The sequence below is a fragment of the Phascolarctos cinereus genome, unplaced genomic scaffold (assembly GCF_003287225.1).
Source record: "Phascolarctos cinereus isolate Bilbo 61053 unplaced genomic scaffold, phaCin_HiC Scaffold_4;HRSCAF=312, whole genome shotgun sequence".
Lineage (NCBI taxonomy): Eukaryota > Metazoa > Chordata > Mammalia > Diprotodontia > Phascolarctidae > Phascolarctos > Phascolarctos cinereus.
The window spans coordinates 136,485,733-136,539,390 of NW_027555847.1; the positions used below are offsets into that span (position 1 = coordinate 136,485,733).

Here is a 53,658-nt window from a genome sequence, read left to right on the forward strand (position 1 = left end):
TTCATTCATTAGAGCAAACAGTCTAAACCACATGCTTGTGTTGAGGTTTAGGGTGCTTGACCCCAAAAGAGCAACACTCAGGTACTGCCCGAATGAATTCCACCCAAGACTTCCTTTAGCCAAAGATAAGATTTATTACAACACCGATAGAGGGTGGACGTGATTCTAAAAATCTGCATTACAGGCCAGACTCTTATGGAATCTGAGCCATTTAATGGGAGGCAAGATGGACTGCATATACAGAAAGATTGTGGGAAGCATCTAGGAGTGGTCAGTAGGCTGGGTGACTAGGAGGTAATAGAGAGCACGTGGCCAAGGGAAAATGGAGCGTAGACAGAATTAAAGGTGGGCAGGAGACAATTCAGAGCTAACAGACAATGAAGGTTGGGCCGGGTCAGAATAACAGAAATGAAGATTGGGCATAGGCCACAATGAAAGGGCAGTTGAGAGGAGTACTGGAATGAGTAGATGCCTCCAGGCCAATGCCAGAGACTTGGCCATGTGGGAAAATTCAGGGTAGTGTGGGGGTGTTTCCCATGGCCTGTACCCAATCACTCGGGTCCCAGAAGAGAGGAACCCCTTAATGGAAAAGGGAGTGATACAATACCTCAACTCCTGTGTGCCCAGAAGCAGTTTCTCAATGTTAAAGCACAATCAAAAAATGTAAAGCTTGAAGGGACCTTAGAAATCATCTAGTGATTCCATTTCCTTCATTTTGGAAATGAGGAAACAGAGAAAAAAGACTTGTCCAAAGTCACAAATCAGTCTGTAGCAGTCAGGATTAAAACCCAGATTCTGATTCTCAGTCCAGTGATATTTTTGCTGTCTCCATGTTCACAGTAACTCACCCTCAAGCCAGGGATCTTGAAGACCACAGGAGCGTGAGGCCAGAGGTCAGAGAATAGATTCACTCTAGTTCAACCTTCCCAGGCCAGAGCAACAATACAACCCAGCTTAGGGGATGAATATGACCTAAAGAGCCCTTGCTTTCTGGTTTCCACCAGTTTCTGGTGCCTCTTTTTAATCCCCTTCTTCACCTAGCTTCATTTCCTGGTCTTTACACTTGTCCTTTCTCCTATCCTTTTCTCTGCTGGCATTCATACTCATTCATTGTCTCTGTCTCTCTCCCCATTTCTCCTTCCTGCTCCTCTCTCTCTTACCCTCTCCTACTCTGTCTCTCTTTTTCTCTCTCCCCCAAGTTCTTTAAACTGCTGTTTCCTGGAATCCTGAGTCTCTCTGGCTCTTCTGAAAGAGCCACAGGTTTGTTTATTCATTGGCCATTAACTTTTTTATATCATCTGCTCAGTCATCAGGCTATGAGGCCACCCTTTGGTGCTGGAGCAGGGCAGAATTTGCCAGAGTCCTCTCTGACCTGGATCTTCTACTGGTTCTCTTCTTCTCCTTCTACTTATTCCTTTGTGGAATCACATACGCCAGGGAGTCATCAGAGGACATATCACATAGTAAGTGTCATTTCATTATTCAGAATGTAAATTCTTTGAAGTCAGGGATTCTTTTTCTTTTTTTTTTTGTCTTCTCATCGCCAGTGCCCAGCAGAGTGCCTGGCACACAGCAGGTAAGTAATAAATGCTTGTTTATTGATTGTTGTCCCTAGCCACACCATTTGTCCCTCCCTCTCTCCCTAGATCTTTGTTTCAACTTCCTGATAAGTCAGCATTTTTCTCCCTTTTTATTTCCTCCTTCCTCAAGCTATAGACCTCTGCAAGTATTTCTGTGTACGTGTATCTGAACATATGTCTATGTATCTCCAATGTGTGTACCTGTGCATCGACATGTACAGCTATGCATGTGTCCTAAGTGTACCTACACATGTGTACCTATGTTGGGACACTATGCCTACGGAATATTGCACATACTGTCATGTTGAGTTTTTCTCGATTTTGCTGAACTGCTCTTTTCTCTTTATGTTTTTGTTTACTAACAAAGAATGGACAACTTAAGAGGGGAAAAAAGAGTAACATATTCAGAAAAGACTATGATGTAAAAATAAATCAGTTTTTAAAAATTTCAGTAAACTGTACTTGTGTAGGTCTGTGTGCACACATCTACAATTCGACTCAATTCAACAAGTCAACCATGTACCAGACACAGACGTGGACCCACCAGACTCTTGGTTCTGAGGAAATAAAGACAAAAACAGTAGTCCCTGCCCTCAAGGATTTACAACATGGGCACAAATAGGAGGCATGTACAAAATCGATGCAAAATCATTTCCTGTGAAGGAAGGCCTAGTGATCTCTGTGAATCAGGAAGGGCTTCTTGTAGAAGGTGGTACTTGAACTGATGCCTAAGGAGAGCTAGGCATTCTAAAAGACAAAAGTGAGAAGGAAGAATATTCTAGGCACTGTCAGTGCAAAGGAAAATGGCAAGAAATAAAATATCCTAAAGGGGAACAAGAAGTAAGCCAGTTTGCCTGGAACACAAAGCTTATGAAGGGAAGTAATATGAAATAAGTTCATGTGGAAAACAGGGTGAAGCCAGATTGTGAAGGGCTTTGATTCCCAGAGGAACTTGTATTTTTTATCTTTACGCAAGAAGGAGCCATTGATGCTTCTCGAACAAGGGAGTAACACGGGCAGACCTGAGCTCTAGAAACATTGTTTCAGCAGCAGGAAAGCAAATGGACTGAAGACAGGAAAGATATTCTATGCCCTCAATAGAATGAGTATAAGTTAGGAGGAATAGGTTTCCGGGAAAAAATAAGGAAGCTGCAACCCCCTATCCCCACCCCAGGAACTAGGATTCTCCCTTTCCCACCCTGTTTTGGTGAAACTGAATTGAATCTGGAACATCCAGGTGGAGATGTCCAGCAGGCAGTTAGGGACTGAATGTAAACTTCTTGACGGCAGGGATTTTCATTTTTGCATTTTTATCCTGGTCTGTGGTGGGTACTTGGCACTTAATGTTTGTTGATTAAGGATTGAGACAGAAACTTGGGAGAGAGATGAGGGCTGGATTTGAAAGTTATAATAGGAACCATAGTTGAAGCCATAGGAACTGATAAGCTCACCAACAGAAGACAGAAGGAAAACAGGGCCTCAGCAATGCAAGGATCTAAGGCATCTCCAAAAGTCTCATAATAGAAAATGCTATCCACATCCAGAGAAAGAACTATGGAATTTGAATGCAGATTGAAGCATACTATTTGCTTTTTTTTCCTTCTGTTTTATTTCCTCTTTCTTGTGGTTCCTCCTAGTGGGTCTAATTCTTCTTTACAACATGACAATGTGAAAATATGTTTAATAGGAATGTATATGTAGAGCCTAAATCAGATAGCAAGCAGTATTGGGGAGGAAGGGGGGGATGGAGGGAGAGAAAATTTAAAATTCAAAAGCTTATGAAAGTGATTGTTGAAAACTAAAAATTAACTAATTTTTAAAAAGAAAAGAAAAAGAAAAAAGAAAACAGGGCATTGGACATAGCCCTAGGTACACACATATAGGGGTCAGGACATAGATAATGACCCTGCAAAGGAGACTGGGAAGGAGCAGCCAGACAGCGAAGAGGATGATCAACAGTTTCAAATGCTGTAAAGAGGTCAAAAAGAATGAAGAAGTACTTAGAAAGCTTGGCAAGTAAGAAATTGGTGGCCTTGGAGTAAGTAATTTCAGCCTATCAGTGGGGTCAGAAGCCATATTACAAGAGGCTGAGAAGTGAGCAGGAAGTAAATAAGTAGAGGCAAGGAACGTGGAAAGCTTATTTTGTTTGGCTGTGAAAGGGAGAAATAAGGATGAACAACTGAGGGAATTTCCTACCCCACTACGCCCGATATACATTTATATTTGAAATATGCTTCTCCTGGGTCTCCTTGTCTCTCCTACTCCTCAAAAATGTCTGAGTCACAGGCCAAAAGCTCCTAGCATTAGACAACTTATTTCCCTGTAGCTATAAACCTCTATCTCTTGACACTTTAACCCTGTAAGTCCCTCTAGATAAAGTCTAAAATGGACTGTGGGTAAGGATCCCTGGGTCAAAATGCTCTGGCTAGGGGTGGCTGGGCTGAGTAGCAGGCAAGCAGGCTGGGAGTGCGATGGCTGGCTCCCTCCACTTCAGTCCTATCAAAAACTGAAACCACAACTTGTTGACTTGGCTGGTACTTCTCTGGCCTGCAAATCCATGACAGAAAAACACACCCACCGCATGCACCACACCATACACATACATACACACACACACACACACACACACACACACACACACACACACACACATCCCAGAAGTGAGTTCAAGGAAGCACCCAAGCTGGGGTGCTGGCATGGGGAGCTTCGAGGGGGTGGAGTTAATCATTCTCAGACCGGCCTATCACTGCCTTCTCTAAGCCTTGGGGACAAAAGGACAGTAGCTGTGGAGCCCTGGCATTCTGCCCACTGCCCCAAGGCCCAGTAAGGGAAATGGAACAACTGGGGACTGCCTGGCTCTTGCTGTTGCTGCTACTGCTGCCACCCACGACAAAAGGTGAGTCCGGGTCCCAAAGCAACTCTTCCCTAGGACCCAAGCATCCCTCCCTGTCACCCTTTCCCCCACTCTTCAATGCCCTTTGTTCTAGCCTACCACAGGGTCCTTCCTACCACCCTGGCCTCACCGCCCCCAGAGGATCAGGCACCTTATTTATCCCCTCCCAGGATTCTGGGGTTCTCACCAGGACCCAGGTGTCTTGTCCTCCAGTCCTCATTCTTCCCAAGACCCAGGTATCTAGCCCCAGTACTCCTTCCCCCAGGGCTCAAATGTCCACAGGACAACCCTAAGATCACTCCAGTATCCAGAAGTCCTAGATGTTGGGAGCCAACCTGTTCCAAAAAGTTCCCTTCTATCCTGGGTGCTGGAGTCCTATACTTCCTTCTATCTGTTCGGAGATCAATTCCTTCAGCACAAGGATCTCTGAAAAACCTGTAATTGAAAATTAAGTCCCCTACATGACTGAAAAAGCAGTCCACGGAAAAGCAAAGGGTGATCTATAGGGATGGGGGAAGGGGAAGGAAGAAAGTAAAAACTGAGGTCGAAAGTGTAAGAATAGAGGATCTAGAGGGAATACTGAGGCATCTAAATGAGGGGATGGGAATAACAGGGAGATAAGAGACTAAGGAGCAGAAAAAGAAGCAGGGTAAAGGGAGTAACTGAAGGAGAGAGAGGTCCCCAACAGGCAGCCAAGCTAATTAATCATGACACTAGCTCAAGATCCCTCTCCACACTTCTTGTCATCCTGTCCTTTCCTTTCTCAGGTGAAGAAGGTCATTGGATAAGTTCAGGTAGGTCACTGGAGGCAAGAAGGGGGATCGTGGGGTGAAATCAAGGGGAAGGTATAGAGGCTCTGGGGAGACCTGGAAGGCATTGGGCAAAATGGGGTAAGGCAGAGCCTTGGTGCCAGGTCTGCCTTCTCTGTTTAGGCTGTGGTCAGCAAATCCTGATGAACCAGGTGAATGAGCGCATCGTGGGAGGCAAAAATGCCCAGGAAGGGGCTTGGCCATGGCAGGCCAGTCTAAGGCAGAACAAGAACCACATCTGCGGGGCCACTCTCATTTCCCATAGCTGGGCTCTGACAGCTGCCCATTGCTTTCACCAGTGAGTGACCAGGTCCCTTCTCAACCAATCACCTCTTCCCCCAAAGGCCTGTGACCCTATCCAAGAGTCAGTTGAACCAACAGCTTAATGTCCCAGAGTCCTCTGATCCAGTCCACAGACACAACTGTGCCCCAAACTGAAGCCCATAAAGGGGGAACTGTCCTGCCTACAGTCTCACGACCAATTACCAACAGCTGGAACTAGAACTCAGGTTTCCTGATTTCAAGTCCACTGGTTTTTTCCCTATCATACTCCCTCAATCTGAGATATTTGCAACTCCCCAGAAACAGATATATGAACAAGGTGGTTGCACCCTGGCCTAGAAGCAAGATCTTAGATTAGATTCTCTGTGATTAATCCCAGTGAGTCCAGTGGAGAACATTTTAACACCTTTGGGCAACATAGAGAGGATAGTCCAAGTTGCTTTTAATATTTCTATAGAAACAGAAAATACTGTCCTTTAGCTGTGTTTAGTTATGTTTTGTTGTTTCCCATCCTTTCTAATCATTTGGGGGTGGAGGGGAAAGGGAGGCAGAGCTGATCATTTTGGCACAAAACAGTTCCTGGGGCAAGCAGCACTAAATGCACCCTCCAATCAACTATGGGTAGAGATCTATAGGAGGGCGCTGCTGGAAAAGCTAACACCCAGCAAGGAGGACAAGGGCTGGGCTACAAGACTGAATCCAGTATAAATCTGTGTTATCTGTAATTGTTGTGGTCCGGGGCAAAACTCTGGTCACCCTGCTCTTGTCATGGCTCTGCAGGAAAGTTACAGGTGTAGCAATTGCCCAAAACATCAGTCCTCTGTGGCTGGTACAACTTCCCTGTCACCAAGTTGGTCTCAGCACCATGTGCCACCTGCATTTCCAGAGCAGTGAGTCAGTTACCCCATGCTGAGATACAACCCATAAACAGTAACATGTCTGTCCTAATCCACACCCCCCTCTCCTTGAGACAGTTTGCCCCTGCAACTTTCAGATACAAGACTATGCAAGATCAGGTTATAGGATGTCCTGCAAAGTTTACAAACCGTTGTGCTGGGCCTGGGGTTTCCCTCCCTGAACACGATTCCAGTCCTGTCCCAACACTTTCCCCCCTGCTCCCATCCCCACCCCCTTTGCAGGCCTATCCAGGAGTCCCAGTTCCAGGTAGTCTTCGGGGAACTCCTGCTCTTTTCCACCCCAGACCAGTCCATCTCAAGCCCACTGAGCCAGGTGATCCTGCACCCAGACTACTCCGGGGTAGATGGCTCGACGGGGGACATTGCCCTCTTGAAGCTGGCCCAGCCTCTCACCTTCTCCCCCTGGATTCTGCCAGCCTGTCTCCCTGAGGCCTCCAACCCCTTTCACACTAATTCAACCTGCTCTGTGACAGGATGGGGGAACGTGAAGGAGGGAGGTGAGCCTTGGGAGCGAGGGGGACAGTGGGAGGTTCTCATGGGGGAAGAGGGGAGTCTGATGAAGCTTCTTCCCAGACCTAGGTGAAGTTCTCCAGCCCAAGTTCTCTGAGCAAGGTGGTCATGGATAATTCCACAATAATCCCTAAGTGATTTCACCTTATCTCTGGGCTGCGTATATTTAATAATGATACCTCAGGATATTTATTAATGATACCTCAGTTTTCTATAACACTTTAAGGTTTACAAAAGTCCTGTCCTCTCAACAACCTTGTGAAGGAAGTCGTACAAGTGGTATTATCCCAGTGCAAACTGAGGAAACTGAGGCTCAGAAAGGGTGAATGACTTGACCCTAGCCACTAAAATTGAACTAAGACTTGCACTATGGCCAGCCTGATATCCTCAAAATCTTAACCAATAGAAAAAGGCCGGTCCTCCCGTTTCACCCTTCCCTTCTCTCCCAGCTGGGGAACTACCTACAGCATCAGCTCTCAGACTGGAACAGAACAGGAAGCTAAGGAGAAAAACTCCACTGTTCTCCCTTTTTGCTGAAGCACATCTTCCTTGGGTCTAGGGGACAGGAGGTCATCTTATCACATGGAAATAAAAATGGAAATTTCCAATTCACCAGGTTTTAGCCCAGACCTGTGTTAGGTGCTACTAGGGAAAACAAGACCCAGTCTCGTTGTCCTGGTCCTCAGAAGTGCATAATCTGGAACACAAAACTCCCAGTAGGGAACTTGCACAATAGAAAAGGATATCTAAATCAATGTTAGAGTGAATGATTCTGTCCCTTAAATACTATCTATAGACATTAAAAAAAAAAGCAGAGATTACTAGGTGGTAGGGGTGATCAAGGAAGGCTCTAATGGAAGAGGCAGGACTGGAAGTGCTGAAAACAGCACCCCCCCAAAAAAAAAATAGAAGTCCAGGTTAAGGAATGAAATGAACAAACACCTAGCATGCTCATTTGACAGTTGATTTGTGCTGGGAAACAATAATAATAGCTGACATTCATGTAGTACCTCCTGTGGGTCTTTTGTCTTTGTGAGGCAATCAGGGTTAAGTGACTTGCCCAGGGTCACACAGCTAGTAAGTGTTATGTGTCTGAGGCCGGATTTGAACTCAGGTCCTCCTGACTTGTCTGTCCATCCCCTCCCCAGAACTAGCTGAGTTCAGCATCTTCTTTCTGCTCTCCCATAAAGATCAGGACTAGGGTTCAGCTCTTCCCAGAAGTAAGTGTCTCTGCTCTCTCTCCCAACCCCCAGTTCAGCTGTCCCCACCATACCCCCTGCAGGAAGCAACGCTGCCACTGATTGAAGCTAAGGAGTGTAACCAGATCTTGAACAGTGATCAGCAAGAGGTCACCGATGAAATGATCTGTGCGGGCTATATGAATGGGGGTGTGGATGCCTGTCAGGTGAGGGCACAGATGACAGTTGGGTTGCATAACCAAGGTCTCCTAAAACTATTGCTTCTTTGGGGGAGGGAGAGACTGAGGGACAGGCCCTGGGAGGGAATTATTTTAAAATCATGCAGTGTCAGAGCTGGGACATGGAAATCATCTCTAGTCGAAGGATTATTAGCCTTTTTTCAGTCACAGATCCCTTTAACAATCTGCAAAATCTATGAGTCCCTTTTTAAATGCATAAAACACAGAATTAGCCAAAATCCAATTATACTGAATTGCAGTTATCAATTTTTTAAAAAAGTTTACAAATCCTAGGTAAAAACCCCCCATCTAGTCCTGCCTCCAAATTTTACAAATAGAGATACTGAGGCAAAGCTAGACTTGCCTAATGAAGGTTATAAGTAAGTTAATAGCAAAGCCAGACCTAAAACCCAAGTCTTCAGCCTCCAAGTTCAGGACTCTTTCTGCTACGTCAGGCTAAATCCTATTCATATAATTTTAGGGTAGGGATTATGGATTAATTAGAAGAAATCCTAAACTGAGCCAAGAAATCTGAATTTTAGGCCTTGCTTTGCCACTTACTGTGTGACCTTCAGCAAGTCATCTGAGGTTCAATTTCATCCTTTCATGTGAAAGCACCCAGTGGTCCTAAGGGCCCTTCCTATTCTCATATTCTATATTTTGGGTGGACGGGCAGGCTGGGGAACTGAGACTTGGAAGGACTACTTCCTGCCTCCCTGGTCTGACATGGGTGGGGGAGAGTGTCCTGGGGAAGGTGGGCTTGAAATCTAGGGAGGGAGGAGGAAGATAAAGGAAGTTAGAACATTGAGAAAACAGGTTCTTACTCAGGCCTAAATTAATAAGCCTTTCTTCCTAACCTTAGGGTGATTCTGGGGGTCCCTTGGTATGTCCGTATGTAGACTCCTGGTTCCTGGTGGGAATCGTAAGCTGGGGCATTGGCTGTGCCCGACCCGGAAAACCAGGTGTCTACACTCTCGTCTCTGCCTATGGGGACTGGATCCTGAATAACACATCAGAGGTGCGGCTGGGCTCCTACAGCATCAGTGTCTGGAATGCTGCTGTCACACGGACTCATGGTCCCCATGTCACCAGCCTCCTTCTGGTCCTGTGGGGCCTTGCCAACAGTTACTGAATTCCTCAACAGCTGCTGCTTCCCTTCTATTTAACCCCGTTCGACCTCCCCACCACCCACATGCCCAGATACATCAGAAATCTCCCCCTTTCCAAATCCATCTCTAGTACCTTCCATTTCTAAAAAGCCTTCAATACACTCAGCCTTGTCAGCAGATGCCCCCACCCCAGAGACTGAGTGTAATTCCCTCACCCCCATCTCCCCTACCTGGGTTGGCACAGAGATAGCACTTCAGTATCTAATTCGTCCTTCTCTTTTTAATAAAGATGCCAGAAGAAAGATTAGCAGTAAGCCTACTGGGCCCCAGCCAGAACAAGTTCCAGCAGTTGTCTCTCCTCCAAAGGGGTGTTGCAGAAGAAGGGGGAGCAGAGTCATTAGAGTGCAAAGCAAGGGGGAAGAGGGGAAGCAGTTAAGTAAGAGGGGGAGGCAGGAATGTAAGCCCTTCGCTGTGAGCCAAAAGATCTGTTTGATGTCCCGCTTTGCCACGGACTCATCGGGCAAATAAATTCCCCTCCCTGGGCTTCATATTCTCCTCTGTAAAATGGGGACCCAGTAAATTCAAAGGCACGCCCATCTCCAATATGTTGAGTCTGCCAGGGGTCAAACTAAGGCCTCCTTCAGGGAAGTGAATAAGAAAAGTAAAGAGTGAATGCCACAAGTATCTGCGTCTGTTTTCATGCCTCTGGGGCAAGGGGACTGCAGTCTCTGCTTCCTGGGCAGAGGAAGGAGGCTTCCGAGAATAGGCAGCCCGGGCTTGTTGGGGAGGGGAGGGGGATGCAGGTGAAAAGTTCAGAGAAATGAGACGCTGGAAGAGCGACAGCCCCTGGTCTGCGACCGAACTGGGTGCCCTTTAAGGGGGACACTGAGAAAACGAAGCCCAATCCAATGCCTAGGGGGAATGAGGGGTGCGGGGCAGGGAGAAACATACACAAAAGAGAGGACAGAGACAAGAGACTTAGAAAAGAGACGGAAGAGGCAAGAGATAAAAAAGACCAAAAGCTTTGAGAGACAAGAGAGAGAGGAAAAAGCTACAGAGAAGACAGAGACAGAAAAAACAAATGACAGAGAGAGGCCAGAGTTAGAGACAGAGGCTCAGAGACGGAGACACTCAGAGACTGGGGAGGGGGAGAGGTCATGCTTCAGATTTCTAGTTCTCATCCCACCCCCGCAAACAGGAAGTACTTCTGTCTGACTTCATTCCCTTCTGCTTAAAATTAAATTTATTTCCCTTTCCGTCAAGTGGGCCTGACTTGATGACTCCTCCTCCCTCTTCTCTTCCCCACACCCCCTCTGGGAAGCCTTCTCCGATTCAGGAAAGCGTGAGTTAACCAACGCGGATCTATCTCAAGATGGAAGTCTACGAAAGGGCCCAGAATGACGGCCGGAAGTACCCTCTGACTACAACCGAGAATGCACTGTCCCTCCTATGACAGACCTTCTCAATATGGTCACCTTTTAGGGGCTTCCTTCAGACCGTCGTTGGCAGGGCCCTCCGCAGCCACGTAGCCCAACCCATACCCCACCAAAAGTATCTTCCTCTGCAACCAGAATATCTCTAGTGAGAGGTACCACAATACTTCAAGCTGACCTGAATGCTACTGATATTTTTCCTTACGTCAGACCTAAAATTTGCTTCTTAAATCTGTCAACATACGGTGTCCACATTGCCTCACTCCCACAAAAGCAGTTTTCCCAGGGTATCAAGAAGGGACCATCATCGGTTTATTTCATCCCAATGGGGTTTTAGCACCGGACCTGCTATATTTAGGTCACCTCCCCCGCAACCCACTACGACCTCTGTAAGATGGCGTCGTCGACGCCGCATTGTTTCCTCCCCTGACCTTACCAACATGGCGGCCTCACTTCTCCCTCTACCAAGATGGCACTCGCCTTGTGCTCTCGAAACAATATTCCCTAAGCCGCTACCTCCTCCCGGATTCCTAGTTCTTCAGTAAAATGAACTAATCTACCAATGTCGTCACCACGGGCCGACCTGGGACTGCGCTTTAGAATACAAATCTTTACTAAGATGGCAGCAGAGACGCACCTAAAAGGGAGGACGTCCGAGCACGGCGTACGTATATTCACGGCAAGTAATTTCCGCCGACGCGTACTCAAAGCATCCCGGGACTGGGACGAACTGAGACTGCGCCGGGCAGTTGATTGGGGGGGGAGGGAAGCTAGACGCCGAGATGGTAAGTGAGGAGGTAGAGAAGCAAGGGGCGCCCCGAGGGGAGGGGTCGGGCTCGGGGCATGAAGGCTAGGGGGCCCGGGCCGGGCTAGGGGCGAGGGGACTGGGGACGAGGTGGGGCCCGGGGCTGGGCTCGAGGCACAGGAATGGGGGCTTAGGAATGTATGGAGAAGGCCCTGCTCTGACCAGGGCTGGAGGGAGAGGGGCTGGGATGCGCCCGGGGCTGGCCGGGGCGGAGAAGGCTCACTCCTGCCCCTGGCCCCCAGGATGTGTTCCTAATGATCCGGCGCCACAAGACAACGATCTTCACAGATGCGAAGGAGTCGAGCACAGTGTTTGAACTGAAGCGCATTGTGGAAGGCATCCTCAAGAGGCCCCCGGATGAGCAGCGGCTCTACAAGGTTTGTAGTCCGTCCCCACACCCCACCCTCACCCCATACCCACTGCTGTTCCCCCGCCCACATTTGTCTCATCATGGTACACTCCATTTGGAATCGGAGGAACTAGGTTCAAATCGCACGTCTGACAAGTATTACTTTTGTGATCTTGTCACTTAACTTCTTTGGGACTCAGTTTCCTCATCTGTAAAATGGGGGTGTGTGGGTTTGACTAGATGGTCTCCAGGGTCCAGCATCAGTTCTGAATCTGAACTTCCTTCTTAGGGCAGGACATTATCACCCGCATTAGCAAGGGATCATAGCCAGCTCTCCACACCTTTTTCCTTGGAGAGAAGGCCCGAAGGATTATTTAAAGTCATTATTTTCTTATATCCCATACCCCTGCTACAAGGCCTGACATTCCTTCACTAGGTAAAGGAGAGGCTTGGCTACCAAAGATAATACTGGGTAACTTCCAGGAGCCAGCTCTCTTTGTATTGAAAAGTTTTCTTCCCTTCTCTACCATGGGGAGAAATGACCTTCCTCCCCCAACTCAGAGCCAGCTGTGTCTGCTCATTGTTTATACATACTCTGTGGTCAACTACTTATTGAACATCACTGCTGAATGGCATCATCTGATTAAGAGGCTACAAGGTAATTTAGGAAGAGTTCCAGACTTGGAATAATTAGACCTAAATTAGATCTCATTGATGCTACTCATTAGCCTTAAGACCCTAGGCAAGTCAGTTTCTATAAGCTTCAGTTTCCTGGCCTATAAAATGAGGATAATTATACCATATCTGATGAAGATTAAATGAGATCATGCAGGCAAAGTGCTTTGTAAATCAAAGTGCTGTCAACCTTATGTGGCATCCTCTCTTCCTGCCACCCAGAATCCCTACCTGTCCCAGCCCTTCTCTGCCTCCAGGAAGGAATGCCATAGGACCCACACATGTTCCTGGGCTGTGTGTCCTATCCGTGTCCCTGACCTCTTCTTAGGATCTTACCACCACCACCTTTCTCTCCCCAGGATGACCAGCTGCTGGATGACAGTAAGACCCTGGGCGAGTGTGGCTTCACAAGTCAGACAGCCAGGCCTCAAGCACCAGCCACTGTGGGGCTGGCCTTTCGAGCTGGTAAGGAGTTGACCAGGAAAAAAAATGGGTGTTTTGAGTACCATTAGAACCAAGAATAGAGAGTTTTACTGGAAATTAAGATGTGAATTGGTACTTTTGTAACATTGAGGCTTTTGTGTATTTCTGTAACACATGTGAGGCTGTATCTCTCATTGGGTATTGCACTGTCATGAAACTATAACCAGCATTTTTCTTGGACATGTTGATAAAATTGCACTGATGGGTCTGAAGACTTCCCCCTCTGTGGTTCGCTTTCATACTTCTGTGCTTTAAGGAAGATAAACTCATGGATTCCCTACCCCCAGTGGTTAAGTTTTAGAGTTTTTACTATGTGACTCAAGGATCTTTTCAGGGAACTGCAGAAAAAAACAAGTTTTAGGTTATCCTTCCTGCCGAGAGAAGGCAGTACAGCAACTGTTCCTGGCCTCAAAATGCAGTGATTTAATAAGAGAATAAGATACAGCCTGAACATCAACAATTTGAGGTTTTCAAAGTACTTTTCTCAGAACTGAGGTCACATGCCTAGGGTTGCAATAAGAGTATAGAATGTAGGTACCAAATCTGCCCACTAACAAGTTCTTTTAGCCATAGTTGTCAGTCAGGAGCACTGAACTCCACCGTGCTGGGCTGGGGGTGGATGCCAGAGATTTGACAGACCAGTGAGGCAGATAAAACTTTGTAAATAAAATAGTAACTTTTGTAAAAGAACTTCCCCCATTAAAACCCCACTGTGATGCCTCCTTGTGGTGTGGAGATAACTTTGAATTCTTGTAAACTGCCAGCAGAGCTTTGACAAGTCAAAAAAACTGCAAAATTTGTGGGCTGGAAACTTTTGGGTGAGAATTATCCTAGGAAGAGGCTTATCACTAAATTTGACAGTTATTAATTATGTTGGTTCCACCAAATATAGAAGACGTATTTGCACTGGTGTAGGGGGTACAATGATAATGAAATCAGATTCTAGAAGTATTAAGTATTAAATTGTGGCAAGTGATGTACAGGCATTCAGAGCAGGGAAAGGTATGAAAGGAATAATCAAGGAAGGTTTAATGAAGGTGAGGTTTGAAACTAGCTGTGGTTTAAAGAATGTCCAAGTGAGGCTTGCTAAAGTAGAGGGTGCCTGCTGGTGAAAAGCCAGAAAGAGAGGGTGTCAAGCTATGGGAGCCAAGCAAAGGACTTAACCCTAAGGTTCTAGGAACCTCAAGGAATAAAGTGAAGCAGGTATGTAAATCCTACAACCAAGATAGCTAGTAGCTCTGAACCACTTGCAGCCACTATGGACCACAGAAGGGGGATACTCAGGCAAAACAAGGGATCATCTGGTAATGGTTCTCTCTCCCACTCCACAGATGATGTATTTGAAACACTGCGCATTGAGTCCTTCTCCAGCCCTCCAGAACTGCCAGATGTCATGAAGCCTCAAGACTCTGGAAGTGGCACCAATGAGCAAGCTGTGCAGTAAGGGCCCAAGGCCCCACCCCCTATAGTGACCTAATACAATAAAAAATTTTGGTGTTAGGCTGTTGCCTCCATCTTCTTGTGGCCTCTGTTCTTAACTCTTCTTTGAGCCTCTCTTCCTCCACAATATTCCTTTGTCCCCAAACCATCCCCCCTAAATTCTCTTTGCCAGCACAAGTTTTTCCCTTGTAATAATCAAATATAGCCCCTACCTGGTTCCAGCTTCAAGATTTCAAATACATCTGAAATTGTGCTCCCAGCGCTATGTTCTCTGCTCACCCACTTGTCACTGAAGTGTTCTCTGGGTAATTGCTGCTGTTACCATGGCTGTAATGAAGTAGACCTGAGGACCCTTGGCAGGGAATGGATACAGGATTCTAACATTCTCTGACTCTAGAACTGACAGTTCAGTTAGGGAATCAAAATCAGTATACAAATGCAAATAGAAAGGAGTTTGTGTGTGCTGCATATTGACTTGAAAATCATAAATCAACACCTACATACTCTTTTGTTTGGGAGACATTTCCCAGTTAATTTCAGTCTGGTTCTTTGGTCTTTCAGTACCTCTGACCTAAAAGATCAATGTAATCTGAAATATAGGCTGAGCTTACTCTGCTTCCCTCATCCATGCTGGTTCTAGGTAAACTAGAGCTGAACAGAGTGAAGAATGTAGGGAAAATAAAGATGGTTCATTGTGCAGGGATGGATGGAATACAACTGAATTTGAGCTCATTTAGAATCAAGACTTTAGAGTTCTAGTTCCTCTCATAGTTCTCTAAGAGCAATGATCCCAAAGTGAAGAATACTTGACCCATTAGAAGGATGCGGTACAACATAACCCCCAAGGAGTTTTAAGATCGGAGGGTGGGAAAATTGTGTTGGAGATAAGCCACATAAGAATAAGAGGCAACCTATTTTCCACCTACATACTCCCAACACTTCTCCCTTTCTGCACAATATAGTCAGTCTCTACCCCTCCCCCTCCAAAGAAACCTAACCACAGAAAGAGCCCTGTGGAGGGCAGGCTACATAGTCTTGACAGTACAAGACCCCCACACCCTTATTTCAGGTGGGTCAGTGACAGCATGAGCAGTCATGGATTATAAAATGCATAGTACCTTTCCCCAAAGACTCGCCCCTTTTCTGTACATCTCCATTTATGTCAAGGGTGGAACGTCTTTCCAATCAGGTTTGAAACAAATGAAGCTTCCAACTTCATTCTCTTGAGATGTCTCCCAGTCAGTACCCATCCTAACCACAAAACCCTATTTCTTTGTCCATAATACTGCTAGCATCTCCCTCTCCACGTTCATAGGATCATCACTTCTTATATTATTGCAGTGGTCTTCTAATCAGTGTTGCCTACTCTTTCCCCATTCCAATCCTCCACATAATGCCAAAGTGTTTCTAAAGCTTAAGCAGGACATCACCCCATTTGTAGAAAAAGCCTGGTTTTTGTATTGTATATATATTATCTACAGAGAAACGTGACTTTCTAAAAAGCTGTTTTGCAGACTTAGGGATTTTTTAATTTACCTTTCAGTTTTATTAAAATATCAAAAAAATTCAATTGCTTATCTAGCTGTAAGTCTACCCTAACCCCAGGATTTTTCTTTAGGTGACTGGGGTTAAATGACTTGCCCAGGGTCACACAGCTAATAAGTGTCAAGTGTTTGGTCTGAGGTTGGCACTTGAACTCGGGTCCTCCTCACTCCAGGGCCAGTGCTCTATCCACTGAGGCACCTAGCTGTCCCTATCCCCAAGATTTTTCAATAATGATGCATTACTACCAAAAATATAAATATTTTAGTTTTTCTATCATTGAAGAAAATTTAAGTTTATGTAATCCTCGGCACATTTTTTAACTTTTTGATTTTATAATGTACTTAATACATTAGCATAGTATACATAATGCACATATATATGGGGGTGCATGCATAAATTGTTCACTAATGAGACACATAACTGAAATTGACTGCTGCTCTAGAGTAAGCTCTGAAAGGGGAGTGGAAAAAGCAGATGAGCCAAGTAAATCACAGCAGTTGTTCATGTAACCTTTCAGCTGGATCCTCATTCAAATGGGAATACAGCTAATAAATACATTTGAACGTTTCACATCCACCTCAAAGTCTTTGTGCTATCTCACCCTAAGACTTTCAATGACAAGTTAACAAAGTACCTTAAGTTATTTAACTGCCTATTAAGAAGTCCTTACATTTAAACCACTACCTCCCTCCCTCTAATCTTTTATGTGTGATCCTATAGTTTTAGTTCTACCCTCCTAGAACAGCAGTTTTAATTCTTCCACATGAGAGTCCCTCAAAGCCATTTATAAAGCACTAACAATATAAAATTGTATCCTGTTATCCAAACTGGCCTGTTAGCATCTTGTTTGTGGTTTATAAGAACAGCCTCCTGGTAGAGGAAAAGAGGCAGGAGAAGAGAAGGGTTAATCACCAAGAGTTATGACCAAAAGGCTTGTAATTTCTTTCTGTCCAGCGGGGGTGGGGGGGAACAAACTACCTAGAGCATTTCAGACCAGCACATCCAAGAAAAAATGCAACACCTTTATGCTGGGAATATGTTCTAGATAGTATGGAAGGGCTAGAGATTCTGGCATCTCTTTCCCCAACATCCTAACTTGCTGAATAACCCCTTTCACCTTCACTTCTCAACAGCAAATAAATAGACCCCCACACCCAGCTCCTGCATTTCTCATTTTTATTCGACAGAAAAAGTCGCTCTCGCTGTACAGATTAAAAAAAAACCAAAATGCCTTTAAGAAATGTGAAGAAAAGTTGGGGGGAGGGGCCCATGGCCAATCTGGGTGGGGGGCAGCACATGGAGCTAACCAACTCATTCCAATCTAACCCTGCCCCCCAGGAGCTTGCCTATAGTCCCTTCCACCCAAGTTCCAAACCATCAGCCCCTGGTAAACTCAGGAGTCTGAGAGGGGTAGAGGGCAGCGGCTCCCTCCTGTTATCATGAACTCAAGGCTGGGAAACCCCAAAACTGTACCTTTCCCTACTTATACCCTCCCACCCCAAACCCCCCAAAACACGTGAACCAGGAAAAAACTCACAGAGATCAACATTTCACAGGAACAAAGGAAAAAAAAACAAAAATTAAAGGGGGGAGGGGAAGAAAGGGGACCTCCCCCCAAGATGCTGCCAGAGTTCAAAGGAGAGGGAGGCAGATGGGGGTCCCCATCCCCTGCGGCTCTGTTAGGGAGATAAGAGGGGTGCTCCCTGTGGCTCCAGGACTTGGGGTGTGATGTGATTTCCCCAAAAAGGAACTATGGAGACCTGTAAGAGAAATGAGAGATAATAAGTTCAAATCCCAACTTCTACTTATGTTCACTATCAAAGTATTAGTATTGGGGGGAAGGTAAGAAAGGAATGTTCTGGATATATATTAGAAGCAAAGAAAGAGAACATTAACTGATGCTAAAAAGAGACAGCTAGGTACATTAGAAAGAGCCCTGGGCTGGGTCAGAGTCAAAAGACTTGGGGCTCTAGTCCCAAACCTACCACTAAATGAGCTCTATTACCCTTGATTAAGCAAATTCTGTTCCCATTCTGAATCTCTCATCTATAAAGTGAGAAAGTTGGACTAAGGTTTCTTCCAACTCTGACAATCTATGACTCAAGAAAACCCTTCCACACTGTCCTTTCGTGCATACCTGGAGGAGCGATGACGGACAGGTCGAGGGCTGGGTGTCTCTCTCCTACGCTTGTGGCCTGGGGAGCGACTATCCCCACGTGGGCCCCGTCGGGATCCCCGCTCACTGCTACTGTAATACAAAACAGAATATATAAGGGATACTTGGTACCACAATCCCTATAATAAAGTCTTCCAAGCCTGGAGATATAGGGAAGGGGAGTAGTGAAGTCCAATGGCACACTGTTGGGAGGCAATAAAAAAAATATAAGTTCCTACCTATGCTGGTCCCGCGGAGAGGGCTGTGGTGAAGGGCGGCGGCGCTCAGCAGGTGAGTAGCTAAGGGAACGGGAATCCCTAAGGGAATCTATGGGCTTCCTGGGGCTTCGGGATCTAAGGGGGAATAGAGGAGTCATCCAAAGCCCCTCCCTAACACTTCTCTATCTTCTAATTACCTGTATCACCATAACCAAACACTAGCCCTGATTTCCCAAGCCCTTCATATAGTATATTAATGGCATTTATTTAAAAAAAAAAAACCAACAACTGGGACCCGGGGCAGCCTGACTCCAACATTCCATTCACCTATACCCCCAACACAGATTAGACAGGGAGCCGGCATCTCAGGGTAGGCTGGGCCTTAAAACCTAAGCAGTACTCACCTCCTCTCCCCAGGGGACGGCTTCTTAGGACTTGCAGGTTTGGGCAAGGCCTGGGGGCCAGGCTTGGCAGGGGAAGGAGAAGAGGAGGAAGAAGAGGAAGATGAAGAGGAGGAAGAGGAGGAAGAGGATGAAGAGGAAGAAGAAGAGGAGGAAGAGGAAGAGGAGGAAGATGAAGAAGATGAAGAGCTGGAGCTGGAGCTACTAGAGCGCCGTTTCCGCTTGGCTGGGGTGGGCTCCAGGGGGCGCCCCTCTCGGACAGCCTCCTTGGGGGCTGGGGAGGGACTAGGGACCCTGTGAGAAAAAGATTTTTTTGTCAGATGGAGAACTGCCCCAACCCCAACCCTACCTTATTTGGCCTAGAGGAATGGCAGTGGAGGGGTAACTGAATGGACTTCAGTCTCCCCAAGTGTTTATTCTCTGAAGATTAGTGAGCTAGTATCCTCCAACCAATGCTAACATAAGCACAAAGTTGGAGCACCACAGCACAACAGAGAAAAGATTAAACCTCAAGATTTCCCTGACAGAGGAATCCAAGAACCTGGCTCAGGTGTGGAAGGCTGGGTTATCTCCTTCCTTGGAAAGAGGGAAGCCCTTGTGTCTACGGGCTGGGGGAGGGGCTGGCCTGCCTAGAGGCAGGGAGAGGGATAGGATGACCTCTGAAGATCCTTCCAGCCCAGGGAGTTCCTCTTGAGGTCTAACTGCCATCCCTCCTGCTGCAAATTTAAGTCCATTTCCTCTAGTTCTGTCCTCTGTAGAGATGGAAAACTATCATTACCCTCGAGAGAGTAAACCTTTGGACACTTGTGTACCCCCACCACCACCACCTTAAGGATCAAGTTTCCCCCATCTCCACAGAGCCAAGACCCTCCTCCCTTGCATAGCTTACCCTCCCCTCTTAGGAGAATAGAGATTCAGAGCTGGAAGGGACCTTAAAATGTCATCTAGTCCAACTTCATTTTAAAGAGGGAACAGGCCTAGATAAACTGCCTTGGCCAGGGTCATATAGGTATTTAAATAGAGCCCCCAAATTTGAACCCAGGCTAACTAAATCCATCACTCTCCAAGACTTTTTGCCCACCCCAACATTATTTCCAGACTTTCAACTTAACCATTAAGTGTATAATATGTGAAAGAAAATAAAAAAACTTTTAATAAGCACTCCTCCCCCTTCCTCCCTAAAGCCCAACCTTTACTCACCTTTTCAGTGCCACCTCAGGTTGACATGGGAGGCTAGAAGCCTCTGAGTCACTGGAGCTAGATCCAGAGGATGATGACGAGGAGGAGGACGACGAGGAGGAAGAGGAGCTGGATGACGATGAAGATGAAGAAGAGCTCCTCCGCTCCTTGGCAGGCTGCAAGCTGGCCAGTGGGGAGGAAGGCAGCTGGGAGCCAGCTGCAGAAATTGGTTCTGCACCATCAGAACAGGGTCCCCCAGAAGCAGGACCAGAGAGGGTGCCATTATGATCACCAGCAGGAGGCATGGTCTTTGCCACCATAGCAGGGGGTGGGGCCTGAGACCCTCCTAGAGGATGGGTCTGGGTAGACAAGGAATGGAGTTGGTCTGAAACAACAGGTGGTAGGGGGGACCTAGCCCGATCCTGAGGTGGAGGGAGAACAGACTGAGAAGGAGCTAGGGCCATTCGAGAAGTATGGGGGGAGGGGGAGGAGAGCCAGCACGCTCAGAAGCCATTCTAGATTGGCTTGGGACAGAGGGTGGGGTTCTAGAGCCTGGAATTCCAGGTGGGGTTCTAGAACGGGCTCGCTCAAGATGGGGTGGTGAGGTTCTGCCACTGACTCTGTCATAGGCAGAAAGAGCCATCCTCGAAGGGGTAAGGTTTGCCCCTGACAACGCTGGTGGCATTCTAGAGCCAGCAAGGCCAGCAGGCGCCAGACCTGGCGGTGTTCTAGAGCTTGCAAGGTTCACAGGTGCTGTAGCATGAGCAGTCCGAGGACCCACGAGGCCTGCAGATGCTGGGGTTTGTGGTGTTCTGGAAGCTGCATAGTTTGCAGCAGTTGGTGGAGTGCCCGAGCCTGCAAGACTCAAAGCTGCTAGAGCAGCAGGGGTTCTAGCTCCAGCCAGGTTCACGGCTGCTGTAGCGGCAGGTGTTCTGGGATCGGCAAGGTTCACAGCAGAGGGTGCCACTGGTGTTCTGGGGCTGGCTAGATTCATGGCTGCTGCAGCTGCAGGTGTTCTAGATTCAGCTAGGTTCACAGCTGGTGGCATAGCTGATGTTCTAGCTCCGGCAAGGGTCATGGCTGCTGCTGAAGCAGCAGGTATTCTACTAGCAAGGTTTGCAGCTGGAGCCGTTCTAAGGCTCATGAGGGGTACTGGGGCTGGAACTTGAGCCATTCTGGCAGCCAGGCTTGCAGCTGACATAGAGGGAGGTGGCCGAGCTGTACCAAGGCTAATGGCTGTCAAGGCAAGGGCAATTCTAGATTGAGCATGGTTTTCTGCCACAGAAGGGGTTCTGGGGTGATCAGGAATTCTAGGACCAGGTCCATCAAGCATAGAGGCACCAGCTTGCTGCAGAACAGATAATGGTGTTCTAGAGCTCCCCAAGGCCCCGGAAATGCCAGAGCATTCAAGCATTCCAGGGGGAGTCCTACAGCGGTCCAGAGGAGTTGGTGAGATGCTAGGGCGACTGAAGCAGCTCATTCTTGAGCTGTTAAGAGCCACAGGAGGAGTCCTGGAGCCAGAATGATTCCGGGTTGCTGGAGGAGTGGCAGATCGAGAACGATCAGAAGAACTTCCAGATGCAGAACGCCGCCGAATGGCTGGAGGAGACCGGGTTAGAGAACGCTTGCCACGAGCTCCTCGTGGAGTACGGGATCTAGAACGCCGGCGGATAGCAGGTGGTGAACGAGTTCGAGAACGTTTGCGGGTTAACAAAGGTGTCCGGGACCTGGAGCGGCGCCGAATAACTGGTGGTGTTCGAGATCGAGACCGACGCCGAGTCACTGGAGAGGTTCGTGAACGGGACCTCCTTCGAGTCACTGGAGAAGTACGTGAACGAGACCTTCTACGAGTCACTGGAGATGTTCTGGACCTTGATCTTCTGCGAGTGATTGGTGAGGTTCTGCTTCGAGACCGCCTTCTAGTCACAGGAGGAGTTCTAGACCGAGATCGCCTACGAGTCACTGGTGGAGTTCTAGACCGTGACCTCCTGCGATTTGCTGGTGTTCTGGATCTTGATCGGCGGCGAGTTACTGGTGGTGTTCTGGAACGGGACCTTCTACGATTAACTGGTGATGCTCTAGATCTAGACCTTCGTCGAGTAACTGGGGATGTCCTGGACCTTGACCTCCTACGACTAACTGGTGAGGTTCGAGATCTTGACCTCCTCCGAGCGACTGGAGGTGTTCTTGACCTAGACCGCCGATGAGTAGCTGGTGAAGCTCGAGACCGAGAGCGATTCCAAGGAGCTGGCGATGTTCGAGAACGAGAGCGCTTGCGGCTAGTGGGGGGTGTTCGAGAACGTCCCCGTCGACGCCGAGATGATGTCCGAGAACTCTCCTGTCTGGTGGGTGACCGAGAATGATAACCAGAGCCTCCTCGTCGTCGACGGGTAAGACGAGACCTTGAACGACTCCGCTGCCTCCTCCTTGAAGTTGACTGAGATGAACCAGATCTATCTCGACGACGAGTTGTTCTAGTCTTCTCTCGTCTTGAGCGGGAACGGGAACGCTGGAGTCCCCGAGGCTTTGGTGATGGAGAACGGCCTCTTCTTGAAGCTGTCTTAGCCCTTGGGGAGGAGCCTGACCGTCGCCGACGGGAGGACCTTGACTTTTCAGCTGGTTCTGGGGATGAAACTGATGGGCTTCGGTGGCGTCTTGGAGGGGTCCTAGAGCGGGCTGCTGGAGAAGATGAAGCAGATCGACTTCGACGTGAAAGTCTGGCCTTCCTAGTCAGTTCAGGTGATGACCGGGAACTACGACGCCGAGGTGGTGTATGAGATTTTGCCTTTGGCTCTGGAGATGACCTAGAGCTTCTGCGAGGAGTTCTAGATTTTGGTTGATGCTCTGGAGAAGACTCAGAACTGCTGCTCCCTGCAGGTGATGGACCTCTCCCTTTACTGGCTAGGGATGAACCTGATCGGCTTCGCCTGAGGAGAGTCCGAGGTGCAGAAGTTTTGGGTTCAGGAGAAGACTCTGAGCCACTCTGGCCCCTGGGTGAAGCTCGTGGCTTATCATTGACTTCTGGAGAGGAAATAGATCTACTACGTCTAGGAACTAGTCGAGGTTTGCTGTCAGCTTCTGGAGATGATCCAGAGCGACTCCTCTGCCTAACTGGAGTCTGAGTTGTACCTTTGGGTTCTGGAGAAGAATCAGACTCACTTCTTCCTTGGGGAGGTGTTCTGGGTTTCACATCAAGTTCTGGAGAAGAACCAGAGCTCTGTCTAAGTGGAGTTCTAGGAACACCCTTGTGTTCTATTGAAGATTCTGACCCACTTCTTTCTCTTTGGGGTGTCAGACATTTATTGTTCAGTTCTGGGGATGATCCAGAGTGACTCCCTTTTCTGGTCGGTGTATCAAGCATTTTTGATTCTGGGGAAGAATCTGATCCACTCCTTCCCCTTGAAGGTGTTCTTGGTATATCTTTGATTCCTGGTGAAGAACCACAATGGCTCTGCCTTGAGGGACTCCCAGAACCATCTTTCAGTCCTGGAGAAGACCCAGACCTGCTCCTCCTTGATGGGGTTCTAGGTATATCTTTGAGTTCTGGAGAAGATCCAGAACCACTTCTACCCCTTAAGGGTGTATCTGGTGCGCCATCAAATCCACAAGGTGACTGAGTAATGCTCTGAATTGAAAACATTCTGGATTTCTCTGCTTCAGGAGATGACTCAGAACTGCTGTGCCTAGGTGTTCTAGATGGCTCATTTATGGCAAGACATGGACCTGACCCAAGTTGACTTACGGAAGCAACTACTAAATCCTCATTGATTTCAGGGGATAAGGCAGGTTTAATTTCTGTTATGATGTTTGTTCCAAGTTCTGAAGGAGATCCAGAACCATGATGTTTGAATATAGTATTATGTAGTTCTTTGTGTTCTGGAGACTGTGACACCACAGTCCAGGTTTGGGTCACTGCTGGAATGTCTGCCACATCTAATGAAGTCTGTGGAAGAACTTGTCCAAGAGGCACAATAAGGCTTTCTTTTATTTCTGGAGATGACTCAGAGATGCTTCCAGCTATGTCTTTACGTTCTGGAGATAAATGAGACAAGCTTTCATTTAATTGCATTTCAAATTTCTCTACCACTTCTGCAGTTACCTCCATCTGATGTGGCCTGAGTAGTCCAGGACCTCTCTCTTTGACTTCTAGAGATGAATCTGAGCCATTTCTTTCCCTTGGAGGGCTCCTAGTTATGTCTTTGTGCACTGGTGAGGACTCAGGGCTACCTTGAACTGAAGGAGGTCTAGATTTATCCCTTGGTCCTGGAGACATGTCAGACAGAGTTTGCTTAAGGGGTGAACTAGGTTTCTCTTTTGGTTCTGGAGAGGATCCAGAGCTACTGAGTCTTGGAGGAGACTTAGAGTCCATTCTGGGACATGGTGAAAACTCAGACCTGGAACTACTCTGCTGTGGAGGTGGTGTTACAGATTTCATCTTGGGACTTGAAGATCCTGCTCTCTGTCTTGAAGTCATGGATGCCACTTCAGGACTTGGAGATGAGGACCTAGAACGGCTGGCCCTAGGGGGTGTCTGGGATGTCTTTTTCAAAGATGGAGAAGATTCAGAGCAGCTGGGCTTTAACAATGCCCTAGATATCTCTTCAGGACTTGGTGAAAATGAATCTGATTCATGACCTGGTGGAGTTGGAGACTTTGCTTTTGGCTGTGGAGAGCTAGAACCTGATCTACTCCTTGTTGGTGTTCTAGGCTTCACTTTGGAACAAGGGGAGTGAGATCCAGAGTGACTTAGACTTGGTGAGGTTTTTGATTTATTCTGTGGGCATGGTGAACTTGATCGAGAATGGCTTTGCCTTGGTGGTGTTTTAGATTTTGCTTTGGGACACGGTGAAGTGGACCCTGAGTGACTTTCTCTTGGTGGCGTTTTAGATTTTACTTTGGTATCAGGTGAAGAGGACCGAGAATGGCTCTGGCTTGGGGGTGTTCTAGACTTCACCTTGGGGCAGGGCGATCTTGATTTGCTTTGCCTTGGTGGTGTTCTAGAAGTCACTCTAGTAGGACTTGGAGAAGAAGATGCAGAACGGCTATGCCTTGGTGGAGTTCTACACTTCATACTGGGACGTGGGGAAGATCCAGACCTGCTACGTCTTGGAGACATCCTAGATTTAACCTTCAGGTGGGGAGAAGAACCAGAACGACTACGTCTTGATGGAGTCCTAGATTTTACCTCAGGTCCAGGAAAAGAACCAGAACGGCTGCGTCTTGGAGTTCTTGATTCCCCTTTGGCATGAGGTGAAGACCCAGATCTACTTCGCCTTGGGGGTGTTCTAGATCTTCCATTTGTCACAGGACTTGAGCCAGAATTCTGTTTGGATGGAGTTCCAGATTTTCCTTTGGGGAGTGGAGAAGAACCAGATCGGCTTCGTCTTGTTGGTGTTCTAGATTTCCTCTTTAGACATGGAGAAGATCCAGAACGACTTCGCCGTGGTGGTGTTCTCGACTTCTGCTTTGGGGGTGATGATCCAGATCGACTTCGCCGGGGTGGGGTCCTAGATTTAACTTGAGGACGTGGAGAGGAACCAGACCTACTTCGCCTAGGAGGAGTTCTAGATTTTGCTTTAGGGTGGGCAGACGATCCTGACCGACTTCGTCTGGGTGGTGTCCTAGATTTAAGTTTAGGACGTGGAGAAGATCCAGAGCGGCTTCGCCTCAAGGATAGATGGGATTTTGCTTTGGGCCTTGGTGAAGAAAGGGAACGGCTACGCCTCAAGGAAACACGAGACTTTTTCATTTCTGGACTGGAATTAGATCTGCTTCTTCTCTGGGATGTTCTTGACTTGTTTTTCCGTTCTGATGATGAGCCAGACCGGCCCCTCCTCTGTGGCGTCCTAGAATGAGATCTTCCACGTCGGACTGGGGTTCTAGTACGAGATCTCCCTCGTCTGGCTGGGGTTCTGGAACGAGATCTCCCTCGTCTTGCTGGGGTCCTAGAACGGGATCTACCACGCCTGGCAGGGGTCCTTGAACGGGACCTGCCACCCCGTCTAGCTGGGGTCCTAGAACGAGACCTTCCACCTCGTCTAGCTGGTGTTCTGGAACGGGACCTGCCACCTCGCCTGGCTGGTGACCTGGTGCGAGATCTCCGTCGTACTGGTGATCTTGTACGAGACCTTCGTCTAGCAGGTGTTCTGGAACGAGACCTACCACGACGGGCTGGAGTTCTAGAGCGAGACCTCCGTCTGGCAGGTGTCCTGGAGCGAGACCTCCTTCTGGCAGGTGTCCTGGAACGAGATCTTCCCCTCCGAGCTGGTGTTCTAGATCGGGATCTTCCCCGAGTAGCTGGGGATCTAGAGCGTGACCTGCCTCTCCTTGCTGCTGACCTAGATCTTCCTCGTCTCTGAGCATTTCTGCTTCTAGACCAGCCAGGCCGTTGAGGAGACCTGGAGCGGCCACGTCTCTGGGGACTTCTAGATCGCCCCCATCGCTGTGGAGACCGTGACCTATGCCACTGTGGGGTCCTGGATCGAGAACGGCCCCTCTTGTTAGGGGTCCGGGACCGTGAACGTCCCCTTCGAGTGGTGGCAGGGCTGCGAGACCTTCCCACCCTACGGGTGGGGGTGTGAGATCTTGATTTGTCCCGCTTTGCACGTCCCCGTGAACGGCTGCTCTTGGTTGTGGGGGAAGGAGAAAGCTCCCGACGAGCAGCAGGAGCTGGTGCAGGTTTGGGGGGACTTTCAGGTGAGGAACTGCCATGTCGGGGAGCTTTGGCTGGTTGAGGAGATGCTGGGCAGCTTTCTGAGGAAGAGGACCTGGTAGGTTTCTCAGGAGACTTAGGGGGTGAGTGACCATGGGATGGGGAGGGTTCAGCTGAGGGCTTCACTGGCTCCTGACTCTGGGGAGTTGCTGCAGGGGGTTCCGGGGAACTGCGATTTCGCTCAGCAAGGAGCGGGGTAGGGGCAGGTCGATCTAGGCCTGTGTTGCTCCTCTCCGGGGAGGGGCTAGTTCGGGTCGCAGATTTCTGGGATTAGAAGAAAAAGGATGGGAATGCATACACATAATTTCATACCAAGCTTTCTGAAGAAACCTTTTTCCCCTACTGTCCTAAGTGCCCCTAACTAATCACTTCTCTCCTATAAGTTATAACCTTACATTTGCACAGAAAATGAAAAAAAATAAAGCATATACTTTTATTCAATCTTACCTCATTAGCCCTTACCTCCCAATTCCATTAGAGCCTGATCCCCCTAATAATTTTCATCCCACATGCCCACTGCAAACTTCAAGAATTCAAAGTCCCTCATTTCTTGCAATTGTTCCTATATCCATTTCCTAAATCCTAGAACTTCAATGATAATTCCATTTAGAGACTCACCTCCCTCTTGTCTTTTTCTTTTTCCTTATCTTTGTCCTCATGAGGACTGCTGGACCGTTGGGTAGGAGGCGGCAGCTCAGGGCTGTGGGTCCGCTCTGTGCTGATAGCTGCAGATTCCCTGGGTGGAGCATCTCCCTCTCCATGACGACGTGTAGCAGGAGAGGAGCTGCGATGAGTCAAGGTGGTTGTACGGGGTTTAGCCGCAGCACTTCTAGACCTATGTAAGGAATTTGGGGAAGGGGAGAAAATGGAGAATCAGCTAGTGGGAGAAGAGAAGGCCCCCTCCCCATCTCCCTCTTCATCTACCCATATTTCTTTGACCATATTACCTATTTTCTCAAGTTTTCTCCTAATCTTTTCATTGTTCTAACCAGAAGATTTGAACTATATTCAAAATGGAAATCAATTCTTCCCTGGCTTATACTAACTCCTCTGTTTCCCAATACAATCCCTCCCTTGGACCCTTTATTTAACCCACCCAGACCATACCCACCACCTGGGGATGGCTTCCCCATGCCCTCCACCCATTCCACTCCCTACCCCCCAACTCATTTCATAACTCACCTCAGAGCCCACCTCCTCCAGGAAGCCTTCCCTGTTTAAGCAGGCCAGGGTAAGGATTCCTTCCTCCCCCAGGGAACTGCTGACAAACCACCACCCCCCCTAGCCTGGCAGTCCATATACATCAGAACAAAACAAAAAAAAAAAATGAAAACAACAAAAAGAGAAGGGGATATGTATATGTCTGTCCATCCTGTCGCTTTAGCCTGTCAGCTCCTAGAGGGCAGGGACCGTGTCTTCGGAATGCTCTGTGCAGCGCCTAGCACACCGTGGGCGCTCAATAAATATTAAATTAATTAACCCATTAGACCCATTCCCTCCCTTCCTCTTGGACCACCCCTTACCGACTACGGGAGGTGTCAGACGATGAGGCGGAGTCAGCTGAGGTTGAACGATGACCCCGGCGGCTCTTTGGAGCAGGTGATGCACTTCGAGACCTGAAAGAGAAGGGGATATATGAGTAGGACCAAGAATGCTGATGTTTCCTACATGTGGCACACCTTTGGACCTCTCAAATGAAGCACCCTGCTTCCAACAGCACCCATCAGTCAGGTGTCATTTTTCCCCCCCCTCAAGCACAAGCATCCAGATAATCCTAACCACAGTTTCCCTAAACTCCCTTTCCTCTCTATTCATAATCAACTCACCGTTTTCGTTTCTTGTCCTTAGATTTGCGTTTGCTCTTTGGAGTAGGCGATCTGAGAATACAAAGAAAGAAATTAAAAAGAAAGCAAAAAAAAATACTAGACAGAAACCGCAAACAGTTTACTGACAGTCTAGAGATTCAAAGGAGCTAAAGGGCTTCACTGAAAGACACCTAAAGAATATAGGGTAAAAAAAAAAAAAAAGAATAAAGCCCATGCCACCAGTTACCCCAACAAGAAAAGGTGAGCTCTCACCTATGCTTCCGTTTCTTGGACTCAGACTCTGACCTTTAAGTAGAAACATAAAAATTAACATCTGTTTCCCAGGGTTTTTCATGGTCCCCAATCATGTCAAATGCCCAGGCCTCATACCTGTGTTTCTTCTTCTTTGAACTCTTTTTCCTCTCCCTTCGAGGAGAGCTACTCTCTGACCTGCTAAAGATGTATTCAGAAGCAAAGTCATTGGATGGGTCACGCCTTCAATATTCTGCCATGATCCACCTTCCCCATTCACACTGCCCCCAAAAAGACACCCTTTTCAATGATCCCTGGTCTACTTGTACCTTCTAATTCTCAAAGAGACAAAAACCAAAAAGAAACCCCTAAATACTTCATAAATAAATACTAAATGAATACAAACAGGTCTCTGATAGCCTATCTATTAGCTCTAGCTAGAAAAAGCTCCAGACTTTGATCTCCTCCATTCATAAAAACACCCCCACTTTGGTCCCAACTTTATGGAAGAACCCAAATACTCCATTTTCTGATTGAGCTTATAAAGACTAAACCTGACACCATGAAATATCTCATCCCTAGAGCTCAGGGTCATTGATAACCACACCCAATTCCACAGCACAAGAACAAGCTGTCCCTGACTATCCCTAAAAAGTCACCTTTCTCAACATAACTCACCGGCCTCTGTCTTTCTTCTTTTTCTTCTTCTTTTGTTTTGGGGTAGGAGATCGTGAGCTACTAGACTCCCGAACAAGACTAGAAAATAGAAGGTAAAATTGTTAACAAGGGCAGTTGCCTAAGACACTTGAACCTCAGGACAAAAATAGGCTCCTAAATCAAAATACAAGGGTTTCAGAATATTCTCAAGCAAAACCAGGGTAGAATACCTGGGCTTCGAGAAAAAGAGACAGACAGAAATGTAGTCTAACATGCGAACATCTGCATTCTCTGAGTACCTGTAAGGTTTAGGAGGTTCTGGAGCTGGTTGCTTGGCCTCTCGAGCCCGACGCTGAGGGTCAAAGGAGCTACCATCAACATAGGAGTCACTGATACCAAAGGCAGCACGGAGCCGCTCATTCTTTTTCTCATTTAACTCTGCCAGCTGGTGAGTCTCAGTTACTCTGCAGAGAAAGAGAATCAGGGTCAAAGGTTGGACTGAGGCAAAGCGGAGACTAGGAGCCTGGGGAGGTTGGGAACAAAGGGCAAAGAAAAAAAAAGCACCACAATGTATGCAAAGTAGATCTAGAAAAAGACAGACACAGTCATAGAAAGACTATAAAGAGAAAAAAAATAAAGCACTCTTACAATACATGCAAAGGGTAATACCACAGACAGGAGCTTAGTAGGTGAGGAAGCAGGACCAGTAGAAGACTCTGGAAGGGTAGAGTGGAAGTACAAGAGAAGCCAAGTTTGGAGACAGAGATGAAGATAGGCACAAAAGTGTAATGGCTGAAGAGATCACAAGAGGGACAAAACACTCACACAGGCCTCTGCCCTGGGGTCTCCTCCTTGCCCCCAGGGTTCACATCTTTTTCCAGCAACATGAGTCGGAAGGTCGCCACTTTCTCTTGGATCTGTTGTTCCTCGTACCTGCAGCACAAACTCCCCTGATTAGAAGTTGACAAGACATCCTCCCTTGGTCCTATATAACCCCTTTGCCTTCCAACAGAGTCTGAGTTCACCTCATACACACATCTTTTCCTCTCCACACACACAAATCTTTTGCTCTCTGCCACCCAAAGGACCCTGCCCCCCAATCTTCCATCTAACTATACTCTCCCTCTAAGTTTCTCAATCTGTACGTGCTTCCTCCCTTGATGCCTACATTTTCCTTTCACTGCCCAATTCCAAATTCTATCTGTTCTGTCCCTCTCTTCCCTTCACAACTCCCGTCCTGTCAGTGTTCCATTTAACCACAGTCCCCTTCACTTTATTTTTCCTAAATCTCTCCTGACTTTGTAGCTATCCCTAAGATTTGTCCCAATTCCTACCCCAACCCTATCCACATTCCTACACTGCTTTATCTAAAGCAACACCTGCCTCTCCTATACTTCTGCTGTATTTTATCCCCTAATGCCCTCTGTCCCCCACAAACTCTTCCTAATAATCAATTAAAAAACTTCTCAGTTCCCCATTCTATTATCTTCCCTCTGGCTCCCAATACTCCATAATACCACAACTCTTCCATCATATTCCCAACTTGTCACTTAACTCTTCCCAGTCCTTGTTCTCTTTTCTACTTATTTCCCCAACTCCTCCTTACATCCTTTTCAACCAATCCTAAGCCTCCTGCATTCTACTTCAATCTCACGCCCAGCTCCCTCCTGTTCTTCAATCACTCAGCCCTTAGCTCTCCCCCAGCCCTCCCCTCACCCCTGCTCTTCCATCATCTCTTCCAGCTCGAGGCATCGCAGCTCGACGCGCCGCTTGCGCTCGTGGTCCAGGATGTCAGGGTTAGGCCGCTTCACCAGGGCAGCCTCCAGGCGCCGCAGTTCTTCCTCGCCCTTGTAGTCAGGCCGCTCACCCCTCCGACCCCGCACCAGGGACAGGTTGCGCTGGACGTAGCCGTTGGTGCCGCTGCCCCGGGGCGTCGGCAGCCCGATCCCGTTGTACATGGCCCCGTGCCCAGGGGGCACCACCGCTCCTGAAGGCCAGCGGGGAGACACGGGTCAGGGGCCTGACCCCACCCTAACCACCACCCACACAAAGTCCCTGCTTCTCTTTCATCCTTACTGTTTCTTTCTCTATTAATATCCATACAAGAATCTCACCACCTCCAATGCTTCTATACTTCCTCTACTCTCATCATTTGCCTTTTTTCCAAAACAGCCTTTCCTTTGCCTTTCCTGCACTATCTCTATTCCCCAAACTTCCATCCTACTGAGACAGCCTTCCCCAACCCCCCATTCTCCTATATTCTCAATGAAACTGATCCCTTCCAGACTTCCCATTTCTGTCCTACTCCTCTACATGCCAACAGGGACTCATATTCTTCTAATCTTATCAGTCCTTATAACTGCCTCTGGTCTCAGTACCCACAACCAACACTAAATCCAAACCTCTGGTAGCTGACTGTGGCCTCCAGAAGAGGGCACCACATACACAAGGCATAAATTTCAGAGGCACAAAAAACTTCCCACCCCCAAGTCACCAAGGGCCCTTCAAAAACATAAGCTGAGGCCTGAACAGGGATTCATGACAACAGCATAAAGTTATCTTTAAGAGGCTCAAGGTTCTAGAAGATCAGGTAGACTAAACCATTACTGGGATAAACTGAAATGCTCTGTGTAATACCAGACAAGAACTAAAGGTCCACACTCATATGAAATATAGTACTGCAATAGGTAATGCTCTTTCAGAAAAGATCACCCTTCTTACCACCCACTATTTTCACATTCCTAGCCTTATACTGTCTCCCAGTGTAAAATCATATTCCTAAACCAAATACTTGTAATTTCTCACTCAACTCAATTTCTTACTTAACTTTCTTCACATGGAATCCTACCTATGACTTAGAAAAACATATCACCACTCCCCCACAAAAAAAATTCCCCCCAACACCAATTACTTTCTCTTCTATCTTTTCTGCATTTCTGTCTCATTCCTTCTTAATCAGTAAGTCTTTTTTTCTATACATTCATTCTCTTAAAATATCCCCAGTTTTCCCTATCCCTGGCTTTCAAGAGTATTTTAATCTTATAATCACCTACTCAAATCACTGTACCCTACCTCTTACTCCCCTCAAACTTGTGACGTATCATACTGTTCTTTCCCTAGACATGTCCTTCCTCCTACCACATTTCCCTGTCACATGCCCCCTCCCTTAAATTGTTTTCCTGTATACCCTGTTTCTTTCTCCCACCTTTCCAAAATGTCCTAAAAAGAGAAGATCAAAAAAGAAAAATCCTAAGTAGAAAACTAACGTACAGCCTCAAGTAGAGAGGAAAAAGTGAGAAGACTAGGGTAGAAGCAAGGAAACTAAATAAACAGAACTGTAGATAATATGTGCTAGAATAGCAACCAGGGGAAAAGCTGGAAAGAGGTAAAGGATAGTATGTATGAAAGCGATTCCAAGAGAAAGGACCTTGTCCAAGAACTCTACTTGCTCTGAAAAAAGGGGCAAGTACAAGGGCCTAGGTTTTTCTTGCCCCCTAGGCCTTAGGGAAAAGGACAAAAAGTAAAAGAGGATGATAAAACCAGAGCAAAGAAAAAAGGAGTGATAATCAAGGGGAGAACCAAGGCAAGTGAAAACAGGAGAAAAGGAACATGAAAACTAAGTGAAAGGTTTCCCCAGTAGTCTAGAATCTCACCCTGTCATCTTCTCATCCTCAAAATCCCAAACCCTCTTTTCCCCTTTTACTCTCATTTCTCTCCCAAGGTTCTAGAGTTCTGTTCTCAAAATATTCACTCACCCACACTTCCATACCACTTCACCCAAACTCCCTTCCATTCCCCCAGAGAAAGAAAACCAAGTGACTTCGTTTCAGGAAATAGTGGAGGAGAATCACTAGGAAAGGGAAAACTGTAAAAGGAAGCCTTTGGGGGGAGTGGGGGGGAGAGAGAAGCATCCAAAACAGTGCTCAGAAAACAATGAGAGGGTATAAGAAAAGACTACAGGGTTAGGACCAGTGGGAGTGTGAGGGGAAAAGCTTTAGGAATCGTTGGAGGGCCTTGATAGAAAAAAAGCTTTAGGAATCGTGGAGGGCCTTGATAGAAAAAAGGCAGAAAAGAGTCACTGTAGGGAATCTCAAGGGAGCCACAAGGAAAAAAAATTAGAAGCCAGTAATACAAGATAAGAATAAGAGAAAGGGATCTATCTACAAGTAAAGGACTAACAGGGGAAAGAAGAGGTTATTAGAATACATGAAGAGGGCCTGAGAAAAGGACACATGAATTAGCTTTACAGCTAGAGAAAGCCTGTTAGAAAGTTGGAAAAAAAAATCTTATTTCTAACTGATCAGAAGAGCAATAATAGAGCTATAAAATGGCACTAGATGATTACACTGCAGAGTAGTAACTCAGAAAAATAACTGCATGTAATGAAAGGGAATCCACAAAGAAGAACCATGTTAGAGATGAACCTCAGAGTTCTTCTAATCCACCTCCCCAATTTATAGATGGAAAAAAATGAGATGGACAGAGAAGTGACTTGCCCAAGGTCACACAACTAGTCACAAGAACCCAGGTTTCCCAACTCCCCATTCAGTGGATTCCCTTGTCATTCCTATTCTCAGGGAGATAATTGATTCAGGAAGATATCAGACTGTGAGTTCCTTGAGGGCAGGGACTGTTTTACCTCCTTCTGTAACCCCACAGTTTAGCACACTGCCTGGCACATAGGTGATTTATAGCCAAAAAAAAAGTGGGAAGATATATAATCGTCACCCATAGTCATGCTAAATACATGTTTTTGTCTGCCTCCTTTTTGGCATTTGTAACACTTTAAGGCTTTCTAGTTCAAATTTTAAGAAAAACTTTGGAGTACCCAGTACAAAAGGCTACCAATACACATTTTTGGCACTTATGTGGGGAAAGGGAAGAAACCCTCTCAAATAGCAGATGAAGAGGTAAAATAGATTTGGGAAATATTGGGTAAGATCATTGGAACTGGATAAGATCAGGGACCGATGTAACAAACATAATGGGTAGAAAAGGGAGCAAGCAGCAAGAGTTAAGAGAAACCCTGGGAAAGGGAAGACAACATGCGAGTCCGTAGAGTGGGAGGGGTCAAGGGCTTAAGGGGAGACCGAAAGGTATATAATCCACGGGGGATGGAGGAGCCGAGAAGTAAAAATAAGCAGGGGGGGAGAGTCAGAGTTGGCCTACTATAGAGTAACCCGGCTCCCCCACTGGAAGGCGCAGGGGAACAGGAATTTTTTCTTTTTGGAAGGCAAGGGTTTGGCCACAGGTCGAGTCACAGGCATACAGTGCTCCACAACTGGCACGTGGAACGGGAAAGAGGGGTTAGTTACAGAAGCGCGCACCCTTCCCTCGAGTCTCAGTCACCCCCCCCATATCCCCTCCCCCGCGCGCGCGAGACCGCGTTCGGTTGGCGACGCGCGCCGCAGCCGATAGGGAGGGGGTGAGGGAAAGAAGAGTACGCGCGCCAGGGTCGGCTACGAGGAAAGGTGGAAGTAAGAAGGAGATAGAAGGGTACTGAAAAAGAGCAAGGAAGGTATAAGCGCGAGCGCGAGGCGGCGAACGCGCGTGCGCGTGTGCGGCCTGGTCGGTTCTCCGCGCGCCTGGCCTCGCGCCGGGGCCACCGCGCGGCCGCCCCTCCCCCCACCGCCCGGCTCTCTCTCACCCGCTCACCCGCCGCCGACGACTCCTCCTCCGCCTCCGCCCGCCGGGTCGGGGAGGGGGGGAATTCTTCCGCGACTGTTTTGTGGGGTCCTGAGTCCTCCGGGGTCTGGAGTCGCTGCCTCGCCTTGCCTCTTCTTCTGCCTTGCCACAGCCTCCACCGCCTCCTCGCTTCCTCGGGGGCCGCAGCGGGCTCCGACTGCGCCACTCGCACCCCGCCTGGGCCGCGCTGCACGTCAGCACGACTAACAGAGAACGTCAGTACGCACGCACGTCGCGGGGATCGCCGGGAAGCGTAGTGTCGGAGGCCCTCTTCCCACGCTCTTTACACTAGTTTTCCGCGCAGTCGCAAGCCTCCAGTCTTTTTTCTTTATTTACCCCACACACTCCCACCCCCGCAAACTTTCGCATCGCGATGCCTTGAGGGTAGTGTAGTCCCGTGAGCATGTACGTCTGCTTAATACCACCAGGAACTCACTGCGACTCCCGTCGTGCACTACGGGTTGGGAGGTGCGGGGAGTAAGGAAAGCAGCGGAAATGTATTCTGGAGGCTGGCCACTGGGGGGAAAGGGAGTATTGTATTAACGCCACATCAATAGGATGCCCATAAGGCATTGAGAAGGCATAAACCACAGTTCCTCTATCCCTAGGGGAATTCTGGGAGTCGTAGTTTCAGAGGGGAGAGGAAAATTGTGTGTTAGCATCACCCAGGAGCAGGGGGCCGGGGGGATGGGCTTGCCATTTTGTTTGTCGCCATCTTGAGAGGCGATGGCCTGACTCTCATGGACCCTTATCCATAATTGCCTTGGGTGAAATGTTTATGGCAATGATCTACGAATATATCCAGGGTGTACTTGATGAAAATAATAGAGAACAGGCAGGCTTAATACATGATTTTTCTACAGCAGTCCACATAGTTAGGGAAGTGTCCCACTGGCCCATAGAGCTTAGATAATCACAGCCCCCAGCAGCTCACCCCCAATAGTTATTATTAAATAGTATATTATTCAGGTAGCCTAGTGCAGTACATAAAATCCTCACTTTAACACTTATTCCTTGTGAGGCCTTGACAGAGTCACTTCTAGTCTAAGCCTCATTTCCTAATATATAAAAGGAGAGTGATAATACCTTTAGGCTTCCACTAAAGTCCTATTTTATGCCACATCAAACATCATCCTGGGTTCTCAAAGGCACAAAGAACAGTCTGGCATATCCCAATACAGTATAAAAGCTTTGAATAAAGTAGAAGTGAGTATTGTCTGCAGGCCAGCCTAGCTACCTTCACAAAGCAACCTGTTACCTGCAACCTGATGAATTTTTTGGACATGGGAATTCTGGAAATCCATCTCTTGAATTTATGAAAGGTTACGATCTGCTTCAATGGAATGACTATCTACACAAAATTAAGGATCCTTGATATTCATCAATCAACAAGTATTAAACACCTACTACCTGCATCAAAGGACCATTGAGAGAAATCTTAAAGTAGTATAGAAATGTGAGTTGTTATTTCACACAGAAGAAAAACATAATGAAAGTGCCACAGTTACATGGGGGTCAATTTTTAAAGATACCTCAAAGAAAGAAAGAATGGAAAAGACCAGGAATTGTATCATTACCAGAAAAGATGATCAAGAAACATCAGCAGCTATTCAATTCAACAGATAATTTATTAGGTGCCTACTAGGTGCAAAGTACTACCTTAGGTGCTGAGAATACAAGGACAAAAATGAAATTACTTTCCCATCTCTATAAAATCTTTATGAGATTGATCTATGCACAGTTAGAGGGTATCCTTAATTTAAAAAAAAAAGAAGGAAACAAAGAAGCTCTTGAACAATTTTACAGAGTAGATTTCATCTTCACAGTCACAAAATTGACTGAAAGGTGCAGAGAATTCAAGATCCCATTTTGTCTATTGTTGATTCAAAAAAGCATAAATTCAGTTTTCTAACAAGAGTGCCCCTAGCGTGTTAAGATCATGTGATTCCTTGAAAATACCATCTCTAAATATTAATAATATCAAACGAGTTCACCAAAATGTGTTTTCTACTAGGAGGATTGTATACTAGGAGAATGTAAGGAGATTCTGTACAGAGTATAGAAGAGGTATTCCATAAAGTCGGTGAACTCCTCCAGATGCTCCTGCATGGAGATAAAATTGTGCTGGAGTAGATGGTGTTTGAGTTGGCCTTTAAAACATGGGTAGGAAGTTAAAGGTGAAGAAGTGGAAAGAAGGTATTCCAAGCAGGGGAGCAAAAGTGTTATAGAGAAGGGGAGAAAGAATATCCAATTTGAAGTGAAGTAAGATTATAGAGAACTGATAGTATGTGAGTTGGAAGGGAACTTAAAAGCATTTTAATCTATCCTCCTTCCCCATTTTGCAGATGGGGAAACTAAGACCTAAAGAGATTAAATGACTTGTCCAAGGTCACAAAGTTATTAAATGGCAAACCAGGTTTCAAACTCAGGTTTCCTAACTCCAAATCCAACAGCAAATCCATCCACCATGTTCTCACTCTATATAAGACTGAAAAGGTAGTGTCACCAGATTGTAGAGGACCTTGAATGACAAGCAAATAAGTTTGAACTTGATCATAATCATTGGAAAGCTTCTGAAAATTCATTTTCACAGTGTTTTTATGTTTACAGTACACTTTCCTCACAAAAAAATCTTGTGAGGCAGTTGATACAGGTATGATTACCCCTATTTTACAGATAAGAAAACTGAGCTCAGAGGCCTAAGTGACTTAAAAAAATCACATAGCTAGTAAATAGTAATAGCTTGATACAAATCCAAGGCTTCTGACAGGCACTTTTCTGGACTATGGGGTCCTTGAGAACAGGAAGCGTGCCTTAAACTTACCTCTATAGAGCACTCTGTACTTGTTACAGTACCCTCTACTTTATAGGGCTTAATAAATTTTTGTTGAATTTAAAGTTCAACTGAGAATGAGAAAGTCTTTAGGGATGCATTCTAATCATAAACTCTAAAATACCTTGCCAAGGTTCTGACCCTTGAACTAATTACACCCCATGATACCCTTTTCACACAAAGGATTTATCACAAAAGACATACCCAGTAGGCAGCATCATAAAATATTGTTGTACCTTAATAATAACACATATTTAGGTTATAACTTCCTAAAATACTTCAAGAGCTATAATTTCACCTGTGTGAGGAGTCCCTTAACCAACCCTTTATTCCTTGAGTGGCTATTAGAGGGATGAGTTGATTTTGTTAGTTGGAGATGGTGATTCTAATCAATTAATCAACAAGCATTTATTGAGATTGCATCAGCCTTCAATTCAACACCTCATGAGTACCCTCCTCAGTACCCTCTGCTCCTCTAACTGGAGGGCTGGAAGGCAGAGCAAATAGCTCTCCTAAAGCCTCCATTTAAAGAGTGCCCCCCCATTGTCTGAATCTTACTCTCATCAGATTTGGCTCAAAGAGGGAATAGCATAATCAATTAGGTATAGAAATCTAACTTACCCTATAGGAAGTAGGAGGGGAAAGTGGAAAGGAAAGGGAGAGGGTGGATAGAAGGGAGGACAAACTGAGGGAGATGGTGGTCAAAAGCAAAACTCTAGTGAGGAAGGAAAGGGAGATAGGAAAGAGAAAAGCATAAACGGGGAAAATAGGATGGAGAGAAAGATACCGATAGTAATCAAAACCGTGAATGTGAATGGGATGAACTCTCCCACAAAATGGAAGCACCCAGCAGAGTGGATTAAAAACCACAATCCTACAATATGTTGTTTAAAAACCTGGAAAGACTTCTATGAATTAATGCTGAGTGAAATGAGCAGAACCAAGAGACCATTGTACACATGTGTGATGACTGACCTTGATAGACTTAGCTCTTCTCAGTAATGCAAGGATCTTAGCTCCAAAAGACTCACGATGGAAAATGCTATCCACATCCAGAGAAAGAACTTTGGAGTCTGAATGCAGATGGAAGCATACCATTTGCTCTCCTTTTCTTTTGTTTTGTTTTGTTTCTTCTTTCTCATGGTTCTTCCCATTACTTCTAATTCTTCTTTACATCATGACTATTGTGAAAATATGTTTAATATAACTGTATAAGTAGAGCCTATATCAGATTGCATGCCATCTTAGGGAGGGGGGAGGAAAGGGAGAAGGAGAAAATTTTAAACTCAAAATCTTATGGAAGTGAATGTTGAAAACTAAAAATAAATTAATTAATTATTAAAAAAAAAAAAGTAAAGAGGGTTCCCAAGCCAGCCATTTCTTCATTTCCCACCGGCTGCACTCCTTTGGACTGAACTCCTTTATGTCCCCACACCTGGGTATCTTCCCCACACACACATACTTTCCCACTCCCTCTTTTCAGCTTCCTTTCTTGTGTTGTCTTCCTCCATTAGGCCATTAAGTTCCTTAAGGGTAAGAACTGTCTTTTCTTCTTTTTTGCCTGATATGTAGTAGGCACCTAATAAATATCTATTGACTGATTGACTAACTGATTGCCAAGCAAGTTCCAGGCACTGTTCTAGATGTTAAAGATACAAAAACAAAAAAGACCAGGTCCCTGCCCTTAGGATGTTTATATTGCAGGAAGAGAGAGAACTGCACAGACATAAAGAAAATGCAAGACAGTTCAGATGGTTGTGAGAAAGGCTGTTTGGCTGAACTATAATCTTAGGAAGTAGTGGGAAATCAAGTTATTAGAGGTAAATGGAGTACTTTATAGGAGCTTGAACTTAGGGTAATTGACACCTTATGCCTCATCCTTAATACTAGTTTGCCATCCTTCTCTGGGCTACCTCTCAAATCCAACACTTTCAAGTTGGGTGTCCAGGAAGATAACTACCCTAGAGGTTCAAGGTATTCTATGAGTCTGTATTCCTAAAACTACAGCTCACCATACCCCTCCAGTGCACTTACCTTTAATGGTCAACCAATAGGTACCTTTAGCTCAAAGCAAAGGCATATCTTGAGATAGCATCAGAAGCTATATAACCCCATGAACCAGGAGCTCAGTCTTCCACAACTACACATATTGTCAGTGGGAAGAGGGAGTACTCACATAGAATACCTCAGTAGAGAGGCAAACACCTAAGGAACACATGTGGCCCAGTTACCTCCGATACTACAGGGTTCTTGTGACTTTTCCCTTTTAGAGTCTTCAGACTGTTCCCCTGGGGTGCAGCATCTCTCCTGGACAAGTCATTCATTCAGCTAACTCCTTGGGTCTGTTCCTGTCTGCAATTCAGCCTCCCACAAGTCTCATTCCTTTATCAATGCACAACTCATACTCCTCAAAGTTCTCTACTTTCATGACTGGGCCTAATCCTATTGGGTTCAGTGTTTCCTACACTGAAGTTCAACTGTAGTTCTGATGCAAGACACCATAGCCAGTGGGGAGGGAGAGAATGACAGAAATCTCCTTTGCCCCCACTAAAGTGAGACATAATTCCTTTTTTTTCTTCTATAGCTATCCCTCTTCTCTATTGCCAAAGATTATACTCCTGAAAGCTGTCCACACCTCAACTGAATCTCTAGAGAGTATAGCTTGCTTTTTAAAGGGCCACCAGGGGGCAATCCTTTGGCCAGTCAATGGCTAGCTGCCCTCTAATTCTATATTTGACTGAAGAACTTCACACCTCAAAAAGAGATAAGGAAGTGCAAACATTTATTTGTCCTTCATTTAAGACATTAACACTTTGTTGTCTCTGTTATCTGTCCGTATATTCAATAATTTCATCAGCCAGTCTGGGGAAAAAAGCAACTGTTCAGAGGTCTTCTAATCAATTCCATTCTCGCTTTATCCCCCTCTACACTAGTAACCCAAACAAAGGATGTTAGAATACCCTGTGAGACATCAGCAACTTCTACAGACCTAAAGTTTGCTGGAAACTCTCTAAAAAAGTTATGCCACAATACATAATACTATAATATAAGGTTATAGTATATCTATATCTATATATATATATAATATAGTATATATAGTTATAGTGTATACATATACATACATAGATATATATTATCATATATTGGCGTTATATTGTTTGGTTGTATCCCACAGGGAGGAGGCCAAGAATGGGAGTCTTTTGTTATCATTAGTGAGCTTATTAACAGGAAGTAAGGGCTTCCTGTTAATGAATTAACGGAAAAACATTAAGTGCTCACTATATGCCAAAGGCTGTATGTACTGCTAAGGATGCAAAAAGAAAATGACTTTCCCTCCCCTCTCAAGAAACTTACTTCCAGTTGGGGGAGACAACACATAAAGGAGAGTCCAGCACAGGGAGGATGCAGAGGCTTGAAGATCCTAAGGGTTCAGTGGCAAGATGGATGGATGTCAAGGCCCAGACGTCCTTAGGATACAGCAAGGTATATCATCAAACATTTGCATCAGCCTTTGGGCATCCTACAACCAGTCAGAATAACCATTTATCGGTCAGTTTCATAGAACCCCAGACTGCTGTGGTTTCATCCCACCCCTTCTATATCACACACCCTAGAATACTTCATAGGTGAGTGTGATGTAAGCTTAAGATGTGCTCCTTTAATATATATGTGTATGTGTGTATGTATTTTCAGTGAAAAGTAAAGTGGTTTGTTATGTGTTCAAACAAGCAGAGATAATTGTCAGTTTGGAGGTTTGTATTTCTGTGCCTTTGCCATCAGAGTCTACCAAGTGGTAATAAGAGGCTGATGTTCAGAAGACTCTGTCCCCTCTCATGCTTCATTCCACGTTCTTCTGCCACTGCCAATGGCAGGTGGTTAGGAAGAAATCCCCCTCACCACACTTTTTCAAGAGCTGCAAGGGAAAAAGGTGAAGAGATAGTCCTCAAAAATTAGAGCGCCTGAAAAGCTCAGTTCTTCCTCCAGAGCTAACTTCTAAAAGCTGACTTGAGTCTACTGTTCATGCTGACTGAGTCAGTGTGGTCAACTTGCTCTTTAAAGGCTCAAAAGTGTGATTGAACAGTTTCCCTCATCCAATGGCCAATGCCCTATTATGCTATCAAGTTGTTGAGAAAACTCCTTTATGTTCTGTTAAGGAATTGATTAGGAAGGCTCCCTGTCTTGATCAGGAACTGCTCTGATTCACCTCCTCTATATATGTAATATATATGCTATATGTGTGTGTGTGTGTGTGTGTGTGTGTACACAGATGCGTTATACATTTTTGTCATGCGTATATATTCAACACATCAATAGCATTTATTAAGTGCCTCTATTATACACAAGGTAAATATACTGGGCTTTAGTCTCCTTACCTACAAGCTCTATATCTATATACTGAGGGGTTGGACTAAAGAACTTCAAGATCCCTTCTAGTTTTTCATCTATATAGGGTCAACAGTCCATAGGCCAACCTGTACCTAAAGAGGAATCCTCTCGGTAACATCTCCAACATTTAGCTTTCACATGAAGACCTTCAGTGATGGGTAACTTATTACCTTCTAAGGCAGTACTGCTTTAAGACTATACCTACTTCTCCATAATTTCTATCTTTTGCTCCTAGAAATTAAATAAATGAATAAAATAAAATGAAGTGATTGAACTAGCTGATCACCAAAGTACCTTCCAATCCTAAACCCTATAATTCTACTCCAGGCATGAAAATTCCTACAGACATGAACTCTATGCCAAAAGAATGAAGTCTATGCAAAGATATAGAGATCCTAAATAACCCTTCCCAACCCACTAATTTAGCCCACTTCCTCTTTAGAATCCTGGAGAAAGTCTGTAGTCTTTTTCTACATCCTCACAGCTTCTATGCCAAGTTCCAGATTGAGTTTTCAGTCTAAACCTTTGACCAGCACCTTCATTTACCCCCTTGCAAAGAATATTTCTTTTGCAAAACCATTTTAAACCTCATATTTTTCTCTGTAAAGTAAAAAAAAAAGTAAGTTAATTTTTTCCTAAAGTAGCCATTGATTGGGAGCAGTTGCCTATTGTCCATGGCAGAAGAGGGGGAGAATAGCAAAAAGACTCCCCATCTCTTGTTTTAGGGGATATTTACAAGATATTCAGGCTTGAAGAATTAAAACTAAAAAGACTAGAAAATACAGGAGCATTCATTTTCTCTTGGTCAGGATTGCTCTTATTCTGCATATCTCAAAGTTAGAGCTAAGTCTTAGAAACTGATTAAAGATAACTGTAAATGGTTTGTTGATTTGCAGAAAGAAATGGGTAGATTCAAGCGTATGGGCCATAAGCTACACAATGTGGAAAGAAGCATTGGGCCTACCTTAGTAGGTTATGTGCAGGTTAACCTTAGAGGTTACGTGCAGAAGATCTACAAGATGGTGTCACAACTAATTATCTCTCAAAGAGGAGAACTAGGCAAAGCTCATTCTTACTTATTTATATTCTTATTATATTATTATTATCCTCTTACATGTCATATATCATGATATAATATATCAGTGATATATAATATATAACATATATTAGTGATTAGTTATATATTATATTATATATAGTATAATATATTATTATACTCATATATTATTATACTTACTCACATATACTCTTACTTATTTATACAAGTCTGTCCTGCTTTAAGAAACCCTCACGTAATAATCACTCAAACAAATATTTATTAAGTACCTACTATATTCCAATCTCTGTAATAATGAACAAAAGTAAAGCAGTTCCTACCCTCATAGGAGCTTATATTCTATTGGGAAAGTAACTTATACCCACATAACTAAATACAAATTATAGGATAGGAAATGGACCTGATTAGCATAGGAACTCCTTCTACCAATGCAGATTGGACCTTCTCTGCAATTTATAATCTCAGAGAGTTGTGGAGAGCACTGGCCAAGGTTCCACAACCAATAAGTATCAGAAGCCAGGGCTTGAACTCAGGCCTTCTTGGCTCCCAAGTGAGCTTTCTATCCCCTGTACCACATTAATACAAGCCAAAGTATGTATATGTATGCATGTATATATATATATATATATATATATATATATATTTATATACATACATATGTATACACGTACATACACATATACATACATACATTTCCTAATCTCCAAAGCTAGTCGAGCCACCTCAAATTACTTTGGATTCATCATATATACCTATGTATGTATGTCACCAAAAAAAAGACTGACAGGTAACAAGCCAGGAAAGGGAGGCCACAGTTAGGTTGTGAAGGGCTTTAAATGTCAAACAGAGGAGTTAATCTTTTGTTGTTGTTTTTGGTTAGGTAGTGGGGTTAAGTGACTTGCCCAGGGTCACACAGCTAGTAAGTGTCTGAAGCTGGATTTGAACTCAGATCCTTCTGACTCCAGGCCAGTGCTCTATCCACTGTGCCACCTAGCTGCTCCTTTGTTTTGTTTGTTTGTTTGTTGTTGCTGTTGTTGTTTTTGAGAGGAGTTAATATTTTATCCTGGGGTAACAGGGAACAATGAGAGCTCCTGAGCAGGGGAATCACATGATCAAACTTAGGCTTTCAGAATGTCACATCAGCAGCTATGTGGAGGACGGTTGGGAGAGGGTTAAGACTTGAGGCCTGGCGATCAACAAGGCTATTGCAATAGCCCGGGCAAGTTTCTGCATGGCAGTCATCCCACCAAGTTCATATCCAAATGTAGTATTGCTGCTGGACGTGCCCTCGTCTCAGCTCTCACTGGGTTGGGTCCTGAAGGTCATGGCCGTATTCTCAGGCCTCAGAGCTGGATCAGCTGCCTGCAAACCCTGGCACAGATTCCACTCCCACACCTCCTAGTGTCTCTCTCTCTTTCTCTTTCCTGACTTTCCAACCTCACAAAGTCATAGCTTCCAACCTCTTGCACCCAAAAAGAAAGAACAAACACCAAGACAAAGAAGTATCTTGTATCACAAGTCACATAATGTCCTCAGACGTGGAGGACCCAAGGACATACCCTAATAGTATTGTCTGTCACCCCGAATGCCACCAAACTGGAAGAAGTCAAATCAAGAGAGAGACAAACCAAGATATGTTCACTAGTGCCTTTTGAATGTACCCCCAGTTCTAGCCATAGCCACAGCCAAACAAGTTTCCATTCACCAGGTGGTTAGTAAAGTGGAACCAGTTATGGGATATCTGTCTGAATGCTCCAAAGTTCACATGGGAATTGCATCAGGCAATCACACTGCACATGCTCTTAAGGACTGGTCTCATTGGCCAGTTCCCCGTTACATTCTTTAGGTGCTCTTGGCTTCATGCTGGCTTAGTGAAACAAGGCCAAATGCTCATTTCACATTTCAACTCAGCTCTGCACAATCCAGGCAACTCCAAGTACATCTTTACTGGTAAAAAAGGCCAGGTTTGGGCTAATGCTCTTGTCAATGGCCATCCTCTCTGATGCAGAAACTTCTCTTGTTTTCAGCCGTCTCTAATAAGTGGATAATAAGATATCTCCACTTATTAGACTCGGGACCTCAAGTCAAAGGGCTGCACGTGAGGACCTAGAAGGCTACATGTGTCCTGGAGGCCTGAGGTTCCCCACCCCTGTTCTAGTCCCAAGTGAATTCCCAGAACACACAGGATTCACCCCTCAGGAATTAGAGACCTGGGGTCAACAGGAAGTGACACCTCTCACCCTCAGATAAGAAACTAAACTGTCATTGGTCAAAACTCTCCCATTATTCATTTCAGCAATAAAGTAATCCAACTGAAAGGCAGATAAAATGTCTCCAAGAGTCTCTTCAACACAACAGGCATACAAAAATTTCTCCAGGGATCCCTGCACACCTAGGATGATTCCACAGGAGGATTTCACTCTGTGTGTGTGTGTGTGTGTGTGTGTGTGTGTGTATACACACACACACACACACATATATACATATATACACACACGCACATATATACACACACACACACACATACACATATGTATACAGAGAGAAAGAGAGAGAGAATCTTATATTTTCCCTCTGTATCCCTGTTAATGCATAAGACAATCTAAATGGAATGCCTTACTCATCTGATGATAAGATATGTAGATTTAGTTCAAAGCATGCTTGGGATTGGTTAGACTGAGCCCCTCAAAAACTGGACGAGATCCCCCATCTAAAGCTGAAGGATCTCTGCTGGTCATAAATGGGCTGGAATATTGCACCACTCCCTGCTTTATTTATTTTAGGCAGTTGGGGTTAAGTGACTTGCCCAGTGTCACACAGCTAGTGTCAAGTGACTGGTCTGTAGCCACATTTGAACTCAGGTCCTCCTGACTCCAGGGCTGGTAGTCTATCCACTATGCCACCTAGCTGCCTCCTCACTCCCTGCTTTATTAAGGAATTCATTCGCTTGGGACTCAGGAATACAATATGGACCAGGTTCATTCCTTGAGGAGCCTGGACTCTAATGAGAAGTGGAACAGGCTCACTTTCCTCATTCTTTTTGGCTCGTTAAACCCCTTGTCCTGGCACCCTGGGGAAAAATTATGTGAAGCTTAGGTTTAAGAAATGCAAGTTAAAATAACAGGTTCAACCTCACATTCAGAAGATGGACAAACTGACACATACCAAAAACAGGAAAATGACAAATGCTGGAGGAGCTGTGGAAAAACAGACACACTAATGCACTGTCAGTAGAGTTTTAGACCGGTCCAGCTGTTCTGGAAAGCAAAGTTATTAAACTGTGCATGCCATTTGACTCAGCAACACCATTACTAGGTCTATATCCCAAACAGATCAAAGAAAGAGGAAAAGGACCTATACAGGCAAAAAAAAATTTATAGCAGCTTTTCTTTTGTAGTAGCAAAGAATTAGAAACTGAGAGGGTACTCATTAAATAGGGAATGGATCAACAAGCTAGGTTTTATGAATATGATGAAACGCTATAAGAAATTATGAAGGAGATAGTTTCAGAACCTGGAAAGACTTACATAAACTGAAGTATAGTGAAGTGAGAAGAACCAGGAGAGCAATATATAGCATAACAACAACAAGATCAATTTTAAAAGAGTTAGGAACTCTAATGGAGGCAATGACCAATCATCATTCTAGCAACTCATGATGAAACATGCTAGCTACCTCCTGTAAGAGGGGCAAGGTTTTCCCAAAAGTGGGGTATTGAAAGGTATTCAATGTACGATATGAATCATTTTACTTCTTCTACACAAAAGAAGTGCTAAAACACTAAAAATTCTCTCACACAGGAGTGTACTGGAAAAGTTTACCAATGTATCTCCTGAAAAAAAATTCTCACAACACAAAATTAAATTTCTCTGCTGCTCCTGGGTGCAGCAAACCCAAAAGCATTAGGAGAGAAGTCAATAACCAGTGGCTCAAGGGCATCATGCTTTTATTTTAGCTAAAATAAACAAGTTAGTTGTAGCAGATGTCAACTCATCTCAGGAACCAAATATGAGTTACTTACTATAAACAACAAATCATTGAACTTGGAAATATTTCTTGCTGTTAGAGATATCTACTGTTAAGTATGCTTCAGAAGGAAAAAAAAAGATATGTTAACAATAGAATATTTTTAATCATTTATATTTTGTTACCTAACTTCAATACTTCAAACAAGGGGTGAATTTATCTGTGTGAATATTCCCTCTGTTGGCAGAGATCACAAACCCTTTGTGGTGGCTATGGCCAAAAAAAATCATTGCATGGTGGCAATAAGCCTCTCCAAACTTACTAAGGTGGTCCTTAGACAGGAAACACACAGTCCATTCCAAGGTCAGTACTTGGCAGCTTGGTCAATATTTACCAGTGCTTGAACTCTGTTGGCATAGCATTTGAGAATCCAAGATCACTGACACACCAGGATGAGGTGTCAGAATAGTACTTTATTAGAAAAACATCATATGCATTAAATAATAAAAAATATATAAGCCATTACAGTTGGGGTTGAAGTAAAATCTGTCATCAATTTTTAAAGATATATTTTAAATAATGAATATATATTAAATTTTACATCTGTGTGTATATATAGTTATAAATATATATAAAATGTACCTTTAAAACTTATATTCAGCTGTGTGACCCTGGGCAAGTCACTTAACCCCAATTGCCTCACCAAAAAGCAAACAAACAAACAAACAAAAAAGCTTATATTCTAAGATGATTATGTGCTAAATGGATATATTCTTCCTTAAAAGGTCTCTGATGACTAGGTTAGGGATTTACCACTTTGCTCCAATGTGAGGGAATTTCCCTATATTATATATAATATAGATAGATTATATATAGCTGAGGTATCTTACAAACACAGTACCAATCAATCAGTTTGGCTCTGGATTAAAGAACTGGATCCAGTACTACTGTCACAGGTTTAAAGTCCTAAACAATCCTTATTGTCATGCACTTTTAGTACACTGTCCCTGACCCTTGAAGCTTAAATTCACTGAACCACACATACTATTAGATCAAGCTGAAAAGGGACATAAACATATTAAAGCACAGAATATCAGAGCTAGAAGGGACCTTAGAATGTCAGCGCTGGAAGGGATTTTAGGATACAGAATATCCAGAAGTAGCCTTCAGGATTATCTACTCTAACCCCCTCATTATACAGATGGGGGAACAAAGGCCCAGAGGAATGAAGTAATTTGTGGCATTGTGGCCGACAATACTCCTGAATATAGCTAGAACCGGTTTAAAATGCAATTGAGAATGGAACATGAGATAGAGAACATTATGAAATGCAAAATGGATAATTTTTATTACATGAAATTGAAAAGTTTTTGCACAAACAAAAACCAATGCGACCAAGATTAGAAGGAAAGTAGAAAACTGGGAAAGAATCTTTACAACCAGTGTCTCTGATAAAGGCCTCATTTCTAAAATGTATAGAGAACTGAGTCAAACCTATAAAAATACAAGTCATTCCCCAATTGATAAATGGTCAAAGGATAGGAACAGGCAGTTTTCAGAGGAAGAAATTAAAGCTAACTATTAGTCGTGGGAAAAAATGCTCTAAATCACTATTGATTAGAGAAACAACTCTGAGGTACCACATCACATGATTAAAGAAACAACTCTGAGGTACCACATCACACCTATCAGATTGCCTAACATGACAAAACAAAACAATGATAAATGTTGGAGAAGATGTGGGAAAATTGAAATATTAATGCATTGTTGGTAGAGTTGTCAACTGATCCAACCATTATGGAGAGCAATTTAGAACTATGCCCAAAAGGCTATAAAATTGTGCACACCCTTTGACCCAGCAATAGCACCTCTAGGTCTGTATCCCAAAGAGATCATACAAATGGGGAAAGGACCCACAGGTACAAAAATATTTATAGCAGCTCTTCTTGTGATGGCCAAGAATTGGAAATTAAGGGGATGCCCATCAGTTAGGGAATGGCCGAACAAGTTGTGGTATACCAATGTAATGGAATACTATTGTTCTACAAGAAATAATGAGCAGGCAGACTTCAGAAAAACCTGGAAACACTTGTATGGACTGATGCTGAGTGAAGTGAGCAGAACCAGGAGAACATTGTACACAGTAATAGCCACATTGTGCAATGACTAACTTTGATAGACTTATCTCTTCTTAGAAATGCAGGGATCTAAGACAACCCCAAAAGACTCATGATGGAAAATGCTATCCACATCCAGAAAAAGTCTGAATGCAGATTGAAACATATTATTTGTTCTCTCTTTTTCTTTTTCTTTTTTTTTGTTTCTTCGTTATCGTAGTTCTTCCCATTGGTTCTAATTCTTCTTTACAATATGACTAATGTGAAAATAGGTTTAATATGAATGTATATGTAGAGCCTATATCAGATCGCACACCGTCTTGGGATGGAGGAAGGGGAAGGATGGGGAGAAAATTTGGAACTTAAAATCATGTGGAACTGAATGTTGAAAACTAAAAATAGATAAATAAATTTTTAAAAATATAATTGAGAAATTGTTAACAAACATATAAAAATGCATAAAACAGAGATAATATCACTATTTAAAATAATCAATATTCAGTACTCAAGGATTCTTATGTAGAGATGTATATAACCACCTTTATGTAGCCCCCCTCCAACCTCTCTGTCTATTTAAGTTTGATACCCAGGGTTCTTGACTCCCAACTTAGGGTTCTTCCTACTAGACCACACTTAATCTAACTCTTCTCTCTATTCCACCCTTGATTCCATTATTCAATGGCCAATTGAATAACCATTTTATTACTATTTCTGACATCTTGAGAAGAATGTTTCTCTATTGTCTGTTCTCTAGCTTTTCTCTGCCAAATGGTTTCAATGGCTGTGTATTAAAGCATAGAATGTTCTCTTCTTTCCATCTTGTTCCTATGTCTCTGTCAGTGAGCTGTGTCCTTTTTTCCCTTCCCTATCTATCATAGCATGCCCTTAGTTTTTAAAATTATATTTTTAGTTATAATTTTTGTTTTTAATCAGCTGCATTTCCCAATGTATCCTTCTCCCAAAGTTATCCCTCATAATAAAGATTTTTAAAAGGAGGGGGGAGGAGTTACAGCAAAACTAACCAACATATTGATGAAGCCTACCCGTGCAGTGTTCTACAGTCAGAATTGTTCCTCCCTTCCTCCCCTTACCTCTGCAAAGACGGAAAGGAAGACATAGTGATGGAATGGGGAGGTGACTTCTCATATCTCTTTGGGGTAAAGCTTAGTAATTGCGAATCCTCACCATTCGATTGTTATTCTTTCCATTTACACTGTTACTTGTGTATATCATTTTCCTAGTTCTATTTACTTCACATTGTATCAGTTCCTATAAGTCTTCTAGTGCTTCTCAGTATTTAAATGTTTCTAATGCAGCTTTAAAATTTATATTCTAAGATTATTATATCCCAAATGATCACATAGCCATTTCTCCCCTTTTTCCTCTGTTTTCATAATACTTATTATTTCTTACAGCACAATAGTATTAATTATGCTCAAGTGCCACCATTTGTTTAGCCTTTCCCCAAGTGATATATTTCCTTCATTTTCAAACAAAACCCCATTGCTTTTCACAATTCTGATCCTTAGTTGTTACCCAACCACTTAGCCCAGATATCCCCCAGCTTGAGATATCATATCCCCTAAAGATTCAGGGCCTTACAATACACATACGCATTTTATTTTATTAAGTTTTCTTGATGTCTTTTTGTTTTTACATCATATGTTTTCAAATATATTAACCTCTCCTAAGTAGACTAACACAACAACTGTATCTAAGAGTAATATGCCACATTCAGCACCTGTAGTACCCCATCTCTTCAATGAAAAAAGAGAGGTGTGTGCATCTTCCCCTTTCTTCTTGGGGTCAAGCTTGATCTGAATGTGTGTGTATGTATATATATATATATATATATATATATATATATATATATATATACATACACACACACACATATACATGTATATTTAGGCAATAGCATTAAGTGACTTGCCCAGGGTCACATAGCTAATAAGTGTCAAGTGTTTGGTCTGAGGCTGGATTTGAACTCAGGTCCTCCTGACTTCAGGGCCAGTGCTTTATCCACTGTGCTACCTAGCTGCCCCTGAATGTGCGTATTAAAGACATCTTTACTGATCCTCCTCTTCCCCTCCCCAGCTCCTAGTGCCTCTCTTCCCCAAATTACTTTTTATTTATTTTTGGCTGCAATTTTCATACTCTTAAATATGTATACAACCTGCCTTTCAAGGTACAACAGAGACAAGATACCTAGAAATAGATGTACATGACGGGATAGGTTTGTATAGAATTCTGAGAAGAAGAGAGAGATGCTCAGAGTTCAAGAGGAAGTAACATTCTCCACTTTGAGGAAGAGAAATATGTGAAGTGACTTGTTTTTTCCCCAGCAAAACTAACCAAGACAGAAACACTGATGACAGTGTAGTTGTGTTATAATGAATTATTTTCAATTGGGTAAGACAACCCCTCATAGACATTATCCCCTCCCTAGCCCCCTTCACTACCACTTTGAGGAGAAGGTACCAATGAACTGCCTCTCTCCAGTATATAAGCAGAAAGCCCTTCTGGCTCCCTCAGGTCAGACCCTGCTATACATTAACTATTCTGATTAACTCTTATCCTCCCATTGGGCATTCTATTTGATCCCCTACCCTGCCTTTTATGTTCTAATTCATCTTCTTTGGTGTACAGAACTTTTTTTTAAGCATGCTAGCCTTGGCTATGTGGTCTTTGGGGGTACAACTGGAGGTGAAAGGAGATAGACTTGGTCCAGAATGACCATAAAAAATACAGTCAGTGCTCAGTTGGAGAGACATCCCTGAGGACTAAAGTAGGAGAACAATGAGCTTTCTTGCCTGCAGCATCAGCTGCATTCCCCACTGAGTTTTAAGCCAGTCCAAAATAATAGACAAGAGAGGTAAAGAAAGAACAGAGAGAACACTATAATCAAACCTGCATTCATCCCTAGATACAATACCAGCCCAATGTTAGAAGTCTATCAGCAAGAGAGAGAGAGAGAGAGAGAGAGAGAGAGAGAGAGAGAGAGAGAGAGAGAGAGAGAGAGAGAGGAAGCCAGGAGAGGAATTATGCTACCTGACTTCCCCTGGATTTTTCTGCCCCTAGAACTCAACCTTATTTGCTACAAATGAGCCATGAAAACCTCTTTACAAATGGAGTTCCTAAAGCTGTACTACACATTTATGTCATCTTCCTCTGGAATAGAATGGAAGGTCCTTGAGAGCAGGAACTGTTTTATCTTTGTCTTTGTATCTGAAGCCCCTAACTCAGCGCCCAACTCTGGTGCTTCATTAATACCTTATCGATTGACATCCAGTATGACAAAAGGGACACGTGAAGTGACAGAGTGTGAGATGAGGCTGGAAAGGTAGATTGATGCCTGATTCTGCAGAGCTTTGAATGCCAGGATAATAGAGTTCATTCATTCAACTAATACTTATTTAATGCCGTTGATGTGGAGCTGTTTGTCACTGTAAGAGACAGTCCATAAGCAATGAGAAAAACCAGTGAAGGTTGGCACTATATGTGAGGAAGATTATTAACCTGGCAGGTTGTGAAAGATGGATCACAGGAGGGGGAGATTGGAGGTAGGAAGATAATTTAGGAGGTTATCACAGAAGTCAAGTGAGAAGCAATAAGTCAATGTGTTTATTAAGCACCTGGTATGTGCTAGGAGCCGTGCTACGCCTTGGGGGAAATGAAGGCCTGAACTCAGTTAAGAGTCAGTGAGGATGAATCACAACAACTTTGGAATCTGTCTGCTCCTACCCCGTTTAGATTCAGAAGCCTAGAACGCGCTGAATTTAAGCATCTTTTCAGGGCAGGAATTCCTAACCTTAGTTTTGAACATCAAGGGAGAAGAGGAAATTAGCTGTTTTGTGTGGGTGTGTAACCCTGGACTGGAACATTGCCACTACCTCCTTCCTTTGGCTTTATAAGAATTCCTGTCACGTGATTTCAGAGAAGTTCCCTCCTTTCCCCAAAGGCAGCTACATCAGAACGGAGTGGAGCA

At 44.7% G+C, this 53,658-nt stretch overlaps 3 protein-coding genes across 3 annotated transcripts; 2 read left to right on the top strand and 1 right to left on the bottom strand.

The window, feature by feature from the left end:
* Window positions 1-1,252: 1,252 nt before the first annotated feature.
* LOC110214514 (serine protease 33-like) lies at window positions 1,253-10,201 on the top strand. Its single transcript, XM_020995471.2, has 7 exons — window positions 1,253-1,463; window positions 4,341-4,476; window positions 5,241-5,267; window positions 5,406-5,580; window positions 6,704-6,978; window positions 8,245-8,396; window positions 9,271-10,201. The coding sequence occupies exons 1-7, from the start codon at window positions 1,317-1,319 to the stop codon at window positions 9,538-9,540; spliced, it is 1,182 nt and encodes a 393-aa protein (XP_020851130.2). The 5' UTR covers window positions 1,253-1,316; the 3' UTR covers window positions 9,541-10,201.
* Window positions 10,202-11,629: 1,428 nt separating this feature from the next.
* On the top strand, window positions 11,630-14,776 carry ELOB (elongin B). The gene is made up of 4 exons (XM_020995579.2): window positions 11,630-11,735; window positions 11,998-12,132; window positions 13,139-13,244; window positions 14,594-14,776. The coding sequence occupies exons 1-4, from the start codon at window positions 11,733-11,735 to the stop codon at window positions 14,704-14,706; spliced, it is 357 nt and encodes a 118-aa protein (XP_020851238.1). The 5' UTR covers window positions 11,630-11,732; the 3' UTR covers window positions 14,707-14,776.
* Window positions 14,777-17,406: 2,630 nt separating this feature from the next.
* Window positions 17,407-35,512, bottom strand: SRRM2 (serine/arginine repetitive matrix 2). Its single transcript, XM_020995650.2, is given in 16 exon segments — window positions 17,407-18,007; window positions 18,385-18,495; window positions 18,642-18,755; window positions 19,025-19,315; window positions 20,222-20,673; window positions 20,676-27,176; window positions 27,531-27,747; window positions 28,436-28,528; window positions 28,739-28,789; window positions 28,991-29,023; window positions 29,108-29,170; window positions 29,648-29,725; window positions 29,926-30,090; window positions 30,452-30,559; window positions 31,343-31,613; window positions 35,282-35,512. Coding segments are annotated over 15 exon segments (8,529 nt in total). The 5' UTR covers window positions 31,585-31,613; window positions 35,282-35,512; the 3' UTR covers window positions 17,407-17,997.
* Between the last annotated feature and the right edge of the window lie 18,146 nt (window positions 35,513-53,658).

Coding starts and splice junctions, on each gene's coding strand:
- LOC110214514 (XM_020995471.2), top strand. CDS start 1,317: ATGAGGCCACCCTTTGGTGCTGGAGCAGGGCAGAATTTGCCAGAGTCC. Junction 1,464..4,340: donor ATCAGAGGACATATCACATA/GTAAGTGTCATT, acceptor GCCTTCTCTAAG/CCTTGGGGACAAAAGGACAG. Junction 4,477..5,240: donor GCTGCCACCCACGACAAAAG/GTGAGTCCGGGT, acceptor TTCCTTTCTCAG/GTGAAGAAGGTCATTGGATA.
- ELOB (XM_020995579.2), top strand. Junction 12,133..13,138: donor ATGAGCAGCGGCTCTACAAG/GTTTGTAGTCCG, acceptor TTCTCTCCCCAG/GATGACCAGCTGCTGGATGA. Junction 13,245..14,593: donor GGGGCTGGCCTTTCGAGCTG/GTAAGGAGTTGA, acceptor CCCACTCCACAG/ATGATGTATTTGAAACACTG.